Source organism: Bidens hawaiensis, unplaced genomic scaffold, assembly GCF_021521415.1.
Source record: "Bidens hawaiensis isolate Kalapana, Puna unplaced genomic scaffold, B.hawaiensis_p1.1 tig00029316_1, whole genome shotgun sequence".
NCBI classification, from domain to species: Eukaryota; Viridiplantae; Streptophyta; class Magnoliopsida; order Asterales; family Asteraceae; genus Bidens; species Bidens hawaiensis.
Window position 1 is genome coordinate 56,501 of NW_027494843.1, and position 72,089 is coordinate 128,589.

Genomic DNA, 72,089 nt, shown 5'->3' on the forward strand with positions numbered 1-72,089 from the left:
CGAAAGTAACAATACAAGTTCAAACCAAAACATAACCATAACAATAGTTCTTTTATTGAAATACCCTAAGTAATCTAAGTGTCTTCAATACTTCAACCTCTAATTACGGTACCTGTAACATATGTATAAAATATGGTCAGCTATAAATATAGCTGGTGATTTTCCACAGTTTAAATACGTACATAAAAACCATACAATTCATAGACATGTGATAAACGAGCAAGTAAGTCCTTTCCAGTTGGTACAACCAACGTACTTGGATAATCGCGCAAGTAAGGTCCTTTCCAATTGGTAACAACCAACGTACTTGGATAATGAGGCCCTTTGCACTCTGGTCCATTTGTATCGAGTGGAAAAGGGCCTCATTATCCAAGTACGTTGGTTATTACCAATTGGAAAGGACCTTACTTGCGCGATTATCCAAGTACGTTGGTTGTACCAACTGGAAAGGACTTACTTGCTCGTTTATCACATGTCTATGAATTGTATGGTTTTTATGTACGTATTTAAACTGTGGAAAATCACCAGCTATATTTATAGCTGACCATATTTTATACATATGTTACAGGTACCGTGATTAGAGGTTGAAGTATTGAAGACACTTAAATTACTTAGGGTATTTCAATAAAAGAACTATTGTTATGGTTATGTTTTGGTTTGAACTTGTATTGTTACTTTCGAACTTGTGTTACTAGGCTTATTAAATGAATTAATGTTATTATGGTCACTTAATAGTGCCACGTGTGTTTGAGCAATCTGTACGTCACACTCGGGCGTTTCCGCTTAAGCCGGGGTGTTACAACTGAGAACCGAATTTGGGTCTCCACTAGAAAACCCAAGCCTCCTATCAATAGGACACAAGTTAGGTATACCAAAAATAAATATAACAATCACAATTTTCATTTTTACTTTTTTTTTGTTTTGTTCCATTTCTCGTGATATAAGGTCATTTAAACACGTGACAAGATCACCAGATCTACCACTTGCTATATATATGGCAGCCCTTAATCTAAGCGAACTCATCACATTAAACACTTGATCATCTACACATATATTCATCTCTCTCGAACCATGGCTCCATTGATTTCAATCAACAGCCCAAACCCACTCAATATTCGTGATTTTGTGGTGAACCAAGGTCAAGGAGTGAAAGGCTTAGCAGAACTGGGACTCAAGTCCCTACCAACTCAATACATTCAACCTCCAGAAGAACGTAACATTGCTGAAGCGCATCACGGCTCCATCCCAGTCATTGATGTGTCTAGCTGGGATGACCCGGAAGTAGCAAAAGCGGTGTGTGATGCAGCACGGAAATGGGGCTTCTTTCAGATTGTAAACCATGGTGTTCCTATTCATGTTCTTGAGGACGTCAAAGATGCAACTCACCAGTTTTTCGGGTTGCCAGCAGAAGAAAAGCTGAAATACTCAAAAGAACGATCAGCTACCACTAATATTCGTTATGGTACAAGCTTTGCTCCAGAAGCCGAGAAAGCTCTTGAGTGGAAGGATTATCTCAGCCTCTTCTTTGTCTCGTCTGACGAGGCTGCTTCCCTCTGGCCTCCCATTTGCAGGTAAATATATATCTATTACGTCTACATGCGCCAAAATGGCCAAGTTGGGTGACAGATCAAAACAAATATCTTTGATGCTAGTTGGGTATCTAGTATTGGGTGCTATTTGTATGTACCCAGTCTGGGAGATTGGTAAGTGTTTCTTACCAATGAACCCCAAGTGAGAAATCACATAAACTCTAAACATGGATTTTGCTGCATGGTCTAGGGAACTCTGGTTGTGGGAGCAGCATCCTCCACATCAGCGTTGCCATTTCCAGAACCCTTACTAAGTTTCCCGTGAAGTTGGGCAAAAGTCTAGTCAAATTTTATAGTCTCATCAGATTATAGCTTGTGAAGTGTTGCATGCATTAACATAGGTTTGAACGGGGGTAGCTCTATAGTACAAACCAAAGCAACCGCTTTAAGACCATTCCCATCCGGAGGGGGGGGGGGGTCGGATCTTTCCTGGTCGGTTGGGTATTTTTAATTAAAAAAAATCGAAATTCAATTATCTAGTCCGACTTGATCGATCGGTGGAGCAACCCCTGGTTAGGTTGGTATGCTGACATCACAATCAATTCACTCCTAAAAAAGAAAAATTAATTCATTCCAAATAAAGTTCTAGCTAAATGATTGTATAATAATGAAGTATTATTTTTATAAACTTATCATCTATAAATTTTAATCCGGTAGAAATTAAAAAAAATTATAGAAGAATATTAGAATTCATAATTTCTTTGCTTTATTTATATTGTGAAACGTTCAAATATTTATTTAATTTATTTTTATTTATAGTAAATATTTAAATTATCAAAAGAAAAAAGTCATGTTTAAAATATTGAAAATAATCACAATTTATATTTTATTCATTAAAAAATTGGTTTGATTGAGTTGGATTGTGAATGAAAATGAAAAATTGGGTGTGGTTAGATTTTATGAGTGTAAGAGTGAGAAATTAGTTTTTTAATAAAAAGCTGGGTTGGGTTTCATTGTGAATGAGAGTAGTCTAAGCCACCAAATTTCAAGAACCCAATAAAAAAATGTACCTTAACGTTATATATTAAGCTGAAATACCAAAAATAAAACACCCAAAATATCATACATTTTGACACTAAAAAAACTCCATGTTTAGTTTTCCATGCATGTAGGCCTGCTAGATGTGATATCTCAACATGAGATTTTATTGGCCTGAGAAACTTTAAAAAAACTCCTAGTTTTGTTGGGTTGATGCAACCAAGTTTACAATGTCAATAGTTTCATCTTTTTATGGCAGGAATCAAGCTTTAACATATATCGAGAGTTCTGAAATCGTTGTCAAGAAGCTGCTTGAGATACTTATGAATGGACTAAATATACCAGAGATTGACGAGAGCAAAGAATCAATGCTAATGGGGTCAAAAAGGATCAACTTTAACTACTATCCCAAATGTCCTAACCCAGAGCGCACGGTTGGTATAGGGCCTCATTCAGACGTAAGCACACTGACAGTACTGCTTCAAGATGACATTGGAGGGCTTTACGTGCGAAATACAGATACTATGAACTGGATTCATGTCCCCCCGATTAGCGGATCTTTGGTGATTAATGTTGGAGATGCACTTCAAATCATGAGTAATGGGAAGTACAAAAGTATTGAGCATCGTGTAAGTGCTAATGGAAGCGCTAACAGAATTTCAGTCCCGATATTTGTGAACCCAAGGCCTAGTGACATTATCGGTCCTCTTCCTGAAGTGCTCAAGAGTGGAGAGAAACCACCATATAAGCATGTACTCTATTCTGATTACGTCAGGCATTTCTTTAAGAAAGCACATGACGGGAAGGCTACAATTGAGTTCGCAAAAGCATAAATTTGGTGTGGAATCAAAGCTTTTCTCTCTATTCCCATATATAAGTATCATATATTGATACTGATCATAAAATAAAAAAACCAATCCCACCTTGGTTATATTAATTACCATGTGTTTCCTTTTTCATGATATGTACTTTGTTTCACCTTTTAATAACAATAATAATAATGCTTCAATTCTAGATTTGAGCTTGAGAAAAAACATACGTTTATGATTTCATAATATTTCATAAAGACCTAATACATGAAAACGATCGTTGTGTTGAATAAACTTCTAATTAATAACCAGTTATTAGAAGAGTTTATGTAACTGACCTAGCTATTATATTTGAAGAAGAGGGAGGCTGCTGACCGATATTTGTATGTGATGTAAACCCAAAATTCGTAAGTCCTTTTTCCTAAAGTTCTTTTCAATATCTTTTCGAAAACGTTTAGTAACAAAATGTTGACCGAAGTGAACTTTCTAAAACGTGAAAGAGTAAACACAACAACTTAATATTTTTCTGTCGAACGTCAAACTAATCTACTCTAAAATCTCCTATAAACCGTCTATTCTTACACCTTGTATGATTTGAAGTTTTGAACCCTTCACCTCTAAGATAAAGAGGAGACACGTTACCACCACATGCGCCATTTCTCTTTGGAATGGTAAAAACTTAAATTTTGAGCGGAATATTCGACCCCATAAACACATTATAATATCACACTACATTTGGGATGTGCATATCAAATAAAAAAGCACAATTCAAGAGAAGGCAGTGGTAGACATCAAGGCCATCTACCCACCTCCGAGGATTTAAATATCTCGGCCGAGTCGAAATGAAAATGCTCGTAGTCCCTAACGAGTAACGAAATATATACATTATTTTTTTTAAACGATGATTAACGTTATAACAATAAACATAGCAAAAATATAATATTAAAATCAAATACTGTAATTAGCTAACGAGTAACCGACATTCGTGAAGCTCTCCTAACTTTCTTGACAATAAAGAATAAAGGATGCAAGGAGGAATTTTTATCGGATGCTATTACTTTTATTTTTTATTTGTTTATTTATCGTTTGGCCCAACAACTTAAACTTGATTAAAAGGATTATGAATAAAAAAAAGTTTCGGGTCCAATAATTATAAGATGATCTGAATCAATCATATTTTATAATGCTTATATTTATATATATAATTACACCCCCCCCCCCCCAAATTACGGCCTTGGCCGGCGGTTCGACTCGCACATCCTCCCAGCCGGCCATGTGATGGCCAGGTATTATGTACATATACTAGTATGCTAATTGTATAGTTTTAATTGTTTATTGCACGAACTTCAATACTTCATACATGTTTATCTTGTTGCAGGTCACAGGTGATTGATGCAGTTAATTTGGACATGTACGAGCATGAAATGAAGACCCGAGATGGCCAGCACGTGAAATGAGACAAGAAAATGTAGTTGGCTGGTGAGGAAGCCTGTCGCGCTACAAGATGGGGTTGGAAGAGGTTCATCGCGTTACGCGATGGACCAAGTTTTAAGACTGTTGACTTTTTGGTCCTACTTGATGGACCAGGTTAAGTGCCAGCACGATATGCGATGGCTTGAAAAAAAGGGGAAAAGTAGGATTTTCATATAATATCATTTCGGACGACCCTAAAACTTCCAAGAGCTTGAAGACGATTCCCAACCTTCATAATCATCTAGAAGCAATCCTAATGGCGTTTATCATCAGACTTGAAGACCTATCGATGACGATGCGCGGCTAGTTCTCTCGAGTCATACCTGGATGTAGAGTATTGTATTCTTACAATTTTTCTCATGTTTAAATAAACGAACTAATTGCAATTGTTAATTATTGATCTACGAACATTGATGTTTGGTATTATCGTGCACTCAGTCGGTTTAGATTTATTTCAATCAGAACGATTAGTTTGTCAGTTGCTGTGATACGTGTTTCATAGGGTTGCATTGATTAGTTTGAATATGAAGCATACAATTGCCTTTAGTTGAGTCACGCTGGCAGGGAACTTTTGATAACTAGTGTTGCGTGTTAGAGATTCCCAACCTTCATAATCATCTAGAGATCAATCCAAATGGTGTTTATCATCAGACTTGAAGACCTATCGATGACGAAGCGTGACTAATGCTCTCGAGTCATACCCGGGATGTAGAGTATTGTATTCTTACTTTTTTTTTCTCATGTTTAAAGAACGAACTAATTGTAATTGTTAATTATCGATCTATGAACATTGATGTTTGATATATATTGTGCACTCAGTCAGTTTAGGTTCATTTCAATTAGAACGATTAGTTTGCCAGTTGTTGTGATACGTGTTTCATAGAGTTGTAATGATTAGTTTGAATATGTTGAAGCATACAATTTCCCTTAGTTGAGTCACGCTGGCATGGAACTTTTGATAACCAGTGTCGCGTGTTACCGATTGTCGATGCCTAAGGTTTAACTAGTTGGTACCAGATTCGATTATTAATGATTAATCTGTTAATGACATGAGATTGTTGCTTGTAACATGCTTGAACTCCGAGTGTGATTTGCTCTTGTTAATTGTTTGAAACTTGATTAATTGAAGGCTTAATATTAACTTAAATCATTGCTAATTTGATCAGCACTCCAAATTTCTTACTTCATAATGTTAGATTTAATTACACGTTACACTGACCCATACTCCTTATGGTTCGACGCTCTACTTGCCGTAACTTATTTAAGGTGATTAATTAGGATCCCAGATTATTATTGTTTTTGACTAAATCACTTCAGTCTAGCATCATGATAGGGAACATAAGAAAATCATAGTCTATGAGAAGATTTATAAACGCATGGACATAAAGGAGAGGGTTCATGACATGACGATAGTCATCTTCAAAACCAGAAGAATAGTGTTCACATGAGCATTCTAGTAATTTGTTTAATAGCCCCTAGTTTCAATCCAAAAATCTGAGATTCCAAATCAACAAAATTCTTGCATGCACTCCAAATGTTGTGTAGACTCTTCCCAACGCTCTCTGCTCCTTTCATTGTTTCAAGCATATTTCAATCCCACGTGTCGCTAGTTATTTGATGATATCTAATTTATTTCTTTACTAGGCTTATTTAGGTATCATAAAGATGTATTTTATATCTTTTATTCATATGCATAATGTCGGGTCTTATAAGATACGATTAGTGTATTAACTATCTCTCACCAAAGGCTTATAGTTCTATGGTATCAAGAAGAAAAATAAGATATAGTAGTCTCTCTCTTAAGTGATGACTTTTGAGGATTCAAGTCTTATTTTGTACGCAAAGGTTGTGTAGTTTTGGAGAACGTTAGTTTGCCGTTGGAAAAAGAAAGGAGCAATATTTCTGAGTTTTAGTTGCAATATAGCTTCAATTTAAGAAAAAAGAAAAAAAATGTAATTTGTCAAGAAAATAATGGAAGTAATTTGTCAAGAAAATAATGAGTTTTATTTGTTTAATTTAATTATTAAAAAAAAAAGATGACATGGCAATGATGTGGCTACAAAACCATTGCACCCCTAAAACAAAAATTTCCCCTTTGCTGACCGAACGCCATATCTCACTTATTCTCATAATTTTTAGCCCCTCACTACACATAGCCTAAGTACCCAAATGCACAACAACAATAATTCATCTTTGGTTTACATATATTCGGGTAGCAACTTGCACTACCCGTGAGTTCAATGGTAGCATGCCTGCACTACCCGAAGATCCCGATCATTACCCGAGCAACCACTCAGACGTCGTGAACCCGTTGAAAGGCTAACAAAATTAAAAGAAAAATTAGAAACATAAAATGAAAAATACAATTAACCTGTTGAGTTTTTGTTGTATATTTTCATATTTTGTAGTCTAAAACATATTGATATAAGGTGGTTTCTAATCTGCACAAAGCATCTAAGCGAACCCGTCTGTACATTAGCCACTTCATCTGCACACATCATATTATTCATATCTCTCGAACCATGGCTCCACCAATCATCAACTCAAACCCACACAATATTTTTGATTTTGTGGTGGACCAAGGTGAAGGAGTTAAAGGCCTAGCAGAACTAGGACTCAAGTCCCTACCAACTCAATACATTCAACCTCCAGAAGAACGTTTCGATAGGAGCATTGCAGATGCACATGGCGACTCCATCCCGGTCATTGATATATCCATCTGGGATGACACGAAAGTAGCAGAAGCAGTATGTGATGCAGCATAGAAATGGGGCTTCTTTCAGATTGTAAACCATGGTGTCCCTATACAAGTTCTTGAGGATATTAAAGATGCAACTCACAAGTTTTTTGGGTTGCCAGCAGAAGAAAAGCTGAAATACTCGAAAAAGCGATCAGTTACTAATAATATTCGGTACGGTACAAGCTTTTCTCCTGAAGCTGAGAAAGTACTCGAGTGGAAGGAGTATCTCAGCCTCTTGTTTGTGTCGCGTGACGAGGCTGCTTCCCTCTGGCCTCCCATGTGCAGGTAAGTGTATGTTGCATACATTAAGCACCCCATTTATACATTTAACTTTCAAGTTTTGACAAGAATAGTAAATAATCACTATATTTGAAATGAATTTTTCTCACTAAAACTCACTTCAACTATAATATGTGCATGTGATTGTTTGTTTTTTAGAAATCGTATACAAAAAATGTGTGTGATTATATTCTCACGTGTTTAGATCCTAAGCAAAAATGTGTTTTTTTTTTCTTTTATTTACGATAAGGAACCTGATTTTAAAATCCGATTTAGGCACTTGGGTTGATCAAATATATTTCTTCTTTTTATAGTTTCCAATTTTTCAAAACATCCATTTGATTCATTTGAGATTCAAGTGGCACAAATCAACATCAAGTGTCACCTCTAGTATATTTGTGTATGCTAAAAATTGAATTCATGGCAGGAATCAAGCTTTAGCGTATATAGAGAGTTCTGAAATCATTGTCAAGAAGCTGCTTGAGATACTCATGAACGGACTAAACGTGAAAGAGATTGACGAGAGCAAAGAATCGAAAGTAATGGGGTCAAAAAGGATCAACTTCAACTACTATCCCAAATGTCCTAACCCAGAGCTCACTATGGGTGTTGGGCGTCATTCAGATGTATCCACGTTAACAGTCTTGCTTCAAGATGACGTCGGAGGGCTTTATGTGCGAAACACACATACTATGAACTGGATTCATGTGTTGGGAATTTCGTTTAAAGAACGTTACTTGGCGTGCAAGGCAAAGTAACATGATTTAAGGAGTGGATAACTATAAAAAATTAAATGTGCTCAGATTTAATTGTTAGTATAATTATCAGGTCCTATTATTTAGCAATCCTAGTTGTAGTCTAAACGTGATAGGTTAGATTATAAATACCCGTGCTTTGGGGTTTAGGAGATTGTAATCTGAACAATTGAGTTTTGTGAAGTTTCTCGATAATAACAAACGTGTCTGGGTTTGTATTCTGTTTTGTGTTCGATACCTGGTACCAATTCCATTAATTGGTATCAGAGCTTTCGACATACCTGGGAACCGGCGTGAAGGTCGGACCTGTGCAGTTGAAGATCAGAGTGACCTGCGATGTGAGGGAACTCCCACCGATGATCAATTAGTCACTGCTGCAATCGTGGTTTTAACGGCGACCGATCGGTGAACAGCGGTGATTTGAGGTCGACGGTATCTTCAACATCTGCAATCATTAGCCAGAGTAACCCGTGACGTGAGGGAATTCCGACGGTGAGCAGCAACAATCGACGATCGATGTGAGGTATCGTTGTTTGGTCGGCGTCGTGTGGAGTTTGGGATCTGGAAGTCCGTTGTCCGTAACCTGCATCAGCAACCGGTGGATTTAGGGACCGCGACCAAGGGTTTCTTGATCAGAACAACCAGTCGGCTTAAGAGACCTGCAACTTGTGGTTTTTTAAAGCTTTTTTTTTAATTTTGTCACAAAAGTCAAGAAGGTATCTATTTTTGTGGACAAGATTTAACCAAGGTGGTTCACGGTTGTGGTTGGGTTTGTGGAAACAAGGATTTAAGAATAAGACAAAAAGAAGTTTTGTTCTTTTCTTGTAGCAACAATTAAAAAGAAAATCTCAAACCGAAAGGCGTGTTCAGGTTAGATTTGGAATCGGATTTAATCGTGTAGGCTGGAAAAATTGAACCAGTTACACCAAGGGATTTTTCTAAATCTTATAGCCGTAGAAACACAATGAGTGGCGTGAACCAAACGGGAAAAGAGACGACCTCTAGATCGTTTCAATGTCTGCGTTTGACAAAAACGAACTACACGAGTTGGAGTATGCACATGGAGGTTATTTTAGGGATTCATGGAGTTTGGGATGTAATTAACCGGGGCTCTAATGACGCGAAGAAAAATAACATCGCGAAGGCGCTTCTGTTTCAGTCGATTCCCGAGGAACAGATACTTCAAATCGGTAATTTTAAATTGGCAAAAGAGATGTGGGATGCCATAAAGTCAAGAAATATGGGCGCAGAACATGTGAAGGATGCTAGACTTCATACGTTAATACGTGAATTTGACGGTTTGATAATGAAAGAAACCGAAACAATTGACGAGTATGCCTCAGGAATAACCGCGATCTCCTCTAAAGCAACCACACTTGGACAACCGTATGAAGAAAGGAAGCTAGTTCAGAAATTCTTCACAAGCCTGCCGATCAGGTTTATCCAAGTTTTAGCGTCCCTCGAGCAAGTGTTAGACCTTAAAACAGTCGGCTTTGAGGATGTAGTCCGGAGGTTGAAAACTTATGAGGAGCGTATCAAAGGACACGTGTTGCGTTCTGAAGAAGGTAAACTTTTGTTTAATAATTCTAAATCCTCTTCGAGTTCGAGGCAGGTTTCACGCGAATCGAATAGGGGTCGCAGGATAGGTTCGAACCGAGGACGTGGTGGTGGACGTGGCAATCAGAACCGTGGTTCACAAGGAGGGTCCAATGAAGGGGATAAACGAAAGGTTAAAAAGGATTACTCGAAAGTTCAATGCTTTCGTTGTGATGAATTCGGTCACTTCGTCTCGAGGTGTCCGGAACGGAGGAAAGAAAAACAAGCAAATTTGGCCGACGCAAAAGAAAACGACCCGTCCCTCTATATGGTGCAGTGTGTTCAAGAAAAAGTGTACTTGAATGAATAGAAGGTTATACCAAAAGATTATGAGGGTGGTTCGGATGAACAAGACTTGTAGTATTTGGATAACGGTGCGAGCAACCATATGACGGGTAATGTATCTTTTTTCTCTGAATTAAATAAGCGTGTTGGTGGCAAAGTTAAATTTGGAGATGGGTCTTATGTTGATATTTGCGGGAAAGGGTCGATATTGCTAGTCGGTAAAATGGGGGAGCAACAATTATTGACCGACATTTATTATATTCCTAGTTTACAAAGTAATATTATTAGTCTTGGGCAAGCAACAGAAAGTGGTTGTGATATTCGTATAAAAGACGATTACTTGATGATGCATGATGATCAAGGAAAATTGTTGATGCGGGTTACTCGATCCAAGAATCGTCTTTATACGATTAAATTGAAGACGGGGAAACCCGTGTGTTTACAAGCCTGGATTGACAACGAGAATTGGCTTTGACACGCGAGACTAGGGCACCTAAATTTCGAGTCTATGAAACAAATGGTGAAAAAGAATATGATCGTTGGAATGCCAAAAGTTGATCAAGAAAATCAAATTTGTGACTCGTGCTTAGTCGGGAAGCAAACGAGGAAACCGTTTCCGAAGTCGGTGACTTTCAGTGCAACCCGAGTCTTGGAACAAATCCATGGAGATTTATGCGGGCCCGTTACTCCTAGTACCATAGCCGGAAATAGGTACGTGTCTGTCCTGATTGATGATTTTTCTCGTTTCATGTGGACTTTTCTGTTGAAGGAAAAAAGTGAAGCGTTTGATACCTTCAAGCGATTTAAAGTCATGGTGGAAGCGGAAAATAGTGAGAAAATTAAGACGTTTCGAACCGATCAAGGGGGAGAATTTACGTCTCGCGATTTCAATCGGTTCTCTGAAAAGCGAGGGTTTTAGTCGGCATTTAACCGCTCCATATACACCACATCAAAACGGTGTTGTGGAGAGGCGGAACCGCACGATATTGGATATGACTCGGAGTATATTAAAAGCGAGACAAGTTCCGAATTATATTTGGGGAGAAGCGGTGAGGCATTCGACCGACGTGATTAATAAAATTCCAACTCGAGCGTTAAAAGACAAAACTCCGTATGAGATGTTAAAGCCAAAGAAACCGGATCTTAGATTTCTTAAAGTTTTTGGATGTGTTGCGTATTCAAAAATACTTTGTGGGAATATTAAGAAATTAGACGATCGTTTGACTCGTTTAGTTTATCTCGGGAGCGAGAAAGGTTCGGCGACGTATCGTTTATACAATCCATCGACTAGAAAAATTATTGTGAGTCGAGCGGGTGACACGGATTTTGATGAAAAACAAGGTTGGAATTGGGGTAAAAGTACCGAAATAATGGACGAGCAGGATCCATCACCAGGTATGTTTTGGGTTAACTTTGGTGATGAAATTGACACCAAAGAAGGAATTGTTAATACCGAAAACATCGGGTCGAGTCCTGGGTCAAACTCTACGAGTTCAAGTGGTGACGAGGGTGAAGAAGACGATGAAGAACCGATAGTCGAAAATGCTCCAACAAGCTCGGCTGGTACAAGCAACACGGTTACACCTGAGCTGGCTGTTCGGAGATTTTCTCGAGCGACGGTTACCCCGGTACGTTTTAGTGATTATGTCTTGAATTCAAGTATGATTGATGAAGATACTTTATTGCTTGCTGATGATGAACCGGTTTGTTTTGATGATGCAAAATCAAAACCGGAGTGGGTGAAAGCAATGCGTATCGAAATTGAGTCGATAAATAAAAATAATACGTGGACGTTGACCAAGTTACCACGTGGTGCAAAGGCGATTGGTGTAAAGTGGGTTTTCAAGGTTAAAAGAAATGCGGACGACTCGTTTAATAAACACAAGGCGAGACTCGTGGCAAAGGGTTATGTTCAGCAACCCGGAGTCGATTTTGACGAGGTTTTCGCACCAGTGACTAGACTCGAAACAGTTCGTTTATTATTATCTCTTGCAGCGAATGAATGTTGGGAATTACATCACCTTGATGTCAAATCCGCGGTCCTACATGGCGAGTTAAAAGAAGATTTTGATGCTACGAGATATCGAAAGATTGTCGGGTGTCTCCGGTACCTTTTACAAACTCGTCCCGACTTGGCGTATTCGGTCGAAGTCGTAAGCCGGTACATGTAAAGCCCGAAGCAATCTCATGCAAGTCTTATAAAGCAAATTCTTCGTTATATTCAAGGTACTCTCAGCTTTGGTATTTCTTACACTCGTGGGAAAAACGTGTTAGTTGGTTATAGTGATAGTAGCCACAACATTGACAAAGACGATGGCAGAAGCACTACGGGGCACGTATTTTATCTTGGGTCTTCACCAATTACTTGGTGTTCTCAGAAACAAGATACAGTTGCACTCTCATCGTGTGAAGCAGAGTACATGGTGGCAAGCGCAGCCGCGAGTCAGGCGGTTTGGCTAAGGGAATTGATAAGTGAGTTATTCGATAAGGAAATTCTAGCAGTGGTGTTACGTATCGATAACACATCAGCGATAGCTCTCGTGAAGAATCCAGTTTTCCATGGTAGGACCAAACACATTAAATCTCGGTATCACTACATTCGGGAATGTGTTGATCGTGAAGAAGTAAGTGTCGAGCATGTTAGTGGTGTTAAGCAATGTGCCGATATCTTGACGAAGGCTCTTGGGAGAATCAAATTCAAAGAGATGCGGGAATTACTTGGAGTTGAAGACTTGTCGGTTTCGAGTTCGAAATTCCGGGGGTGATTGTTGGGAATTTCGTTTAAAGAACGTTACTTGGCGTGCAAGGCAAAGTAACATGATTTACGGAGTGGATAACTATAAACAATTAAATGTGCTCAGATTTAATTGTTAGTATAATTATCAGATTCTATTATTTAGCAATCCTAGTTGTAGTCTAAACGTGATAGGTTAGATTATAAATACTCTTGCTTTGGGGTTTAGGAGATTGTAATCTGAACAATTGAGTTTTGTGAAGTTTCTCAATAATAACAAACGTGTCTGGGTTTGTATTCTGTTTTGTGTTTCATGTTTGTGTTCGATACCTGGTACCAATTCCATTATCATGTACCCCCAGTTAGCGGATCTTTGGTGATCAATGTTGGAGATGCACTTCAAATCATGAGTAACGGAAAGTACAAAAGTGTTGAGCATCGCGTAAGTGCTAATGAAAGCAATAACCGAATTTCAATCCTGATATTTGTGAACCCGAGGCCTAATGACATTATTGGACCACTGCCAGAAGTGCTTAAAAGTGGAGAGAAACCACTCTATAAGAATGTACTCTACTCGGATTATGTCAAGCATTTCTTTAGAAAGGCACATGATGGGAAGGCTACAATTGAGTTCGCAAAAGCATAAATTTTGTTTTCCTTTTTATGATATGTATTTTGGTTTTACCTTGTCAATAAATATAATATAACATGCTTCTAGATTTAAACTTTAAAAATCAAATATTTATAAATTCGTAATAACCACGTAACGACTTTAAATAAATAAATGTAGTATTTATTTATGAAATCTTTCTTGAAACATGAAAACAAAAGCAGTAAAACCTTAATATTTAGATTATACACTATACCCATCATTTACTACTTATCGTTTAATCTAGTATATATATTCTATGAAAAAACTTTGATTATATTCTTTATTAGTGAATAAATTAGATGATAAATTGCTCCCAAACGCTGAATGTTACCCTACCGGCCCGTCTGAACCTGACCCGCCCTTACATGTCCTTATTTTTGCCTCTGTTGATGAAAAATCATGTATCTGTCAATGGCTATAACCTACTGTAGTATAGTTCGGTTTAAATCTAGCTTTCTGATTGTTGGTATAATTAAACTCCTAGCAAAGCTAACAGGATATCATTTTAAAAAAAAAACTAAAAAATTCTACATGGGAACTTCATTTTCTATAAAATATAAGAAAGTGTAAGCTTGAATAAGAAATATTTATGTTGGTTTACCACAAAGATTCATTTTCTAAAAAAAAAAAAAAAAAGTTTTCCTGCATGCATTCCAAGCTCTTCCCACAGCTCTCTCCTCCCTTCATCTACACATCGTATTATTCACATCTCTCGAACCATGGCTCCATCGATTTCAATCAACAACCCAAATAGCTGCCCAGCTTGTTGCCCATTTGTCTTCTGTTTTCAATGGAATCACTACTTTTCAATGTTATTAAAAAAAACTATCATCTTTTGGTAAAAAAAAAAAAAATTGTGTTGAACCAATTGGAGTGAAAGACTTATCAGAAATGGGACTCAAGTCCGTACCAAGTCAATACATTCAACCTCCAGAAGAACGTTTTGATACGAACATTGCAGAAGACTCAAGTCCCTACCAAGTCATTGATATATGGATGACCTAGAGGTAGCTAAAGCGGTGTGTGATGCAGCATAAAAATGGGGCTTTTTTCAGATTGTAAACAATGGAGTTCCTATTCATGTTTTGGAGGATGTCAAAGAAGTGGCTCACCAGTTTTTTGGGTTGCCAGTAGAAGAAAAAATGAAATACTTAGAATAATCAGTTACTGATAATATTATCCGTTATGGTACAAGCCTTACTCCAAGAGCCGAAAAACCTCTGGAGTGGAAGGATTTTCTCATCATCAATTTTGTGTGGAATTACGGTCAGGTGGCTTCCCTCTAGCCTCCCATTTCTGTAGAACTCACATCGACTCTAATATGTATATATCTTTGTGGACCTTTTAAAAAATCGTATACAAAAAATGTGTCATTGTATGACCACGCTTTAGGTTCCTAAGCAAAAAAAGTGTTTCTTACAAAAAGAACCCTGATTTTAGAATCCAATTTAGGCTCCTAAGAAGGTTGAGCGGGCTCTAATTAACATGTAAAAACAACACCTTTGATACTATTACTAGGGTTGGGTTAATAAAAAGTGTTTCTTTTCCCGATGCATGTTTCTAACTTTTCAAACATCCACTTGAATTTTTAAGATTTAAATGACACAAAATCTACCAATTCATAATCAGCAAATTAACCAGAGTGTAGTTGACTATGCTAGCAAGTTTAAAGTATCGAAACTATCGTTATTCGTAGCAGGAATCAAGCTTTCGCATATATAGAGAGTTCTGAAATCCCTGTGAAGAAGCTATTGAGATACTCATGAATGGACTAAATGTAAAAGAAATCGATGAGAGCAAAGAATCGGTACTAATGGGATCTACAAGGCTTAAATTTAACTATTATCCAAAATGTCTTAACCCGAAGCTTATTTTAAATGTTGGTTATCCTTATAAGTTTATTTAAATGTTGGTTATCCTTTATCTTTCTTGTATTTCTAATTTGATTTACTTTCATATAAGTATTTGAATTCTTTCTTGTTTTACGAATTTGCTTTCCTTTCATATAAGTATTTGAATTCGAGTAGGAGTCATTTTAAGGGTCTATATATACCCTTTAGTTCTTTGTTTTGAATTGTGTAATTAATAGGACACAAGACGTTTATGCAAATCGTGTTCGTAATTTTTGATCCACTCGTCTAAAGTTAACGGGGAAGGACACAACTAAATTCACAAAAGCATAAACTTTGTTCTTTTCACGTATTTTTGTTTCACCTCTTCAAATGTCAAATACAAATCAAGAACAAATCACACAATCTAATCTGTTTTCTATATCATTTATATAGTACTTGAAGCAGTTGAACGGAAGTGTGAAACGACATTATCAATCAAGCTGTAACCACCTCGCCGTCTATAACTCCCTGAAGAAACACGAACCTAATCCGTATTAGGGTTAGACCTATATTTCCACAGGGTGAGGAATGGAGGATATAATTAGGTTAAAATAAGTCAGGAATCGAGCTAGATCCGAGTTTACGTCCTGCAAAACAAATCACCGTGAGCTCGTTACAAGATGGGGGGTCTTCTCGTAACTACCATCCGACATGAGAATCAGTAACTTTTCTTCTAAAGAGAGAAAGTACTAGAATAATAATGTGATTGATGCATTATCGGAGTTGTGAATGAATACCTCATGAAAAGGGTATTTATAGAAGGGAGTGAGAAAATGTGATTGACAAAGTTGTCACTAGCCAAAAGATGCTTCCATTCACATGGAGAAACATGCGGCTCATTCGGATAGGAAGTAACAACCTGGCCATGTGCTAGGCCGTTGGAGAATGTCCAGCTTTCTCCTCTTCATTGGTTAGACCATCACATGCTCTTTTTAAGAAGATAAATGTCATTGTCAAGAAATCTTTTGGTTATCAACTGTTTCATCTTACAAATGTGAAGTCACCCTTCCTCTTTCTTCCTCTTGCCCGCGGGCATCTTCCACGTGCTTCTAGAAGGATTTCCTTACAACCATTTGTTCTTTCAGAAGACTTATGTCTTTCTTCCTGTGGATGGCTTCCGCGGCTTCTAGAAGAATGTTTGGACTTTCTGTTTCTTGGCGGATGACTCCCGCGGGTAATATATGAGTGACCCACGAATATGTTAAATGGGCTATAGGTTCTTTTTGGGCTTTTTCCTGATCCTACCTCTATACTCCCAAATGTCATTTTAAACCTATGCGGACTAAAACCAAACAATAAATATATATTGGCTTTGGTTTATAACCAGCACATAACAATTAACAATTGTCTTGACCAAACTAAATACGTATTAATAAATGTTTTGACCCATTAACACCTTTTATTCCCATATATAGAAGAAAAAGGCTTCATAACAAGCACCAGTGAATAGTAAATATCATCAAAGTAACTTACATTCAAGAAAAAACTTACACTTATTTAACATGTCAGTACAGAAACTCACCATGCGCTTATATTTTACTTCGCCTATGAAGCTCGTCCTTCAATTTATCTCTTAAAACTCTTCTAAGTAACTTGTTAGATGCCGTTCGAGGGAACTCCGGAACAATCTTAACAAAGCTTACCTGTTAATTAACATAATTAGTAAATTAGATCACATAACCAACTCTTGCAGTAATTTTAAAAATACAAGAGCGTGCAGCCGCATATTAAGGTAACCTTAAACAATGGGTTAAGGTTTCTTTGAATGGCCTTTGAGAATATCATCTTTAGCTTGTCTGGTTGAGTGTTGAACCCTTGCTTTAGTACCACAAATATGGCTAACAGTTCTGGACCACCGGTTGCGGGTTGACAACTGACTGCAGCAGTTTCCATGATGCTGGCATCAGCTTGTTCACACACTCGCTCGATTTCAATCGAGCTTGTCTGCATGCATATAACCGTTTTGGTTTCTTGGTTTTGTATAGTTTTGTTATTAGAGACAGAGTTGTGATAACAACTTATTTACCTTTATGCCACCAAGGTTCATGGTATCATCAGCCCTGCCTTGTACAACATAGTAGCCTCCAATCGTTCTTTTGACGATGTCACCATGTCTCCTGAGTTGCTGGAAAAACACAACACGCGATCAGTTTTATTGTGTTTTTTTAAGCGTTCCTCAAAGTCACTCAGGCCTTTTCTTATTTTTAAAGGCACTCAAATTTCATTAGTGGTTCCAATCTTGTGAATTTTTTTTATAAATACTTTAACTTCTTTTATTAAAATTGAGTGATCTGGAACACATATGAATCCTAGTTATTATTTAGTGATTATATTTTTCAAAATTAACACAAATTAGGAGGTATTACTGAAGAAAAAAATCAGTAAATAATAACCAAGTTTGATAATTGTCTAATTTAAGTCAACTAAAAAAATAATAATAATAACCAAGCTTCATGATTGTTCACCTTAAGTCAAATTGGAAAATAATAATAATAATAATAATAATAATCATCATTAAGTAACTAAGATTTATAATTGTTCAATTCAAGTCAAATTGGAAAAAAAGGAAAATCACTAAAGAGCAACCAAGATGCATAATTGTTCAACTTAAGTCAACAGTAGGGAAAAAGATATCACTAAACAATAACCAAGTTTTATAATTGTTCAATTTAAGTCAAGCTAGAAAAAATTGATAACCAAGTTTCATAATTGTTCAATTTAAGTCAAATTGGAAAAAAAAAATTATCACTAAATAGTAACCAAGATTCATATATGTTTCATTTGCTTTACGTAATTTTTAAAAAAAAATCAAACATTCCTAAAACAAATTTACAATATCAAGACGCCTTAATAAAAAATCTGACTGGCTTTAGAGGAATAAAAAGAACTAACTGATTTTAGTGGGACAGTTAGAAAACTTGGTTGCTATAGTGTAAAGTTGCCCTTTTAATAAATAACATGTGATCATACCATTCCATTGTAAATAGGCATTCCCTTGAAGTAAACCTTTTCATGATCTGCATTAAGTAGTCTATTGGTTGCTCCCATGTAAATAGGAAACAAGCCCACTTCACCAACGCATGGTTCATCATCCGGCTGCCATAACACGCATAAAAAGACCAAAAGGAATCAAACACAACAAATCTTGAAAACCCAAGTTTCTATTAAGAATTTTGAGAGGTTTTACATAAGGAACTCCATGCTCATCAAGAATTACAAAGCCCGTTGTCAATGAAGGAGAGCTAAAAGCACCAAAAGCTTGTGGCTCCAAAACATTCCCTTGAAGATAAGATGAAGCAAGCTCAGTGCCACCACAACATTCAATAACCGGTTTGTAATAAGCCCTTGAAGATAGCCAAAGGTCATCATCAACATTAGATGCTTCACCGGTAGTTGCAAATAACCTGAAAATATATACAAATTAAGCTTCATAACATCGCGATTTTGCATTAAAAATGAGGGCTTTAGTTTTACTTGATTTTTGTCCAATCTAGTCCTTCCACACATCCTGTACTGTGCCAAGCTTTAACTAAACTTGGAACGGTGCCCAAAATTGTCACTCCTGCATCCTGGAAAACAACCCATGCACTTGTTGGTTCTTTTAAAAGGTAAGGCAAATTGAATTAAAAAGTAACCAACTTTGGTTAACTTGATATTATAGGTAAACAAGGTTTTCTACCTTAGAAAAAACCAATCAATGTTTCAACATTATCTGTTAAAGGAATCCTTTAACATAACAGATTTCCATACTCCGCTAAACGGTCAACATGGTCAAAGTTACACACTCGTCAACTATCACTTCATTATGGGGTCAAATTATCTAATATCAAAATATTTGAAAGTCTGTTACTTTGCATCATATTTTTTAAGCTTTTAGGAAAAAACCATCAAAGTTTCAAATTTTTAAGGGAATCTTCTATACTAACCAATTTCCATATGCCAAAAAGGTTAAAGGCCAGAGTTACTGATACATCAACCATCATTTTGACTGGACGAGAATAAGCTTAAATTACAATATCTGAAAGTTTGTTACCATGCATCAAATCTTTTTGAAGACTTTTATGGTTTTAAAATATAAATTTTACCAAAGTTGGTTACTTGTTTCTACAATAAACCTTTTATTTCAATCTTGTATACTTGTGACAAGGTTTTAAAAACCAACCTGGATAAATTTTCCAAAACCATGACCAAGTGGAGAGCCATGGTAAAGAGCTAATGTTGCACCACTCAGAAAACATGAATAAAGTAAAATGGGCCCCATTACCCAGCCTAAGTTTGTGGGCCAGCAAAAAATATCTCCAGGCTGAAGATCCAATTGGGCCCATGTTTCAGAGGCTGGTCGAATGGGAGAAATTTGAGTCCATGGTATAGCTTTAGGATCTCCTAAAAGAAACAAAAAAAGTTATGAGTGACAAAGAACTAAATCAATAAAATTAGGATTACATGCAAATAACAATCCTTAAACCTGTTGTTCCTGAAGAGAAGAGTATGTTTGTCACCGACTCTGCTGATTGATATACTGGACCGCAATAGTCAGGCCTGTGTTTTGTATAATTAGATCATTAAACATAATACTTAATGCATAGAGTATTACATCAAGCCCTCTTTTATAGCCTAGATCTAAATTTTGCAGGTTGAGCCCAAATTTGTAAAACTGAAATTGACTTCGTAATAATCAAGTCTTTCTAAATAAGCACATCATTTTCACACTCAAAAACTAAATAAATCCAAACTAGTAAACTTGGGGAAAACCTTTTGAGTTGGAAATCAGGGCTCCAAATGGTGGAATTCAGAAACGATATCCATCTATTACTTATGGGTAGGGGTGTAAACAAGCGAAGCTGCTCGTTAGCTACTCGAGATTGGCTTGCTAAAAGCCTGATACGAGCCGAGCTTATACGAGCTCGAGCCTGAGCTCAAGTCAACGAGCCCACGCTTCATTTATCGAGCTCAAGCTGGCTCGCGAGCCTAAACGAACATATTATTTCTATAACTTTGTTTACTAAATATTACTGTTATATAAAACTTACGTTAAAAACAGCTAAATAATACATATTTTGTTATATATAAGAATAATAACTAAATTGCGTGTGTGTTAGAAAAGTAATTAAAATTGTATATAAATTTACTATAATAAACGAGCTGAACCCTAACCGAGCTTTAACTTGAAAATTACTCACGAGCTGAGATGGAGCTTTAGAAATAGAGCTCAAAAGGATTTGAGCTCAAGCTTGGGCTCTCATAAGCAAAATGAACCGAACTCCTTTACACCCCTATATATGAGTCCCATGTAGCGGGATTCATGCCTTTTTTAAGTTGGGCCTTTTCTAGCCCAATTGCCTCTGTCTAGTTGGTCTAGAGATATGAGCCAGCTAAATCTTGGATCATTTCTGTATCAAAAATATGCACATCAAAAAAGAATTAGTACCATACCTAGAAAGGTGTTTTGTACTAGAAAGAAAATCCTCCCAAGATATATCCTGTTTTCTTAGTTGAATGTCTATGCTTTCTCCAATTGCGGGAACCACAATAACTCTGCAATCAGTGGCCTCAACAACACGACTGCAAAATAAAAAATAATAAAAATAAAGCTTCAGTATTTTAAGCATGATTAACTAAAGACGTAGTTAATTAGTTATTACCTGTACAAAGGAAAATTTTTACCACCTCGAACAATATAGTCTTGAGTAAAAATAGCCTTTGATTTTGACACCCGTAATCGTGTAGCAATCTCCTTTGGTGCAAAACTATCAGCTATTGATACAACCACAAGTCCAGAATATATAATTGCTAAATATATAATAACTGCAGTCACAGTCATTGGCATATCAATTGCAACTGGATCTCCCTTTGAAAACAATCCTTTTAATGCATTTGCAACCAGCCTGTATATTTTACAAATGAGTTAAGGATAAATAAAAGGCTATTTTACGAAAACTAGAATAAAATTACGCACCGCTTTCTTATTCTAGAAACCAACTACAAAGATTCTCTAAAATAACACCAATCTTCAATTGATGATATTTAGAAACGAGACATAGTATCTTGGTATTTTATGCAAAAAAAGAGCCTAAAGTTATGTAATTTACTAAGATTTCTTTACTATTCAGATTTAGATGAAAATTAGCCATACATTACTTGCTGTCTCAATTCTTTTAATGTCATCTTGTTCACTTCAAAGTTATCAAATCTTTCATCCCGCCATACAATTGCAACCTTTTCATTAGCTGACAGCAAACAACACTCAGCAATGTTCAAAACCGAACCAGGAAGCCATGTGCCCCCACGTTTTGATTTATCCGAGGTGTCCAAAATACATTTTGGAGGTTGATGAAATCGAATTGAAAGTTTTTCCAAGATAATTGACCAGCATACCTGAACACGGCTCGAAAAATAACAAAATTCATCAAATGAATCCAAAAATGTGAACTGTTTGTTACTTTGTTGAATTGTTTAGAACTTGCCTCTGGATGTTGAACTGAAAACTTGTGAAACTGTTTAAAACTTGTTATAGGGTCCTTGTATTTTTCTCCCAGAAGCTTTGGACCATGAGTTTCAATAAGTTTCCACAAGTTTGTTTGTTGAGAATCAATCCTAATTTATAAGGTAAACACAAAAAATTTGTTACATATAACGCATTCAATTGCAGATCAAACTAGCGCATTCTCCTAATCGATTAAAATTTACATCAAAAGCTTAGTACATTATGATAGTGGAAAACAAGGCAAATATGGCTCAAACTAAAAAAGAGCATAACTTGGGCCACGAGTGGAATTACGAGGCCCATTAGCAGTCAACAGAAAAAGGTCTCGACGAGCCGGACCTTGTCCTAAAATCTATCACTAAAGCCTCCGATTCCACCAAAAAAAAAAAAAAACTTTCTCCACAAGCTTCCCAACTGTAAAACCTTTCCATAATTAGCCCTTCACATTTTCAAATTGTCCTTCGTAATCTAAATTATTATTATATAATGTATTAATTTATTTTATCCCTTCAGCTCTACATCACAATTTCATTTAATTAGGTCAAAATATTAAATTAACCTAATTTTAACCATCTACCATCCAATCAAATTCTTCAACACACAACAATCATCAAATCAATCAACACCGTACATCTGCACAAGTAAGCAGCAGTACAACTTACTCTGAAGGGAACCAATACAGAGTCGGACCATAAACAGCCACATCGTAGTTAGCGTACACCGCGTTGTAGACGAGCCGATGCAGCGAATGAGGGTAATCCGGTTTCAACAACCTTCTAGAAGTGATCTCACGCCATAGCTCAACTGGAGTGGAGCTAATGGCGCCATTAATTGCGTTATTGAGCTCGATTTGCAGCAGCTTCGCATCATATGCTGCCAATCCAGTGTTCAGCAGGTCCTGTAGTCCTAATTGGTGAATGCTTTTAGGTTTACTCATCTTACAGTCGGTGAATCAGATGAGTTTAGTTTATAGAAGGAGGTAAGGGTAGGTGATTCATGCAGTCAATGAAGGCGATACGTGTACGGTTGTGACATGATAATAATTAATTCATTTCATTTGGAAAAATGTGGGTGTTATGATACTACTGGCTACTGTTATTTCTTATATATATTTTAATCATCGAGATTAAAATATTCATTGCCTATTTTTTAATATTTAATTTAACCTTTATACGTGTTTCAGTGATTTGAAAAATCATTGCGACGAACATGTAGCGATCTTTAAGCCAGAAGACAAGTGGTTAAGTGTTGTCGATCAAACAACTTTAACCTCAAAAATGACGTTCAATGTTAAAAAAATTGTAAATCTTTAAAAATTATTTTTTTTTTATAGTGAGCCGGTTCAACCGGCCCGGTTCTTCGGTCAGACCGATGAACCGGTTTGAACCAGCCGATTTTTAGAGAACCAAGCAAGCTATATATAACCGGACAGGTCGGTGACCGAATCCAAGTTGAACCGGTCCGATTTTGAAAACACTGGTTGTCAGGGTGGTGTCCGTCCCACCGCTAACCATTTTTCATGTTTTTTCTCCACATTAACGTAACATTATTTTGTCACAACCATATTTCAATATTGAAAATTCATCATTCATAACAATCTATCTTTCAACCATTTTTATTTTACTTTTTATTTAACTAAGTTACTTTCAAATTAAAATAATAATAATATAAAATAATTAAATAAAATTAAGATAACATACGGTCCATAAACAAAAAAATCTAACTACTATATTAAAGCAATACATAGTTCTATATTGCATTTAATTAAATTATCCACATGGGATTCCATCTCAACAATTTCCAAAATTATAATTTACATCTAATAACATATTTAATTTTAATACTATTATCATTTATATAATTACTAACAAAGTTACATATATAACTTTAAATGTTGTATTCATTGAGGTTTTTATAAATTTATGAATTATAAATTTTATTTATCATTATTTATATTTTATAAATCCATAAGGTATGCTATTATGTCTATTATTAAATTTAATTTTTTGTTGCAATTTTTTAACCACCCGTGTATTACAGGCTATATCCTAGTTACAACATTAAAAAAACACATAAAACATAAAGTAAAATACTAAATTCATAAAGTATAAAATTAATCCTTCACATCGGATTCGTCGCTGTCAGAGTCAGAAACTGGAGCATTAACCATGGGATGATGTTTAAGAACATCCCACGCCACGATGTGATTAAAGCTGCTATTCATCGCTTGGTTTCGGTACTAACTACGTGCCTCTAAATATACTTCAACGTCGGCTTGCTCGGCACGTGCGGCTATGTACAATTGGTTGTATTTCATAATCTTGGCTTTCAAATCCCTCCACTTTGAACAAAGTTGATATTATGTACGACCAGCTACGCCAAAATGATTTTGAAAAACAGCATGAACTGCTAACTGGTCTTCCTGTTGCGTTCTTGTGGTCCATCACGTGTATCCAAGCCATTGCCAAAGCAACCTCATCATCGTCGGTCCACGGAACCGAGCGTGCCCTGAAATTTAATATTAAAAATGGTTAATTAGGGGTTAATTTATAGGGTAAATTTAATATTTATTTTTTTAAATGATCATTTAAACAATCATATAATTGTTATAGTTATGGCTTTGGCATCCTTGGTATCATTACCCTAATCAGGATTTCATTTTAAAGGTTATCTTAAACATGTCTTAAAAACTGTTTTTAAGGATGTCCTTAAAAACAGTTTTTAAGACATGTTTAAGATAACCTTTAAAATGAAATCCTGATTAGGGTAATGATACCAAGGATGTCACATCCTTAAAAACAGTTTTTAAGACATGTTTAAGATAACCTTTAAAATGAAATCCTGATTAGGGTAATGATACCAAGGATGCCAAAGCCATAACTATAACAATTATATGATTGTTTAAATGATCATTTAAAAAAATAAATATTAAATTTCTGTTTTTAAGGGCTATTTTAACCATGTTCTCGCATCATTATTTTTACTAACTGTAGTCACTCCCTCTATTAAATTAGTCATATTTTCTCTCTACTTTACTCATCAGGGATACGTCTACATCTAGTATGTTCAACCAATCCTTTCGGATGTATTAAAATCAAACCGTACAAATTAGTTATACAAAATAAAGTATTCAATAACCATCGTTTAGCTAAAAATTGTTTACTTTTAAATAGTTAGGCTAAAGTAGGTTGGCGCCAAACCCTCAATTCGATGTTACCAAAGCACACCAAACCCTCGATTCGATGTTATCAAAACACACTGAATTAACTTAATAAGTTTAGTTCGTTAAAGATTTGTCACCATCTAGAAGACTAGAACAAATAGGGTTTATCAAGATTTACAATCTTTATATCATACCAAACCAAAGCAAACTACATATAATGAAGAAAACGAAACAGAACCACCAAGAACAAGTGAGCAATTCCTAGAACTTGAGGTTCGATCATCTCAATTCTCAAAACAATACAGCAATATCAACCTTAAATTTTAAGAAATTACAGAATTTTATTTTAATTAAAGAGATTCATACGCAAGTACAGCCAACCAAACCAACGGCTTGTACAAGCATATTCCCGTAAATGGCATAATCTCCAACCATAACCCTCAAAAAGTTTACTTTTCAAACAAACAAACAAAAATAGCCCATGATTTGACAATCACAGCCAAACCTTTACCAATTTAATCTAGAATTCATGCCCACTTTCGTGATATTCCAAACACTCGGCATTATAACGCGAAGACTACCAACAACAGCTTGCTATACAATGCAGCAAAAAATCTAGACAACCAGCAATACAACCACCATCAAAAGCAAAACCAAGATGTCACGTCTCGAAGTTGACCCGAAGATGCATTTCTGGGTGGCCCCTATGGTCCCAATGCATTTCTCGATGACTCCAAGATCAGCGTAGTTTTTAAAAATTGGTTTTGCAATTCAAAAGTGAGTAGCGACACAGCTTGTTGTCCGCCTGCATTTTTGATGTAATTACTACTTTTCAGTTTAAAATTAATAGTGTAACACCCTTAATGCAGGTATAACGTACCGTTCCACCAATGCTAGCGTTTGTGTTGTTCATTTGTTTATAAAACCAATTTGCATGTCAGCATTCAAATAATAAAATGGGTTTTCTATCATAAAACCAATAAAAAAATTTATACTAATTCACTTCTATCAGTTTTTTTTTTCCAAAGACAACAAAAACAAACTAGTTTTATGCCCGTCCGGTGGACGGGTAGTTTAATGCCATAAACATAATTGTTAAGATAAAAAAAATATCATACTTAACTTGTAAGTGCAAAGTCGACCGACTACGCTAAAAGAATGAAAACACAACGAAAACTACTGACCCTTGAAAGCATGCTGTATTTAAAATAAAAATGCCAACTAACACACATGTACAGTAGTCCTTATAGTAGCACACTGTTAGTGCTACAAATAACTTGACAAATAGATAAAAAAGAAAAGAAACAAAAAAAGCTATGATATAGCTTTAGGTACATCAAAACTTGAACTAAAATCGCTTTCTTCCTTCGATGGACATGTTGTGCTACCTTTTTTCCCAAGCTTCCTGTTTAAAAAAAACAGGTATATAAAGACACTTATTACAAAATTTTATTTAAAAAAAATAAATAAATAATTCTTTCGAACCGTGTATGCTACTGCGAGGGAATGACACAGCCTCCAGTGAATTATAGAGTCAATCGCTATCTACATACCTTCTGCTTTATAACCAAGTTATTTAGTTAGTACCTTCTATATATCTATTGTTTTATTTGAAGATTCTTGACATTTTCAATCTATGAAGGCTTTAATAATTACATGTTTCATGACACTTTCTATTTGGCATCCAAAGTTCCTTAATGGATGGCAAGAATGCATTTTGAATTTAGGATCATCCGAGACACCCAGATACGCATATAAACTATACTTTCACTAAAAAATACATCATGTCAAATAGACCAATTTATACTTAAAATATAATATGTATTATCCAATATTCAGCAAAAATGTGAAGAAAAAGAAAAGACTAATGGAAAAAAAAACCCTGTATGAATTTAAGAGATGATCCAATCTATGATCGTTCCCTTTTTTGATTACTTCTACACGGGCCACCAATGGTCCTAGTTTCCCTTCATTTGCCTCCGGGGCTGGAATTGCAGCTCATAGGAGGGTTAAGGTTATCTAAATTCTTTAATGTTATTTTCATCTATGTAAAACAAAAAAAGAAAAAAGAAAAATATCAGTTAGGTTTTAATACTTCAGCTTATAGACAGGAATCATGTTGAAAACCACATCATCTAGATATCTAATTTCTAGTTTTATCATTAAATCATTTTAATCTAACATAAATGAGAAATTGCCCACCTGTAGAAAATACATAAAATTACAGCTTCAGTATTTCCCACAATGCAGCAATTTTCCAGTGGGCCTGTTGGACTATAATGGCTATTTTGTTTTATATTTGGTGAACCAAAGTATTTAAGATCTAGGGAAGTGATGGTTATCAAACTGTTCCACATGGTGTTTGCATGTAGGACAGTGGTTGGAATGAGTCTTATTATCTGAGCAAAAGAGTCATTTAGCATTAATATCATAAAGCTTTATTGTATAAAGAATGCAGCTATGCTGTGCTTTGTTATATTTATTATGTGGGCAAGACTTGTTTTATCAATTAATCAAAAAAAGTACCTTAGCATCAGCAACATTTCTAATCCCTCCATAAGTTTTCACAAAACTGGGGTCCAACCTCAGAGCCCAACAACAGCAGTGAACTTCAGAAGATAAAAACTAACATAGATCAAAACAAATGATTCAGATTAGCATAGTAAATTAAATATTTGTGTGGTTATGAATAAATGCAAAGAGAAGAAATTGCTAATTATTGTTTTACCCACCAAAATGAGCATAATTGATGAAGACTATCATATAGACACTATTGTGACCTATAAAGACAGAGAGCATTAGACTGCATTAGTTGAGATTTATAACTATCAAACAAATAATGCTTCGTTAAGCATTTAAAATAATCTAAAATAGCATACGTCGCTATATTACATTACAACCAAAGAAAAGAACTTTCATTATGTTGTTTCCCTTTAAAAGGGCCTCAAAAAAAGAAGTAATCTAGTTGTATCTGCAAAACCTTTGTAAGCCGCCCCTAATTGAGCTTTAATTGAAACATATTCTTCATTTTCAAAAACTTTTAACTGAAATTTAAGCCTATTGATATCAGTATGTAAAACAAAAACAAAATTAAAAAATGTTGCTCGTTTTTAATAATTGATACCTTAAAAAGCAGTTTATTTCATGTTGGTTTATCAACTTTTTTTTTTTTGATAATCAAACATTTGTTATAGCCTCCTCCTCCTCCTCCTCCTCTAACACTCAAATGATAGGATTTGAATTCTTGTTATTAAATTAAAAGGTTTATGGTTACCTCTACTTCAATTTGTTTGTTGCTGTGAGTACCATCACTTTCACCCTTTGATTTTCTTCTTTCAATCGCATATTAGCTTTGGAACAGAGTATATGTGAGTGACGGAAATTAGGTGGTTGGAAGCTAAATAGCAGCACCAGGCAGAAACCTCCGTTAACTGGAAGAAATTTCATGGCTTTCAACGGATGAGATTGAAAGATAGAGACTTTAAACGGTCTCGGGAACAATATATTATATAATTTATTAACCTTTACGCACCAAAAGCTAGCAAGAAAGTGCAACACCAAGGTTACAAACACCAAACTTTTTTGGTCAGTGTATGTCACCACCCAACATAAAAAAAAAAAGCACCATTTCACCCTCACACCAAATTAAAATCAAAAGCACGCCAATTTTCCAATGTTAAACTTGGATTCCTTGATCTACCCCGAACCCAAAAAAACTCAATCTCACAAACCATATTATTAATCAAAGCCTATTTCCTTTCAAAAACCAAAGAGTTTATTGTACGTCCTCCAAAAAACTTCCACTGGTTTCATCAATCCAATGAAAAAACGTGAACTTGAAATATATGTATTTGTCTACCAGAAAGATTCCGAAAAAAAGAAAATAAGGGTTCCTGCATGCATTCCAAATGTTGAGAAAGCTCTCTCTCCATCAGTGGTCAACTTAATCATAGTTTATGTATAAAATATCACATTAACCACTTCATCTACACTCATCATATTATTCACATATCTGGAACCATGGCTCCATCGATTTCAACCAACAACCCAAAACCACTCGATATCATTGATTTTGTGGTGAACCAAGGTCAAGGAGTGAAAGGCTTATCAGATCTGGGACTCACCAAGTCAATACATTCAACCTCCAGAAGAACGTTTTGATACGAACATTACCGAAGACTTAAGTCCCTACCAAGTCATTGATATGGATGACCCGGAAGTAGCTAAAGCGGTGTGTGATGCAGCACAAAAATGGGGCTTCTTTCAGATTGCAAACCATTGTGTTCCTATTCATGTTCTTGAGGATGTCAAAGAAGCAACTCACCAGTTTTTTGGGTTGTCGGTAGAAGAAAAGCTGAAATACTCCGAAGGACGGTCAGTTACCAATAATATCCGTTATGGTAAGAGCTTTACTCCAGGAGCCAAGAAACCCCTTGAGTGGAAGGATTATCTTAGCATCGATTTCATGTCGTGTGACGAGGCTGCTTCCCTCTGGCCTCCCATTTGCGGGTAAGTGTTGGGTAAAATGAATAAGTAAAACAAGAACATGAAATTTACGTGGTTCGGTCTACGCTACCAAATCCACGGGCTACAACTAGGGTTTCCTTATTATTGATAAATCACAATACAAAGATTACAATACACAAACTAAAATAGGTCAAAAAAGCCTTCAACAAGCATACAATAAGTAAGCTGATATATATGGGTCCATCTTTAAAGGCCTCCTATTTTTTACGGTTCAAGTATAGCTTACCTTTCAAGACAAAAAGAAGAGAATCACGACATTTAAAAGGGTTTTATATTTAATAAAACTCACTTCAACTCTAAGGCCTAGTCTAACTAATCTATTCAAGCAAAACATGTTTTTTACATGGCCTTCAAATATATCATCCATATGGGATGTCAACTAATCAGTTTTCATTTATACACATTTCACCTAATAAACTAATTTTTGAATTACCATTCCTTCAATTTAATAATTTTTTATAACAATTAATGCATTTATTACTATTTAATATTTATTAATTAACTCAATTAAATCAATTATGACTTTCTTAAAACTGTATTATTAACAATTCCTAATTATCTTAATGTGGATGACATATTAGAAGGCTATGTGAAAAACATGTTTTGCTTTAAATATATATTATAATATTATAATTGTTTCATATGCTATGGCATATACTTCATATTTGATTTCACATATAATTATGTGCCTTTTAAGAATGTATTAAAAAAATGTGCCATTGTATTAATAACATGTAAAAACAACACCTTTGATCAAAACCTTTTCTTTTCCCAATGTTTCCAACTTTTTAAAACATCCATTTGAATCATTAAGATTTAAGTTCACAAAATCTATCAATTCATAATAAGCAAATTACCAGTATATTTGGCTATGCTACCAAGTTTAGTATTTAACTATGCTACCAAGTTTAAAATGTTGAAGTGTCGTTAATCTTGGTAGGAATCAAGCTTTGGCATATATAGAGAGTTCTGAAATCCTTGTCAAGAAGCTGCTTGAGATACTCATGAATGGACTAAATGTAAAAGAGATCGACGAGAGCAAAAAATCGATACTAATGGGGACTAAAAGGCTTAAATTTAACTACTATCCAAAATGTCCTAACCCAGAGCTCGCTGTGGGTGCGGTATGTCATTCAGACACTGGCATATTAATAGTAATACTTCAAGATGATGTTGGAGGGCTTTACATGCAAAACCCGAATACCATGAAATGAATTCATGTCCCCCCTGTTAGCGGAGCTTTGGTGATCAATGTTGGAGACGCCCTTCAAATAATCAGTAACGGAAAGTACAAAAGTGTTGGACATCGTGTAGGTGCTAATAGAAGCAATAACAGGATTTATGTCCCGATATTTGTGAGTCCGGGGCCTAATGACATCATTGGACCATTTGCTGAAGTTCTTAAAAGTAGAGAGAAAGCACTCTATAAGAATGAATCCTACTTGGATTATGTCAAGAGTGCCTTTAGAAAGCACATGGATGGGAAATAGAAAAGGACTTGTAACTTGAAAACATGGGGTGGTTCGGTTAAGATCTCATGGGGTTGCTTGAAGGAGATCAAAGATAATAATTAAATTAACTACTGTCCTTATCAGTTTATTTTAAATGTTCTTATCCATAATCATGTTTTTCGAATTTGATTTGTTTTCGCGTAAGTATTTGAATTCGAGTAGAAGTCATTGTAAGGGTCTATATAAACCCGATAGTTCTTTGTTTTGATTATGTAATTCTCTTTTTCCATTAATAAAAAAGAGTCGCATAATGTTTATGCATCAGTGAATAATAAATATCATCAAACAGGGTAAGACGGTTTAACACAGTTTAAGCTCACGCCATAGATCAACTGGATTGGCGTCATTGATATTGGGCTGGATTTGCAACAATTTCGCATCATGTGATGTTCTGCAGGTCTTGTAGTCCTAATTGATGGATGCTTTTCATCTTCAACTTGATAGTTATGAGGTCATATCAGATGGTTATATTGATTATTGAAGGAAGTAGGTGTAGGTGGTTCATGACTTCATGCAGTCAATGAAGCCAAAGATTAGTTTAAAAACATGATACTTTTATGTTTTATCAAATGAAAATCACCGATTTAATCTATTAAAGTGTTCGTCGAATATTTTTTTTAATATCTCAACACGTGTTTTAGTGACTTGAAAAATGATCGCAACGGAACATGTAGCGATATTTAAGCTAGAAGACAAGTGGTTAAGTCTTGTCATAAAAGTGGTTAAAACTTTCATGTTAAATGGTTCATGTATTTTTGGTATGTTTGGCAATATAAGGATATGGTTTGTTTGTTTATCATACACACAAGGATATTTTAAAAACTAAATGAGCCGATCAAGTCAAGTTTGAACTCGTAAAATTACTCGCAAGTAGTGCTTAAGCTATTTTAGATTAAACAAGTCCAGATGCTCGACTAAACTTGTATATTACCATGATTATCATGCAGTGGTTGTATTTTGTCACTTAGAAAAACTATTATTTAAGGGTTATGTTAAACATGCTCTCGCTCTATTCTTTTTACTAAATGTAGTAACTCCCTATGATAAATTAGACACATTCTCTCTCTATTTTACTTACTAAGGGATAAGGGATTCGTTTACATTTGGTATGTTCAGCCAATCCTTCCGGATGTATTAAAAATCAACTCGTACAAATTAATTAATCAAACCCTAGTATTTAATTTTAATAACTATTATTTAGCTGAAAATTGTTTACTAGTTAAATAGTTGGGCTAAAGTAGGTTAGCGCCAAACCCTCGATTCGATGTTATTTAGACACACCGAATTAATTTAATACGTTTAGTTCGTTAAAGACTTGTCATTATCTAGAACAAAATAGGCTTATCAGGATTCATAATCTCTATGTCAAACCAAACCAAACTGAACTGCATATAATGAAGAAAATGAAATGACAAAAATTAAGCAAGTGAACAAATCCTGGAACATGAGGTTTATTTCAAAACATTACAGCAATACGCCAATACCAACCTTAAACTTTAAGAAATTAAGGAATTTATTTTAATTTAAAGAGATTCATACACAAGTACAACCAACCAACCAACCAAACCAATGGCTTGTACAAGCATATTCCCATAAATGACATCAACTCCAACCATAACCCTCAAAAACTTACATCATCAAAACCAACAAAAAATAACCCAAGATTTGACAATCACAGTAAAATCTTTACCAATTTAATCTAGAAATTCCTGTCTAATTTCGTGATATTCCAAACGCTCGGCATTATAAGGCGAAGACCACATACATGAGCTAGCTATACAATACTGCAAAAAATCTAGACAACCAGCAATACAACCACCGCCAAAAGCAAAACCGAGATGTGGGGAAGTTGACCCGGAGATGCATTTCCGGGTGGCCCATCTGGTCCCAATGCAGGTGTAACCGTTCCACCAATGCTCGAGTTTGTACTGTTTTTTAAACCGATTTACATGTCAGCATTCAAATAAAAATGGGGATTTAATTATTATAGGAAAAAACACATATATAATGTTCTGTAATAATTCCTAGTCAAACACCTCAGGTTCAGATCCAGCTTCCACTTACCTAGGGGCACGCATGGGTCGGTTTTGGGCTCAAACCGAACCAAAAGCAGAAAACTTGGTTTTTAAGTTTTTGAGAACCATTCGGTTTGGGTTCAATTCGTTTCGGTTTTTTTGGTCCTACCACCAGGGCATAATACTTTTGGGCTCAAAATAATAACTGGCCCAAATAGTGAATTTGGACCTAAACTAGTTTGTTACTTAATAATTAACTGATTATTATACATTTAGGCTATAATATTGAGATTACACTATTTATTAAAAGCCTCTTATAAATTACTTAACGTTCAAAATTAAAAAAAGAAAAATCCATAAATTCGGTGCGGTTCCATTTTTTTCAGTTTTAATTACATGCAAAACTGAAAATTCATCATTTACGAAAACATAAAATCAACCGTCGTTTTTTTTGGGTTTGGTTTGTTTTATCAGGTTTTTAGGTTACGAATCAGTTTTTTTGGTTTTATGTAAACCTTTTACCTGCCCAGTAAAAGTTAGTTTTACCTGGTCCCACGGGCATGTTAACAAAATTCTCATAGTTATCCAAAATAAAAATTGCTCTATAAGTTCACATTATTACCTTCCTGTAAATATGCATGACCCGTTACCTACAAAATAACGATACACAAAACAATTAAAATCATTTATGTCAACATAAGAATTAATAAAAAGAACAGGCAGGTTACACGTACTGGGGTCATCCGTGGTCAATACAGCAGTGCCACCAAAGTCACACGTTCCACCCACGCTCCGCATTTTCTGATAATAATCATTATAAGCAAACGAAGCATGGTTTTCAATCGTATCAGGCATATAACACGGCTGGCCCGATTGGATTGCACTACAATTAGCCTGGCCTGGCCCACAAGCCCAATTCAGCCCATCTTGCAAGCTACCAGTATCAGCTCCTTTCTTAGCAACACAAAACCCACCAGAACCATTCACCGCAACTTGGTCCGATGCACCCAAACTAAACGTATAAACCGAACTCCCGTTACTAAAATACACACCATAACTTTGTTCAGATAATGGGCCGGGCTTCTTATCTTCATTAAACAGCTCATAAATGAAGGTATTCATAGGTATCGCGGGCTGACTCGGCGGGCCCGACCCATTTAGAACCCGTTTAATCAAATTATTATTAAACGTCTCAGCGTTTTCAAGCGTGGCGTCACGTTCGCTTGCGCCACCGGCCCACGGCCACCCGGTTTCGGTTACAACGATTGGGATTACCGAAATGTTTAAAGCGGATATGGAGTTATAAGTAGCATCCACCATAGAATCTAACATGCTGTCATAGTGAAAGAGTGTGTTCGGGTCAACTATTTGTTTGACCGGAGGCAACGCTTGAAAAAGTGCGTACTCGATCGGAAATATACCATTACTTTGCACATAACCGTAGTACGGATAAGCGTTTAACATAAAAAAAGAATTTGTGGATTTTAAAAACTGAAGAACTTCTGATATTATGGAGTCCCATGAAGAATTGAAAGTGGAGTCTGATGGAGGGAACGGTTTCGGGATCAAATCCATCGAGAACGGGGTTGACACTTTGACTTGGGAATTAAGGTTTGAAGAAACTAAGGATTTGTGGAGGTTTTTCATGGCGGGAACTAAAACCGGGCCTGCGTGTGGGATTGTGGAAAGGACTTCACTGCCGACAGCAATGGCGGTGATGTTGGTGGATGGCACAAAGGCTGCTATATTTTTGTTGATCCAAGCGGCGGCTGCAGCCGGTGACTGTCCAATTCTTAAAACCTCTTCATTTGTTACACTGACCATAACCTCAATTTCAGTGTCAGAAAGTGCGCTAAGGAGGTGGTTATCAGCGTCAAAAAGACGCACGTTGGTTATTTGGTGGGATCTAAGGATTGCCACCACTTGCTCAGGTGATGGTAGGTTTAAAAGATCGGTTCCGATATTTATTCCCACATAAGCACCTGCAATTTCAAGACTTGTTATGATTTATACAAAACTTGACTGCATTGAGTTTAGTTTGACTACGACATGCAAGCCAAAGTCAATGGGAATTATGAGAAAAGGTGGCATTACCTAATGCAATGGAACAACTTCCAAACATAAGCAGAAGATACCCAAACAACATTTCAAGCTTCATTGTTCCAAAACGGTTTGACCGGAACTTTGACCAAGAGTCTTCTTCACTCCTAAAGTTCAAGAACAAAGGTCAAAATCTATATAGTTGACTTTATTTAGCAAATAGAGCACAGGATATGAATTGAAACATAAACTCAATTGAACTGGAAGATATCGGAGGTAAATCTTGAAACCTTATGTGGCTAATGTACAGTTAAATTGGCAGACATTAATAATAAATGTTAACTTAAGAACAATTTCATGAACCCTAAGCAACAATTTAGCAAAATTGAGGCTCAAATTACGAATTGAACAGACAGCAGAATATGATTAGAAGCTAGGTTAAGTTTTGGGGTTTTGTCAATTTTGCTAGGCCAGTTCGATTTTTACCTCGAAACGCTCGGTTAAGCTCAAATCTTTATTCAAACAACACCTGCAAATTGATTTCAGCAAGACTAAACTCTAAAGTTAACAAAATTCAAGATTTTAAGAAACCCACACACAAAACACAAAATACCCTCAAATCTTTATTCACACAAAACATTGATTTCAGTAAGATTAAAGAAAACAAAATTCAAGATTTCAAGAAACCCACATTCCCTATTAAATTGGCAGACATTGAAGATCAATCTTGAAATCTTATTTAGATAGCATATATTTGAATCAGCAGGCATTGACAGATTATTTCAGTTTAAGAACAGTTTCATAAATCCTAAGCAACAATTTAGCAAAAGTGAAGCTAAAATCACTTCAAATATCCAAAAAGAACAAAACTTTTAGGGTTTTATGTCAAGTTTGATAAATCAGTTCAATCTTTACCTAAAAACACCCAATTGAGCTCAAATCTTTATCCAACAACACCTGCAAATTGATTTCAGCAAGATTTCAAGAAACCCACAAAATACCCAATTGATCTCAAATCTTTATTCCCAATTAATTTCAGCAAGATTAAACACTACAAAATTCAAGATTTCAAGAAAACCCACATTAAAAAAAAACATTTTTGAAGGAATGATGAAATACCTGTAGTCTGATTAACCAGTGCTGAAGAAAGTTGTAGTGTACAAGTTGTTTGTCAGCAGCAACTGAAGGAAGATGAAATCTGAGAGAGGATCCAAAGCCACATTAAGGTTTGAGGAAAGGAAGCAGTAGAGACAGAGAGCAAATAGAATAGAAATAATATTTTGGAACTTTTCAGAAGAGGAAACCATGACAGCTGGTGTCCATTTATATCATCCTTCAATTTATTACATAATAATTGTCAATTATTTTCTAATTAATTAATCCCTTCATTAATGGGAATGTGTGTGTGACTGTGTGTTTACAGAAGAGATCTTGCTTTTGACCTTTGTTTTAAAATTTTTTTCTTTCTTAATTATTTTATTGAATTTTTTTTAATGGCACCCACAAGTATAGATGTATAAAGTCTAAACCCACACATTGCATCTTAAAAATAAAATCATATTATAAACTCATTTTAAATTATTTTTGAAATGTTTTTAGTAAGATGGCTATTGTTTAAATGTTTATCAAGATAATTATAGAAAGGTTTAGAACAATTACAAATGGAATCTATTTTTATGCGAATTTTCTACTAAACTGTGATTTATATATTTGTTTATTTGTAACATGATAAAAGCTATAGAAAAAGAAAAGAAAAAAAGGGGGTTGAATAAAGGGGACCTTGAGAATCTTTGAAGTGTGAATGAGTCACTACTGTATTCACCTAGTTAATAGTATCCACCTCTTTTCTATCCGGTCACCAACCCTACAATACAACCTTAACAACTATATGTTGGTGAATAATTATGGTATTATATCATGTTGGCATGAATAATAAATCTTTAAACTTTGTCTTTTGTATGAAAGAACATCGATAGGACCACGGAAAGGTTATTAACGATTGTTTGTATGCGCTAATTCATAAAATTTATGATATTTTAAGAGTGATGCGTAACGTGATTATATCTATATTCTATCGATCTTGGTATGGTGTCCCACTTTACAAATTTGATTCTTCAATCAACATTGGTGGGCATTCACATACATTCTAACTCTTGAGGGAATATAATCATATATCATAGTTGGACTCTCAAAATTATGATGATACTGTTACATATACTGTTATTTGGAGAGTCTACAAACTGATGATGATAAATTGTCACAGTCTAAGAAAGTTTATGTGCAAAAAGTGTTAACACCTGCTTAGCAAAAGGATTGTTGCTGGACATGTTACACTAATAACTCTGATAAAAAATGTTGCTGTTAAATAACCATCACAAACACTTGTGACTGATGTTTTATGTCATGTTGCTGCTGCACAAACCAATGGAGTTCAAACAAGATTCATAAGTTATAATCTCAACCAGCATATTAAACTCTTAAAAAACTATAAAATAAATTAAAACATTTCATCAAACACAAATCCAAGTCATTAGCCATTATATCAAACACCTTAATTAAATCCAAAAACTCACACACTATGTAACTGGTTAGAATGAAGTTAAACGGGATATAAAGATGAAGTTCCCTGCGTTTTGATCTTCCGGTGATGTCAAAGTCGGTGGTCGTATCAAATAACCGCTTAACACTTTTATCCTTAAGATTGTACCTTACGATTAGTGGCGGACCTAGTATATAACTAGGGGTAGCCTCCGCTACCCCTCAACTTTTCGCCGGTAGTACAAATTTTATATGTTTTGGTCGGTTTTCGTATTTCGCTACCCCTAAAAAAATATAACGTTACCCATGTTTGTTTAAAACCCAACCAAATTAAAACCCAAAACCAATTAAAGCCCAACCAAATTTAAGCACAAACTAAATAAAACCATTTGTTTGTTTTTCCTTTATGCTTAAACATTTGGTTTAGGTTGGACATCAACATTCAACAAACCAAAGTTTCATTCAATCGTGGCTTCCACCCCACACTGCCCCAACCCCCTGCATGCTACAGCCGAGTAGCCAATGGTCGGTGCTCCTTCAGTCCCTCACTCCCTCGTCCACGGTTTGAATTCTACTTGTTTAATTTAGGTATTCTTCTACTTCTACTTAAAATTGTAATTGTTTATTTGTTTGTATAAATTGTTAATTTGGAATTGTTTATGGGCAATTAAATGATTTTTTTAACAATGAACTTTTAATTTTTGTTGTCTTTAGGATTTGAACCCAAGATCCCTCCAAACCCATGTGTTTTAAAGGTTTTGCCTTTGGCAATGGAGCAACACTCCATTGGTAGCAATTGAATAATTGATTATGGTTTGTTGGATATTCAGATAATATAAATTGGATTGTAATTGATTAAGGATTTAGGGTTTATGTGTAAATTGAAATTGATTATAGATTTATAGTTTAAATTTTCTCCCTTCTAAAATTAGGGAACTATGAAGATGAAACAACAAAGTCTTATTAGCAATCATTTTAAACGAAAATTACAATAAATGATGATATCGGTCCAAAGGCAAGTTAAAAAAAAAAACAAAAATCTATTGTATGAAATATCGTAAAAAAAATTCGATTATTGTATGAAATACGGTAAAAAAAATTGCGTTTGCATTGTATGAAATACGGTAAAAAAAAATTTTTGAACGTTATCCCTGATATTATGGTCTAGATCCGCCACTGCTTACGATATTGCGTTTGCATTGTATGAAATACGGTAAAAAAAATTTTTGAACGTTATCCCTGATATTATGGTCTAGATCCGCCACTGCTTACGATCGTCCTTGAAGTTTTTGACACCAGGAATGTATCCTCTTCTTCTTCAGAACATCAATTACTTAAAACCGCCATAAGGGTCATATTTGTTGCTTCGGATTCCAGGATAGCGATCCAGATGATCATGGCCCACTTCGTACTTGACAAAGCACCCTGAATGATCCCCTAACATCTCATACACAGTCAGGTTAAAGCGGGATTCATGACATGTAATCTTCACCAAATGCAGATGGCCTCGAGATTCCCCAAAGTATATAGGGGGCAAAGGTACGATCCTCAGCCTCGCCTGCACTGGCATGTGATACTCACCAAATGCAGATGTCGTGTCGGAGGGTGAAATGCCGATGACTTAAAAGCCAGCACCAGTGTTTAGATACAGATTTGAACCGCATGATAGCGGTAACAGGGAGCCAGAGAAGGATTTCGGTTAAAATGTCGTCGTTGGAACCGATCAGTTCTGCAGACGAAGTCAACTGATGATCGGAATCTGTTGTGGAGGCCTGTAGGAAGCAGTTTTTTAGGGTGTTTCGGGTTTTCGTGGTATTGGCTATGGTGTTTACCATGTTTGACTGATTAATCACCTCATTACTAACTTGTGCATCGTCTGGCAATCGCATTATGATCCAGCAGTAAAATGCAAAACAGTTATAGATTGGAACAGAAGCATTTGAAAATGTACAATGTAACATCCGACTTTTAGAAATAATAAACAAAGTAATATTTAAATAAAATATGTTATTTAAATTCCGTATAATGAGTAAATAAATTAAAATAAGAGAATGTAGGCTTAAATGGTTATGGACTTAACAATAAAACATGGACTTAGTAAATTAATGGGCCTAAGGTCCATGAGGTAAGGGTATAAATACCCCTTAAACCTTTCCTAAAACCCTAGATCTCATAATTCCGTACCTTTCCATTTTTACCAACACACTCTCCATACTTTGAAACCCGAGAACGAGATCCAAGTCGTTTTAGTGATTTTCGCATCCAAACAACAAGAAGAATCAAGATCTAGCTCGTGTCAAGATTAAGCTCTAAAACGAATTTCGCTAGAGGTATGCTTGTAGTGTAAAGGTGGTTCATTTGGTGTCGGTTCTCCATGAAAATTGGTAGAACAATAGATCGGGGCCTAAAGGTTAATAAAAATATAAACTTGACGTAAAAATGTGAACTTTGAGGGTCAGATTCGTTTAACTCGTTAGTTAAGTTCGGCTCGTTCATGACTTGTAGATCTAACGTGAGTTTGGCTCTTTGCAAGCCTAGAATATAATATTTGAAGCTTGAATCTAACCAAGTTTATATTTTAGTTGTTAATATTAATAGGAATAAATTAATAAAAGTATTAATAATAATACTAATAATAATATAATATAATAATAATAATAATAATAATTCTTGTAAACAAAGAAAAAAGAAGAAAGAAGAAGGAAAAAGAAAAGAAAAGAGAAAGAAAAGAAAAAGGGAAAAGGAAAGAAAAGGAGCTCATGATGAGCAGCCAATGTGTGTATAAAAGGTTGGGAATGTAAACATTAAACACACACATGCTGGCTGGGTGGATAAGACATGACCATGGGAACCAGAGGTCACGGGATTGAATCCCAGCTTTCGCGCGAATTATTTTTATGCGAAGAAGGCTATGCGAAACAGACCAGGTCCAAGCGAAGCAAACTGAGTCCAAGCGAAACGAGTCCAAGCGAAGCGAACTGAGTCCAAGCAAAGCAAGTTCAAGCGAAGTGAACTGAATCCAAGCGAAGCGAACTGAGGGGTTCAAGCGAAGCAAACTGAGGGGTTCATGCGATGTGAACTGGGCCATTCCTAGTTAATCCAAGATAATCCAACAAAATAAACCAAACCAACCAACTTCGTTATCTCCGTATAACCCGATATATTTTAAGATAAATAATCAATTAAAGAAAAGGAATATATTTGTATATTTATATATAATTAAAAGAAAGGTACATATATATATATATATACATACACAATAATATATTAAAGGAAAGGAATATATATTTATGAAGAAGAGAAATATATATATATATATATATATAATGGGAGGATATGAACGCAAAATAAAGACCGTCATTAAATAAAGTTATTTCATTAGATTTGTTAGCCCAAACAAACGAGCCTAGCCTATCAAGTACGCTAGACTAATAAATACGAATCTAATTAATTATGTTAGTACGTGGTTAATTAATGAATATATGTGTTAAACAGTTAGCCACACACAACTCAAGAAGGGCATTACTATAAACGGTGAACGTAACAGGATCCAGGTGAGTTCTAGCCCCTTTTATGTGTTATGTTTTCGGGGCTGTGTGCATACTACGATGTGTTTAGATTTATACACTTAACTTAAATGGTAAGTGTATATTAGATATATGTTTGTGTATGAATGTGAATGTTATGGATTGATTAATTAGTATGCACGTAATGTTATATTAGTTATGATTGAAGGAATTAGAAAGGAAATGAAATGAAGTTAGAACGGTATAGTATGTTAGAGGGCACCGGGCCCTAATAATAACCGAGGTATGTAGGGCATTGGATCCTTATAATATCCAAGGTAAGTAGGGAATGGACTCTGAGGAGATCCAAGGTATGAAGGACACCGGATCCTTAAAATCCGAGGTATGTAGGGCACTGGACCCTTACATATCCAAGGTAAGTGAGGACCGGATCTTTATAGTATCCGAGGTATGTTGTTAGTATGAAGGAATGAATGTATGTATGTATGTACGTATGTATGATTGAATGATAGACGAATGAGTAAGTATCAATATGTATCTTCGAACGGTATTGGTAAGTAAGTGGATGTAATGTACGTTAATTAACTAAAACTCACTCAGCGTAGCTGACTTTTAGTATGCACGCAGGCAGGTAGAATGAGACAAGTTGCTTGATGAGGACACGTGGCAATAAGAGGAAGACTGACATCGTTATGAAGAAGACACCGTGTCATTTAATGTTTTATGTTTTATGGATTTATGATTATGATGTTTAAGACAAGATGGTTATGTTATGAATGAATGAATGACTTTTAATTTCGCGAAAAATTTTAATTAACTCTGATTTTACGAATTATGTGAATGAGTAAATCCAACCAGCAAGAAAGTAGGGCACCCGGGTAGGGGGCCTTACATACAAAGTAATATTGAGTTAACGCGCGTAGTTATAATATGGTGTTTGGGGTGGAGCTCGGGTTGGGCTTGCCGACTCGGGTGGGTTTATTTGGGTTGGAAAATAACATAGCCGCCAACCCTTCGGGTAGGTAATCGGCATGAGAATTTTCGAGTTGGTGAACCCGAACATGTTTTGTGATAGAAATGTTGTTCAATGGTCATATGACCATTGACCAATGACCACTAATAAAAACAATTTTTAACACCGTATAAATTAACGCACTCCTATCCACATTTTTTATGCCGAAATATATTTATGCAATATTTACATTTTTCTTGTAAAATATCACCCCCATGAAATAATCAAATCCCATTATTGAACCGAGAATTTGGAGAAGTCCCCGACCATGAAGCTACCAAGAAGAAGTAGCGTTGGCACAGGCTTAGGTCTATGTTTTTGAAGGCTTGGACACCAGGATCCAACAGATCCAACAGATATTGGGTTTTTGGGAAGTGTGTTCAATTGTCTTGTGCAATAGAGGGGATCAAGAGATAGTAGCTCGCACCAAATATATTCGAATTGCCAAAATATGTTGAGACAAATTAATACTAACGATAAAGACACACTATAAATGAAAACATAGGTCAAAAGCAGTTGGCATTATGAATGGTTTTTTTGACAGAATTACAAATTTTGTCCTTTAAAAAAAGCCAAAAACCGGTTCGTGTCCTTTTCTAAGTTTCCTTGCAGGCGGTGTACTTTAAACTTTTTTTTCCTACAACTTTTGTCCTTTACGCTAACTGGGTTAGAAAAAGTCAGTTAAATGCCCTCACGTGAGACGCATGTGAGGGCATTTTTGTCTTTTCGCCTGTACCTGCAAAAAGTTTATCATCTTCTTCTTCTTCATTTTGCAACCACCACCAAACCCACCAACAACCCATTTGCAGTACACCGTTTCTATTTGACACCGTTTCTGCAGAAGCCACAGACAACCTCCAGCAACCTTCACCCCACCATTCAACCTCCAGCAACCACCACCAAACCCACCAACCTCCCCTCCCAAACCCAATTACATCTTCCAGACCAAACCAAAAACCCCAATTCCATCACCGGATCATAATAATAACTCAATCCGGAGCTTCCAATTCCGTCAACTCGCCGGAGCTTCCATCACAACTCGCCGGAGCTTCCATTTTCTCACAATCAGAGCATAATAATAACTCAATCCACCCACAAACCCACCAACACAATGGTCAACAACAAACGCAAACCCCGACGAAAATGAATTCCACAAATCGGTTCCTTGTTCGTTGAAATTGACTTAGGGGTTTTGATTATTGGTTAATGACGATCAAAAATCATATACAAATTACCTGAAAATGTGTTGGGATGACGGCGAACGGACTCGCCGGAAAACGGTTCTTAGGTTAAGAATCACGATATCCAGAGGGAGTTTTAGAGTAATCAGAGGTTAGGAGTGGGTTTAGACGACAAGATATGGCCTACCGTTAATGAAGATAGGTGTTACGGTCCTTTAATTTGATGTTAAAACGCGTTTGGATTGTCGCCGGGGTTTGCGTTTGTTGTTGACCATTGTGTTGGTGGGTTTGTGGGTGGATTGAGTTATTATTATGCTCTGATTGTGAGAAAATGGAAGCTCCGGCAAGTTGTGATGGAAGCTCCGGCGAGTTGATGGTGGGTTTGGTGGTGGTGGATGAGTTATCAACTAATTGAAGGTTAATTAGTGTTTAATTTAAGAAATTGTTGGTGGGTTTTTGTAATCAAGGCTTGCTGAGAAATCTTCATCACCAAGTTTTGATATTTTTAGTTGATTTAGGGGGAATTAATAATCAAGATTTGAATCTGGGCTAATTAGTGTTTATCATTTGATTGGAAGTAGTTGCTGCTGTTTCTGAGGGTTAAAGGCATGGGAGGTGTTAAAAGGAAGATCACATAACATTGACCTTATATTGACCGAAGTCGAGTTGCCATCGATTTCCGGTTTTGCCCTTCTCACCTTGATCATGGAGCATCAAGTCTGCAAAAACATTCCTGTTATAAGTACGCTTTCGGTTAATGATTTATTTTCTGTTTTTATTGTTTTGATTATGTGAAGAAATACCGATATCATTTTCTCATTCTACAGTGATGTCTGCACATGATTCAGGTGGCCGGAATTTCGGAGGTGGTGGTTCAGGTGGCCGGAATTTCGGAGGAGATGGTTCAGGTGGCCAAAAAGAAGATGATAAACTTTTTGCAGGTACAGGCGAAAAGACAAAAATGCCCTCACATGCGTCTCACGTGAGGGCATTTAACTGACTTTTTCTAACCCAGTTAGCGTAATGGACAAAAGTTGTAGGAAAAAAAAGTTTAAAGTACACCGCCTGCAAGGAAACTTAGAAAAGGACACGAACCGGTTTTTGGCTTTTTTTAAAGGACAAAATTTGTAATTCTGTCGGTTTTTTTTATATGTATTTTTTAACGAATAAGTATTATTCAATTATTTATGTTTTTTATTGAAATTTATGAATTTTTATTTTATTAATATATATATATGTATATATATATAGAGAGAGAGCAAGGATAAAATAAGAAGTATAATTATCCTAGGAAATGTAAGAAGCGTTTTGGACCATTAGATCAAAATCTCTATTCAAGGGCAAGATTCTAATCAACCTACTCTTTTTAATTTTGTAAATTTCTATCTAAATTAATTATCATAATCAGTTATAATCTTTTTATATTACGTATAATATTTTATAAAAGCAATCACAAAATCAGCCATATCACTTCTATCTTCTACAACCTCTAGACGATTTTCATCCATATTTTTCTCAACATTCATCAGCCGACTACCTCCTACCACCGTTCGGAACTAACTTACACCGTCATCTTTCATCACCTATCATCATCCTTCATTCATATTCATCTTGGTGTTCGATTTATGATTGTAAAAAAAGATGGAGCAGACCCCGAAACCACCAGATCCGGTCCTGCTCCGCCGCTTTGCTCCACCACTGCCGGAAAGAGACAACAACAACCGGAAAAAAACAGGGAAAACAGGGAGGTCGAGAGTGGAAGAAGGGATGACAATCGGTCAGAATGTCTTGAGGAGAAAAGAGGGAAAGAAACACTTCTGCTCCACCACCGCTGCGTTCAACCATTCGCCGCCACCGCCGCGTTCAGCCGCACCGTCGCTCAGCCATCCACCGCCACCATCGCGTTCAACCAGCCACACTGTCGTTCAGCCATCCACCGCCAACATGGTGTTCAACCATTCAACCATCCACCGCCAATGTCGTCTGTGTATTTTCTGTTTTCCGTTTTCCGTTTTCTGAGTTTTCCGACCGCCACCGTCAGTGTATTTTCCGACCACCATCTACTTATCTCATCTCTCTAAATCACCTATGTATTTTTCGTTTACCGGCCGCCATCTGACGTTGCTGGGTTTCGATCCGGTACCGTTGGTGATGGCGGGGTGATGGCGATGTTGTGGTTTAGCGGAGTGCCGACACCGGAGTTAGGATGTTATGTGGATTGCGGTGATAAATGGGTATGTGAAGTTGGGGAAAGTGTAGGTTGCACGATTGATGAAATGCCAAAGAGGAATAACGTGTACTGGAGTGAATTAGTGTGTTTTTGTTAATAAAAGTGTGTTTGTAGGTTGTACGCCAACTGTTTGATGAAATACCGAAGAGGAATAACATGTTGTGGAGTGGATTAGTGTGTTTTTGTTAATAAAAGTGTGATTTTTTTTCTTGATGTTCTTGGCGTTATTTTCTTGGTGTTGTGCTTTAAATTTTGATTAAAATCTAGTGTTTTTTTTATTTTTGGTTAGTTCTTATTTAAACACACTGTTATTTATCTTGTTAAGTTTTTGATAGTGTGTTTTAAATTTGTATTAAAAAATTATAATTATAGATTGATAATGTTTCCATATAAAATATAACACACTTTGACCATAATACATCTAGAGTGTCACACCGCCTAAAAAACACATTTTTCATCTAGACCATTAGATCACTTAACTAACGCACTAGATTACTTTTTACACTTTTTAGACACACTTCACTTGTTATTATAACTCCACCCTATATATATATATATATATACTATATTAAAATGGATATGGGATGGGTAAAAAAGTCATTTTACAAAAAACTCTTAATTTTAAGAGTTTTACAACTCCTCAAGCTTAATGTACAACCTATTGTAAGATAAAGTAAATACAAACCCTAAATATGGCGGGTATCTGACATTACATCCAGGGGAGAGATTCAAAATTGGAAATTGCTATTACGCGCCCACCAGTCCCCACAAAACCAAACGAAAGAGAGAGAGAGAGAGAGAGACCAGTAACACAAATGAATTCAAATTCAAAACCATCTCTGAAACATCCACGATTTCTCTTTCAAGTGCCTATCTACCCCCTTCCTGATTTTAATGAAAACCCTAAGTTATTGATCTTCAGAAGCTGATCCTCCAAGGTGGAGATTACTCCGTTCAGAAGCCCTTTGCTCACCATGGACCCTGATGAGCCCTGCCCCCTTCATAAACCTAATCACCTTTGCTAGCCTGGTTCAGTTAGATCTTTTCTCTTTTAAGGTTGTTGTTGGCTAGCACCGTTATTGATTTTGTGTTCCTGCTAGCGATTTTAGTTTCTTGGGGTTTGATTATAGATTTTGTTAAATTCCATTCCAGGTATGAAAATGGAAGAACGAGGTTGGGGTTGTGGCTCACTGACTGACAGGTACGATCTATTACGTTGTTTTCTGGAATTTTAGATTCGGTGTGCTCTCTGTTCATTGATAGATGCAAACGGTTGTGTGACTTCTTCTGTTTCATCCTTCACGTATCTCTTTTGCTTGAGTCATCGTCTTCATCTTCTTTCAATCTGGATTAAGTCTAGAAACATCAAGTCATCGTCTTCCATTTATTGTTATTATTATTATTATTATTGACTTTTTAATGACAATTCTTCTGATGAAGGGTTTTTTTTATAGCCAAAAATGTAAAAAAAATAAAAAATCCTACTCTCAATTTAAAATGGTAGTCTATATGCTCCAGCTAGGTTTGTTTAAACATGATTTTGGTGGTGCTATCATTGAACTTGTGTTCACATGAACTATCCACCCTGATTTAGTATTATTTAAAAATATAATCATGATTCATATTTATAAGAAGGATATTATTTTGGTTTAAGTTGTAAAATGTTTTATTTTTTTGGTTTAGCTTGGATGAGTTTAATAGCAGCCGAGATGAAATTGAAGACGTGGGTTCCAACTCAGAACTGGGATCAAGATTTAAATTTGGAGGTTCAGAAACGTGCTTGTTAGTAGGGGTTCAAATGGCTGGATTTGAAAATCAGTGAAGAGATATTATTGTTGGAGAATTATGTCTTTAAATATCAGGGGATCTGGGTTAGAGTTAAAAGAGTGCCATAAGGTTGAAAAAAATGGAGGTGTGGGTAAGTTCTCTTGGTTTTGTGGAGATGAGTGGTGTGGTTTAAAAGTTCCTCATTATAGCTTGCTAATGGAATTTTTGGAGTTTATGTGTTGGCAAATCATATGTTTGTTTTGGTGGGTATCTGTCTCTCTGGATGGGTGTTTGATTTGTGTACTCTTTTTAAGTTTATTGAATTTTGTTTGGCTGTTGGGTGTTTGATTTGTTGACCAACATAGACTGTAAAAGTACACCCATTTTGGTGAAATAGAAGAGTTACTAGGATTCTAGGAAGTTCATAATGGGTGTTTGAAAAAAAAGGCAGTAAAATAGGTCAGTTAATTTTAGAGCACTGTACAAAAAGTTAACTTTATCAAAAAGCTACCAGAGTTCTAGGAATTTGACTAGGTATCTGATTATGTTAACAATTTTGTTAAGTTTTCAATTTGAATCATGATAACAATATTGTTAACCATCTAAAATAAATCACAATGACTTGTAACCATGATTAAAATATGTGTTCCCCTGCTACGTTAGTTATAAACTTATAATTCAGCAAGTGTCATGTATTCTTTTTGTTGGTTAATTTTTCATAGGATCCTCTGGACAAACGAAGGATTCTCTGTGACGATAAATTCCGTTCCATATAAATTAAAAGATCTGTTTGAAGCCAACTTTTTTGATGGTTCATTTCATTCTATGTTCTTGATGTTCATATACATCATTATTGAGTAGTTGATGCTATTTGAAGTTGTAGTTTCTATGGATTGATATTCATATTCAATTAAATACTATGTTTAAAAGGACTTCAAAACTGAGAAATATTGTATAATCGTGAATATTGTATGAACTTGAAAGAGGGGTATTGGAAATAAACTAACATATTGAGAACATATTTTAAATATATTTCTATTTGAGATGTAGAATATTTAACAAATTTATGACAAGTTTGGGAAGTGACCATGCTAGAGGTGTGTTATTTACCCTGGAAAGAGATTACGTGTGAAAAGGAAATTACTACCTGTATAGAAATTTGATTTATAGTTGTTAGATGTAACAATATCTTATTTCATTCGTTGTTGGGCTTATGATATATTACATGGTACAACTACTCTCGGTTTGTAAAACAAGTAGGGGTAATCAATTCACGGATCTGAACCGCCAGAAGTGGAACAGAAACCAAACTGCTATGTCCGAGCCGCATTAATGTATTTTCGGTCCGGTTCGGTTCTTAGATTTGAGTGAAAACAGTTCCTGGTTTGGTTTCAGTTAAAAATGATGGTGCTGGTTAAAAAACAAAACTTTAAAAATTATATATAAAACTCTATATAGTGGGTTTTCCAACTACCTAATTATATACAATCCTCTAACAATATCATAAGTGATAGTCATCTTCCACTACACTAAATTTGTTTTAAGATATATTTGTATTCTGTAATATTTTAAGGCATTCTAATTTGTTCTATTTTATGAATTGCATATAATATGCTGATATGAAAATGTTTTATTTTATGAATCGTCTATTCTTTGCTGCACCTTCTAACAATTCATATTTAGGATTTAATTGAAAACTGTTTTCGGGCTAGAACCGTTTAATCCGGTTCCGAAAGGAACCAAAAACATTAAACTACGGTTCGGTTCCGGTTCGTATATTTAGCATTTAATGGTTCCAGCTCAGATCTGGTTTAGTTTGGTTAGTTTCGTAAATCTAAACATTTGCATAGCCCTAAAAACCATATCTATATTAGGAGATAAACTAACAGAACATGAGTACCGCACTATCAATTCTAACTGAATTGCCACCCGCCGCCGCATCGCGCCGGTTTTTACTAGTATATATATATATATATATATATATATATATATATATATATATATATATAAATTCCTTCACAATTCTCCATTAATCTTCACACAAACTTAATAAATCTCCAATGACTCCATACTTTTGACATGAAACCATCTAATTGATTTCTCTCTCTTTATAAATTCACATGTGTAATATTGTTAGTATGCTTGAAAACTAATTACTACAGTGAAACAAACGTAACAAATTGGACATATCATTATAAGACCAAGTGTTCTCTCAATATTGCCCCTTTGTCGCCATTAACCCCCCCCCCCCCCCCCGGTTGATTTTTGAGCGATATGTGTGGGTGGGTGGGGACGACAAATGCTTGTCGCCGGTTTTGGTTTGGAAAATAATAATATTTTATTAATATGTGTGTGCTATATATAAATATATATATATATATATATATGTGTGTGTGTGTGTGTGTGTGTGTGTGTGTAGGGATGTGATCTAAAGAGAACTCCTCTTCAAAAGAGAACTGCAGAACTAATAAAAATTAATTTTAACTTTTTTTAAAAAAATATTTTGCGATTTTTTTTTCTTTCCTCATTCTAATAAGATGATATTGTTCCTAAAAAAAATCCGTCTCTTTAATGCATATGTGCACTAATGTGTATTACATATATACAATAGTGTTTTATTGCATATAATACAACACAATTGCATTATACAATACACAATATTGAATATATGTAAATACAACACTAATAATTGTACTCAAAACACACTATCACATATACGTAATACAACACTAATGCATATATGTACTATACTGATTTTTTTTTGTATTTTTAGATATAATATAACACTATTGCACTAATACAATACAAAAAATTACATATATGTTATTCAACACTATTGCACATATCAAACTACACACTAGTGCACATATGCAATAAAAAAAGTCGATGTATTGCATATGTGCACTACAACGAGTTTTATTATTATTATTATTATTATTATTATTATTTTTGAGTGAATGATAACAAAATATAAGAATAATAGCAAAAACGAAAATTTAAAAATATTTTTTTTAATTAAATTAAAAATATTTCTTTATTAGTTCTCTAGTTCTCTCTTTAAGAAGAAGTTCTCTTTTGATCATCTCCCTATATATATACACACACACACACATATATATATAGGGGAAAGTTAACGTACAAATGAAATTAACGTGCTAAACGTGAGAATCAAGTAGAGTAATTATATATACAAGTAGAGTAATTATGTAATTACATCATAGAGTAATTACTCTATGATGTAATTACATAATTACTCTCATTGTATATATAATTACTCTACTTGATTCTCATGTTTAACACGTTAATTTCATTTGTATTTGATCCAAACCCTATATATATATATATATATATATATATATATATATATATATATATATATATATATATATATATATATATATATATATATATGGGTGGGATTTAGAGAGAACTCCTTTTAAAGAGAGAACTAGAGAAGTAACAAAAACTAATAAAAAACTATTTTTAACTTTTTTTAAAAAAATATTCTGCGATTTTTTCTTCTTTCCTCCTAATAAGATGATATTGTTCCTAAAAAAACGGCGATGTAGTGCGTTTGTGCACTAATGTGTATTGCATATATACAATAGTGTTTTATTTCATATAATACAACATAATTGCCTTATACAATACACACTATTGAATATATGCAAATACAAACACTAATAAAGTAATAATTGTACTCAAAACAAACTATCGCATATACGTAATACAACACTAATGCACATATGCGCTATAATGTTTTTTTTGGTATTTTTGTATATAATATAACATTATTGCACTAATACAATACAAAATATTGTATATATGCTATTCAACATTATTGCACATATCAAAATACACACTAGTGCACATATGTAATAAAAAAATCGATGTATTGCATATGTGCACTACAACGAGTTTTTTTTTTTTATTTTTTAATTTTTTTATTTTTCGAGTAAATGGTATTGATATAAGAATAATGGAAAAAACGGAAATCTAATTTTTTTTAATTAAATTAAAAATATTTCTTTATTAGTTCTCTAGTTCTCTTTTTAAAAAGTTCTCTCTTGATTATCTCCCTATATATATATGATGTGATTAGACAATATTGGGCTATAAACTACTACACCCTAAAATGAAAATCGCCCACATTGCTGATATGGCGGCACGTGCTAAAAATTGTCCCTGAACGTAGCTCCTCCATGGCTCCACTACACATAATTGTAGGTGGGTGGAGGTGGAGGTGGCTCAGGCTAGTTGGGTGGCTGTGGTATTGAAGGTTGGTTTTTTTACAAGTTGCGTACACATGCTTCTATATTATTATTGATTTCGACATATCACTTTTAATTGTAGAAGAGTGCCCAGGAAATACATAGGGATAATTATGGATATGTATAACAGGAGTGAAACAAATGTCCGTGCGCCAGTGGGGGATACTGATTTCTTTCCTGTAGAGGTAGGTCTTCACCAGGGGTCAGCGTTGAGCCCGTTTCTTTTTGCAGTAGTCTTGGATGAGTTGCCAAAGTCGATTCAGGGGACTCTCCCGTGGTGCATGATGTTCGCAGACGATATTGTGTTACTTGCTAAGAAAAAACAAGATCTAAACATGAGGCTTGAGGAGTGGCGAACAACCTTAGAGACAAAAGGTTTAAAGATTAGCCGATCTAAGACGGAGTACCTCCACTGTGATTTTAGTGGGATAAACGACAATGAAGACGCACAGATCACAATTGAAGGGCAGGTGGTCCCGCAAGTAACGAAGTTCAAGTATTTAGGATCATTTGTACAGAGCGATGGGGAATTAGACAGTGATGTGACCCACCGAGTTCAGGTAGGATGGTGTAGATGGAAAGCAGCCACAGGTATATTGTGCGACAAGAGTTTCCCGATTAAACTAAAGGGAAAATTCTATAGGGTGGCAGTTAGACCTGCAATGCTATATAGAACAGATTGTTGGGCCATCAAGAAGGCACAAGTGCGGAAGATGGAGGTAGCAGAAATGAGAATGTTGCGTTGGATGTGTGGGCACACAAGGCTAGACCGAATAAGAAACGTTGTGTTTCGCGAGAGATTAAGGGTGGCGAACATAGCAGACAAGATAAGATAGTGGAGATTGAGATGGTTTGGACATGTAAAGAGAAGACAGACGACGAATCCTGTTAGATCCGTAGAAAACATTACTATAGAGAGGAGGAGGGGTAGAGGACGACCGAAATTGACTTGGGATGAGAGGATTAGGCATGATTTGATAGACCTAAACCTCTCCGAGGACATGGTTGATGATAGGAATTCGTGGAGAAGTAGAATTAAAGTTAAGGATTTTTAGAGAGAATTGAATACCTTAGGGCTTAGACTTAACTTATTTAGGTCACATACCATAATGGTATTTCCCTTACATATATTATTATTATTATTATTATTATTATTATAATTATTATTAGCTTTTATATAGCTGTTAAACTGTGATCTTATTATTAATATTATTATAATTAGTAGTAGTTTTTATATAACTGTTAAACTTTGATTTCCTTTATTTTGCTTCATACACATGTACTTAGAGCCGATGGTCTCTCTGGAAGCCACCTCTTTATTCCTTTGGATAGAGGTACGGTGTGCCTACATCCCACCCTCCCCAGACCCTACTTATAGCTTTGCTGTCGGTGGGATTTTACTGGGCATGATTGATTGACTTTTAATTGTACCATAAATGAACTTCAGAATTTATTAAAATTTATTTATTATAATCTATAAACCAAATAAATAACAATAAATTTTATTAGTTTGTGACTTACAGTTTGACAGGGGTGCAAATTAATGAGTCAAGCCACTCATGAAATATTTGTCTCGGATCGATAAAAAGCTCGAAACAAACCAAGTTTTCTCAAGCCGAGAGCTTCAAATAAAGTTCATTTAGTTATCGAGCCCGAGCTCGAGTATTGTATGGAGAGCTCGTTTAGGCTTGTCGAGTCTTAACGAGCCTTGGCTAATTTTTTTTAGTTTACTTATGTTATACTTCTATGTATTAATTTCACACTATAAAACCGAGCGTAGACTCATTTAAAGTTTTTCTCGAAAAATATATAAATAATTAAAAACGTATATAAATTAATAAACTAGCATGGGCATAAAAAAAATAGATCATGGGCCGAACTCGAGTTTTAAAAAATGAGCTCAAAACGAGCCGAGTTCAAGCCTTAACAAGTTAAAACGAGCTAAGCTTGAGCTCAACTAGCTGAGACCCTTACAGTTTGAGAATAAAGTTTTATTGAATAATTCATTTATTCGATGGTCTTTAGTCACATATGGTGGCTCAAGTAAACACTACATGAGTACACGCACATGGGTTGTTGACTATCGACATAGTTACATCAGACACCAAACCCCTATCATAAATACGAAGTATAGACATCCAATTTGATTTTGGTTGCTTCAAACTTGAGTTTATCAATACAGTTTGAATCAGCATAATGAAAAGTACTATTTGCAAAAACAATCAGCATCTTCTTTTGTTTGTGTTATCACTCTTCTTGTTATGGCTGAAGATTACAAGTGTCACCCCTCTTGATCAACTGGTAGTAGAAGGTGGAGCTACTAATTATAAGTGCACCAACAAGGAGAGAGATGCACTTCTTCATTTTAAATCATACATTCATCAAGACCCTCATGATCTCCTCTCTACATGGACAACCGAAGAAGCAACCGATGATTGTTGTAAATGGAAGGGAGTCACGTGCAATAACCATTCCCGTGTCACAATCCTTGACTTGGGCTTTGTTGATCTTATAGGTGAGATTAGCCCTTCATTGCTTAACTTAACTTACTTGAATCGTCTTGGCCTTTCAGGGAATTCTTTCAAGGGATCAATTCCCGTATTCATTGGTTCCATGACTCAATTAAGACATCTTGACCTTAGTTCGAATGATTTTACTGGAACCATTCCTCCAGAACTTGGAAACCTTACAAACTTGCAAGAGCTTTCACTTGGATATCTCGGAGGATGTATAGTTGAAAATTTGAATTGGGTGTCTCAAATGTCACATTTGGAGACACTCTTTATCGGAGATATTTCCCTATCCAAAGTAAATAATTGGGTAGATGTTGTTCTAAGTCTAAAGAAACTATCATACTTAATTTTACATGGATGTGACCTCTCACACGTCACGCATCCATATTCGTATTCATATTTCAACTCTTCTTCCTCTATTGCTAGACTTGTTCTCACAAACAACAATCTCAACTCGTCTATGTATCATTGGTTGTTCCCGTTAACTAGCAATAGACTTGTAGATCTTGATCTCTCTAGCAACAAGTTAGATGGGATACCTGAATATTTTGGAAATCTTTGTAGTTTGGAAACTTTACATTTTGAAGAGAACTCTGTGCCTGTCATATTTTCCAATTTCATGAACAAGTTTTCTGGTTGCACGTCAGTAAATTTACAAAAATTGTATGCTCGAAGTAGCCTGTTGACAGGGGCATTATCAGATGATATCCAAAAGTTTTCATCCTTGCAAACATTAGATCTCTTTGATAATCAATTAAATGGAACTATAAGTGAAAAAGTGTGGAAGCTTCCCAAGCTCGGATATCTTGACGTTTCTTTTAATTCCATTGAATTTGCCATATCTGGAAATATGGATATTTCAAGCATGGATCTCTCCGAAAGTTCACTTACATTTGTTATGTTGAGTTCTTGCATTCTAGGGCCTGTCTTCCCCAAATGGATTCAAACACTAAAAAATCTTATATATCTTGATATTTCGAATACCAGTATATCTGATACGATTCCAATGGAGTTTTGGAAAGTGTGGCCTTCTCAATTGGCATATTTAAGTCTCTCTTCCAACAACATCACTGGGAAAGTAACAGATTTGAAATCAAATTTCAACCCTTCTGTTCCAACCATAGATTTAAGTTCTAACAACTTTTATGGCCCTATACCGAATGTTCCTTCTTGTATGCAAATATTAGACCTTTCCAATAACAAATTCTATGGAGGAATCTCGTTTTTGTGTGAAATTGCTAATGGGTCTTTAACCTCTCTAGATCTATCCAACAATTCATTGACATGTAAGGCCCCGAACCCGGTAGCCTTACTTTAGCGTCGGATTTACTCATAAACACAGTTCTTACAAATCAGAGTTCATTAAAACTTTCGCGGAATATAAAAACTTTCATGAAACGTTACAACAATCCAAAACTTGCCTTAATTAAACATTCTTGTCATTCAAAATAAACGTCAATTACATTAAAACATCTTGAGTCTTCAAATGCCAGTCTCCTATTCGCCCACCATGTGCCCGCTCAAGCTAGTTGTCTCATTCTACTCACCTGCGTGCATACTAAAAGTCAGCTATGCTGAGTGAGTTCTAGTTAATCGGACGCCATACAATACATACACATACATACATATCCGAATATACATATCCATACCTAACTAGTTACCCTTCTGTTCTACATACATACTTACTACCATACATACATATCTACAATCACTAACCTCAGTCTACCGAGAGTACGTTCATAGTCCGCCGTCTATACCTGTACTCAAGGTCGTGAACACGTAAAAGGTCCGCAGTCCTTACCTATGTTCACCATTTATGGTACGTGCAAGGTCCGCAGTCCTTCCCTATACCATCCTACATCCACAACACGTACAAGGTCCACAGTCCTTCCCTATGTTGCAACCTAAACCATAGCACGTACGAGGTCCGCAATCCTCCCCTATGCTACCACAATACAAATACAGCACATATAAGGTCCACAGTCCTTTCCTATGCTGGTGCCTATCTATAATACGTATAAGGTCCGCAGTCCTTAACTACGTTGTCGTCTATTATCTGTAACACGTATAAGGCCCACCGTCCCTATCTACGTTTACATCTATCATCTACATTACGTATAAGGCCCGCAGTCCTTAACTACGCCATCACCAGTCGAGTCTATGTCCGACAAAAGCTAGAGGGATTTGCCATCCTAACTTACTATGTCGAACGTAGAACTCACATACCATTCGTGTACCTGTATACACATACTTCACATATACAATAATTACATTATAGCATAAGAACACTCTAGGCGTTCTTTACATCATTCATTTAACAACCATACCTCTTGTCGATACGTGCAATATCCGAAGATCGTTCACGCCCCGACAAGTATTCATTTGTAATGTTCATACATCTTCGATATATAATATTCGTACATTTATTTTTGACCTGACAGTACGCGCAATATCCGAAGATCGTTCGCGTACCGACAAGCAATCATTCATATCCATCACATATATCACATATGGCATACACTTATCACTTAGGATAAATGTATTAACAACACATCGAGTATGCACACAGCCCCAAAAACATAACACATAAATGGGGCTAGAAACTCACCTGAATCCTGTTACGCTCTCCGTTAATCGTTATTCCCTTCTTGAGCTGTGCACGGCTAACTGTATAATATTTACATGTATCAATTAACTACTACTACTCATGTCGTATTTCTATCTTTATACAACCCACAACGAACGGGGGTCCGGGGGCAGTGCCCCTGGCAGCGGGGTCTAGGGGCGGCAGCCCCTAGCAGGGTCCAAGGGGCAGAGCCCCTGGCTGGGGTCGAGCTGCCAGGTCAGCTTGGAAAAATTTTATTTACATTAACTGTCTTAACACATTTTCCATTAGGTTTTTAATTTATTTTCTAATCGAACTTGACTTTAGGCGAAGTTAAACCTTAGGCGAACTTAGCTTTAGGCGAACTTAGCTTTAGGCGAAGTTAAACCTTAGGCGAACTTAGCTTTAGGCGAAGTTAAACCTTAGGCGAACTTAGCTTTTAGGCGAAGTTAAACCTTAGGCGAACTTAGCTTTAGGCGAAGTTAAACCTTAGGCGAACTTAGCTTTAGGCGAAGGTACCAGCTAGGCGAACTTGGCCGTAGGCGAAGTTAAGCTTTGAAGGCGAAGTTATCAGTTTGCAGGCGAAGTTATCAGTTTGCAGGCGAAGTTGCCCAGTTCAGCTACGGGTTTGGTTTTTATCAAGCATATTGGCGATTTTAATACCCTTGTTATGGTTCGACATCACTCACTAACGTTCCCTAACCATTTCGTTCGTATATATATCCCGTATATACTATAAAGCTTGGATCTTTAAGCTTAAGGACATTCAATAAAACATAAACTTTAAAGGTCAAGAACATACCTTTTGTGCTCGTTTGGATCTCGTTTAACTTGTTTAATCACAACTAATCGTTTACTCTCTCTCGGATCTTGCTCGTTTCTCTCCCTCGGCCGCCGGCCGTATATGGCGGTGTGTGGTGTGTGTGTGTTTTGGAGTGTGTAGAGATTATGATGGAAATGAAATGAGGGTTTAGGGTTTTAGGTTGGTTTAGGGGATATTTATATCCCTTAAAGCCCATGGACCTAAAGCCCATTCTCATTTAACCCATCTCAAGTAATCTGAATCCATGATCCGTTCTTTACTCGATATTAATTAATTAATAACGCGGAAATCACTAAACGTAACTTTCTTTATTCAACATTATAAATTTTAGGATGTTACATTGACAGGACCAATTCCAGATTGTTTGTGGCATTTCAGAGGACTACAAGTTCTCAATCTCGGACAAAACAATTTTTCTGGAAGACTTCCTGCATCTATTGAGTATCTAATCAGTCTTGAGGCTTTGTATTTATACAATAACAACTTCTCGGGGAAATTGCCTTTATCTATACAGAGTTGCACCAAGTTAACCTTTTTACATTTGGGTACTAACAAATTTTCTGGCCCCGTGCCTATTTGGATAGGGGAAAATTTATCAGGGTTGTATGCTTTCAGCCTAAAATCAAATAATTTTTTTGGAACCATCCCTTTAGAACTATGTCATTTAGTAAATCTACAGATTTTAGACTTGTCAATGAACAACCTTATTGGAACCATCCCTTCATGTCTCAGTAATATTACTGCCATGGTTCAAAATGGATCTTCGTTTGACAAAAATGTGCACCATTATTCATGGGGTACCTTTACCAGTGAGTATGAAGACCGTGCGATGATCCAGTGGCAAGGTAGAGTGCGTGAATTTAGCAGCACTTTAGGATTATTGAAGAGTATCGATTTATCATGCAACAATCTAGAAGGAAATATCCCATTTGAACTTATGGATCTCCATGAGCTGATTGCACTGAACTTGTCAAACAATGCTCTACTTGGGGAGATTCCACAGAAAATTGGATGATGAAACTTGTAACCTTGGATTTATCTAGTAATAATCTTACAGGACGGATACCATCAAGCATGTCTCAGATGACTTTACTAAGTTATCTTGATGTGTCACATAATAACTTGTTTGGAAGAATTCCATCTAGCACTCAACTTCAGTCCTTTGAACCTTCAAGGTACACTGGAAATCCAAGACTATGTGGACTTCCATTGACCAAATATTGCCCCGGGGATAAACAGTCGCATGTGCCACCTCATATTGATCGAGGTGAAGGTGGAGATGATGGCATGGAGGATGTTCGGAGATGGTTTTATATTGGCGGGGCTAGTGGCTTTGTAACTGGATTTTGGATGGCATGCGGGGCTTTGCTTTTCAATCTCCCTGGGAGGAATGCTTTGTTTCATTTTCTTGATGGGTTGAAAGATTGGGCTTATGTAAAGACGACGGCATCCATTGCAAAATTACAAAGGGCTCAACATCCGTAGTTGTAGTTTGTATTTCATTCTTTGTTTTGATGTGAAATGTGATGTAAGACATCAATACACCTTGGTCTATGAATAAAATCGTCGCCAATACCATGGGTGGCCATTCCTTGGATTGTGTAAAATAGGATATCATGTAGTGTAGAAGCATGAGTTACAAGTGTAGTTTAATATGATATCTTTTTAGTCTTCTAGACCAAACCTCTATCTTTGCCACCCATTAGCATCAATAACCGCTTCCTTCATGTTTTTCATTCACTTTGTCTATACTCAGTTAAGTCGGTTATGGTTTATTTTGAATCTTAATTGGTTTTCTGCCTAATCGTATGATGATCGTCGTCAAGTCATTCAAAAACTCAATTAGCCTAAATAGTTAGCATGAAGTAGGGGTACTTTATCCACGATTAATTAAGAATTAAACTAGTGTTAATCTTAACTGCATATAAATTAAGAAAGATGAACAAATGGTTGAAGAACGAACACGGCAATCAAATTTGAGTTAGGTTTGAACTTTGAAATCACATTGTGTAACCTGAATCTCTAAACCAGTTATGGAAATTATATAGCCATAACTTTGATTAAAAGTATTAATGAAGGACTTACAAATTGTATGTCTAATATGTTATGAATAAACACCAAAATGATTAAATTAAACAAGGTCTCATTCAAACACCTGCATATTAACATAACCTTCCGACATATATCTAGACATTTAAGTCGATAAACTAAGATACATGAAGTGATTTCAATCAGCACGTATTTGAACAAACAAACACTTGAATTACACAAATGAAAACATCAAATTCTTCAAAAGCCATTAACAAACACAAAATAATCATGTCCAAAGTAGATTAAAAGTTAGATTGAACATAATGACAACAAAAACCTTAAATCAAGTTGTGATCACAAAAGCAAACTACTAAACGATGCATGTAAACGATATAAAGGTTTTGTAAAATGATAAGCAATAATTACTATGATCAGACTTGATCTGCGCCGTGCCCAACCATTCTGCGAACGGCCTTAAAGGGCTTTGTGACACTCCGCTAAACAGGTCTTTTTCCGTACAATGTTTAATTATGATTTCTTAACGTTAATTCCCACATGACTAAATTTTGTTAAGTTTAATCACGACAAGTCTAGCATAGACCCGCATATGTACGATATATTGCATATAAGTAGTTTATTTATAATTAAATTACTTAAACTTACGGAACTTGTTCGATGAATACGAACGTTGGTGATATTTTTAAACGGCTCGAATACATATACTCGAATACATATTTAAACGACCCAATAGGCTTGAACTCTATGATATACGACTACATTTTATAACTATATATATATATATCCGAATAACATATACGAAATGGTTGTTCGAGCATTAAACATTATTATAAGATACATGCACCTACATGTGAGGGTGAAAAATCTTACCCTAAATTATAGGCGAGACTGCTCATCTACAATCATGTAAGTAAATAAACACCTAGACCCATCTATGACAAACTGGTACAAAACTTATAAACCAATAAACATTGAAACAAAATTCTATTTATTTTGGGACACTTGTTTTTGTCTGTTATAAAACAAAAGCTCGACAACTTAAATCCTACAAAAAAAAAAAAGAAAAAGAAAGATAATAATAAAAAAAAGACTAACATACATGATACATGATGCATGCATACATGCATGGACAAAATAAGAAAATCTAATCATCATAATATCTATCGTATACACCACTATCTTAACTCTTTCCAACTTCATATCCTACTTACCCATATCTTGACCAATCTCTTTCAATGTTCCATACTCTTTTCAATGAAAAGGTTTTAACTTATACAACACTCAAAAGAAAGTAACTTGGATTATTATAATTTAAAAACACCATACTCCACTTTCCTATATAAACAAATCCAGGTTGGTTATGAACAAGCACACCCTCAAACTCAAAAGTCAAAACTCCACTCTCATTCTTCCCTGCTACAACCGGCTTCACAATCCCGCTACCACCTTAGAACAACCACCTTCCTACCATCTCTCTTTCAAGTGATGAAATAGCCACCACAGTACCGCCACCTATAACCATCACGACCATCTCCGCCTCCCTCCCTTACTTCACGGTTATAGCTCCACCAACACCTTACCACCTTTCATCGCCATCTTCACAATATGCAGCGGCCACCATAGCACCCCCACTTTCACCGCACACCACCTCCATCGTAAAAATTTCCGTAACGTCACCACAACGCATCGCCGCCAAACCTTCACCACACACCGTCGCCACCGAAACATCACTGTAACCCACCGCAACATCACTGTAACATCCCCGAAGCTACACCGCCACGTAACGAAACTCCCCGTAACGCATCCTAGTACCACCTTAATACGCTATCGACAACTCGTGCCACCGTGAACCACCATCAACATCCGTCACCTTGTCTCTCTCTAAAATCTCTCTTAAGGTAATACATGCACACACACATCAATTCCCTTTCTCTAAAAATTTACATATAGATTCTACCTATTTGTTACAAACACACATCACCATCTTAACCAATCTATATTTCCTTGTGTTTCAAGACCAAGATGGTGTAGAAGATCTCCTCCGAGAAGTTAAACGAGCTTTACGTGAAGAAACAAGCTCAAGATCCTTAATCTCTATCTAAACCTTAATCCTAAACCTAGAACTAAGTGAGCTAATCTTCACTGATCTATCTTTATGTTTATATAAATTGTGTTTATGCTAGTTTTAACACCAACTAATAATTCACCCACTAACACCTCTGGTTAAAACTTAAGAAACTTGAACATAAAATTTATTTTTCTTGAAAAATATTTAGAGATTTGAAAGGATTAAAACATAAGGGGTTAAAAACATGCTTGAATGTGGTTTATATATTACAAAGTTAGTAAGATGGCTAAAAACTTAGTGTCATATGTCTAAGATGTATTTGTACATAGATGTTGGTAAAAGAATGTTCTCTACATGCATATATATGTGAATATTATTTGCATGGAGAAATGATTATATAAAGGTGTTATAAATTGGATAATATGGATAAGTAAGTAAAAACTTGATGTTAGTCTAAGACTTGGGTTAGTGAAAAATATGTAAAGAATATTAATTTTGGTGGGACATATGAAATTGTTTGGAAATATTTATATAAATCTTGACATCAAAAATACGGGTTTTAAAAGTTGTAATACGAAAATATGATTAAAAATAGTACATACTGACTATTACAAAAATAAACGTATTCTTAACACCAAAATGCGTTTTATAGCCGAGTAAATAAAATATGCTTTTTAATAAAACTATAAATTTTACATTTGAAAATGACAAATGAAAAGTATTACCTTTAATAATGATATTTTGTGTCGAAACGATAATTTTTACATAAATATATGTCTTGGAGAAATACATATATGTTAGACGTAAAAGTAATATTTTTACGAGTTAAACGAACAAAATTATATATAAAATTTGTTTTAAAATTTTTGGGTGGAAATATAAACATATTATGTTTCATACAAATATTGGTTGTAAATTAAGGAAAATTTATCTAGACACGAATATATATAATTTTAATATATATTTAATACTCGCCTAAACGGACATGTTATATCCAAATTACACTGACACTAATAAGAATTTTATTTTTAATATTAATATAAGTATATACATAAACTATTATTCTCCAAAAAGAATATAAAAACTTATCACCAACGGGTCGTTCGAGAATTAAACGTGACGTTCGGTTGGTGAAAGCAACCGACACAAACATAACAAACAAAACGTTCGGTTGGTGAAAGCAACCGGCACAAACATAACAAACAAAACGTTCGGTTGGTGAAAGCAACCGGCACAAATATAATAAACGAAACGACTAGTTGGGTGAAAGCGACTAGCATAAACCGACTTGCGAGTCGATTACGAACTAACTGACCTTACGCGTTTAGGACGTGTGAGGGCAGCGGAACCGGGTCTAAATTACAACTGCTAGCATACAACCACTAAACTCACAAGGTGAGTTTCACGACCCCATTTTACTGTTTTATTGTTTTACAAATCCGGGGTGGAGAAACATACGCAACTGTTTTTATATACGATAATTAGAAACAAAACAATCGATCCTTATACGAACTTTGGTTGAACTATGTAGTGCTATAAGTCCCTTGCTTGCATAATATAACCATTAGTTAACGGAGTTAGCCACAGGAATATACGAAAAATACTATTGACGTTGACATTTCCCCCTACTGTTAGGTTAGTCGCGCTAACCTCCGATATTGCATCGAAACAGGGTGCGTATATTCCATCTGTGAGATTTAAACAAGGCAAAAATGATATAAGTCGTGGTTTGGTTATAGGCTCATGGGTCGTATATTAATTCGTAGAATTTGCGCACTCTACGGAGGATTACCGTATTTGTTTCAATAAATTATCGTATACGTGTTTGTGAACTGAATCAATGCTTTATAAACAACGTGATTTTATTTCGAGTCTTAAAACTTGTGGGCTCACCAACCATTATGTTGACATTTTAAATTGTATGTTTCTTTCAGGGAATTAGCAAGCTTGTAAGGAAATCATGGAACCGGGACCTCGATGCATAATTAGGATACCTATTTTGGAGGGATTTCAGGTGTATAACCCGATTGATATCTAGGTCATATACGAGAAATCTCTTATTATGTATGATTATCCTGTTAAAAACATTTCGTGGTTTGTAAAACTCTTTTGAAAACTAATGGTATCCTAATGCTACTATGTTTGTGATAATCATATGCTTATGGTATACATGACGTCATGCGCCCGCACTTCCGCCTTGGCGGGGTGTGACAGGCTTGAGCCCAGTTTAGCCCACTATCACATTTTTCATTCGGTGGACAGTGGTAGCCCAATTCGTGGGCCTTTAGTTAATTCCAAATGATGCATAGCCGAATTACAATGGATGAACAGATTAAGCCGGACTATATAAACTAACCAATCAAAATTCATTGAGTAAATGGTCATAACAAGATTAAATTGATTTAACTTAGCTCAATGAACTTTTATTTTCATTGTTCATAATTTTAAATAGCAGTACATTTATGTATAATGCCACACTTCATGCACATATATTCATAAAAGGTTAAACATATCCGCAAGCCTTCTCTTATCATTTTGTACAGTTTTGATCTTCTTTGGTTCTCAACCTTGGTTTTGTACAAGACAAACTTGCCTAATGTGTCATCCTTACTCATTGGCGGACCTACACTTTGAGTGTAGCGGCCAGCCGACCCCTGTGAAAAGTTTATTTAAAGGTATGTGTGTGTGTGTGTGTATATAGAGAGATATCCGCAGGTATACAACAACGTATTGGTCCTGAATACGCGGGACCTTTGGGAATTCTTCAAGCTCTAGCAGATGGTACCAAATTACTTTTCAAAGAGAATCTTCTTCCATCTAGAGGAGATACTCGTTTATTTAGTATTGGACCATCTATAGCAGTCATATCAATTTTATTAAGTTATTTAGTAATTCCTTTTGGTTATCACCTTGTTCTAGCCGATCTCAGTATTGGCGTTTTTTTATGGATTGCTATTTCAAGTATTGCTCCTGTCGGCCTTCTTATGTCAGGAAATAATAAATATTCTTTTTTAGGTGGTCTACGGGCTGCTGCTCAATCAATTAGTTATGAAATACCATTAACTCTATGTGTGTTATCAATATCTCTACGTGTGATTCGTTAAGACATAAATTTCCCGCTATTTCTTTTCTTTCTAGGAAGGAAGTGTCATGAGTTGAATATATCTTTTCGTTTTTTTATTCATTATTCGGGGGTTGATGAAGGAAACCAGATAGTTATATGAGTGAAAGAAACGAGTTATAAATTTGTAGTAAAAGATTGAATCTCATTTCCTATGTACAAAAGTTAAGAAAAGTTAATATAAGTATTAGAGACTTTTTACCCCAAGATTGATTGATTAGTCATCATGACTTGAAGCGGGTTCAAAAGATCAACTTTCTGAGGTTTTTACTATCTATTACCATATGTATTACCCGAAAGTAGATTGATAAAAATGAGTGGATAGCTAGGAACACTAAGGTACACAAAGGATTCGTAATAGAGATTATGTAAGTGTATTTCTGTGTATAAAAAGAATTAGGGGCTTTAAATTGGTAGAAATGATCAAGGAGTACTTCCCAGATTCCGATCCAGAGTATACTTCTATTCACCAATTAAGTAAATAACTATCAAGAACGAAGTAATCCTTTAACTTTGTTTAAGGTCCCCTGTTTTTGAGAAAGGAGAATAGGAACGAAAAAAAAAGAAATAGAAAGACTGAATGAAATTGCGCTAGAAAAAATAGATTTTTTTCTTTCTCTATATAGAGATATAATTCTTGTCATGATTCGCGAACTAATCCAACGTCTAATTGGATAATTGGATTTCGTAATTGAAAACGTTAGGTTGAAATATCTATATCTATTTATATTGTTACAAGAAACATTTTATTCAAGGATTAAATTATTACTCAACAAAGAAGAATTTAAATTATTAAAAGATAAGATGAATTCAGAAGCAATATATATATATAGCAATGGGGACCCTACAATGGATTTCATTTTATATCTATCTATCTATCCTACAAACATATCAAGAAAAAGAATAATGGATGGGTCCTTGGATTTATTTGTGACTTTGAGGAGCCGTATGAGATGAAAATCTCATGTACGGTTTTGCAATAGGGATGGGAACAGTGATATTATCATCTACTATGATTATCTAACAGTTCAACTACAGTTGATATAGTTGAAACGCAGTCAAAATATGGTTTTTGGGGATGGAATTTGTGGCGTCAACCTATAGGGTTTCTAGTTTTTCTAATTTCTTCCCTAGCCGAGTGTGAACGATTACCCTTTGATTTACCAGAAGCAGAAGAAGAATTAGTAGCAGGTTATCAAACCGAATATTCCGGTATCAAATTTGGTTTATTTTATGTTACTTCATATTTAAATCTACTAGTTTCTTCATTGTTTGTAACAGTTCTTTACTTGGGGGGTTGGAATCTTTCTATTCCGTACATATATGTTCCTGATCTTTTTGATATTACTAAAAGGGGTAGAGTTTTTGGAACAATAATTGGTATCTTTATTACATTAGCTAAAACTTATTTATTCTTGTTCATTCCTATCGCAACAAGATGGACTCTACCGCGGCTAAGAATGGATCAATTATTCGATAGAATATAGAATAACGATATACAAACAAAAACAAATCCCAATGAAAAGGCAGAATAAATGGGATTGGCAAGTAATACTACTCCCAGACCCCCTAATATAAGACATAATCCGAGAAAGGCTAAAAGAAAATCATGTATTAGTCAAGGTAAATCCATTATATATAAGAGATAAATAAATCAAAATCTTGCATAACTTTATTGACCCGGTCAGGAAAAAAGAAGTAACTCCACTTTTTTTCTATTTTATAAAACTTTTTTTCTATTTTATAATAGTTCTTAATTATTCAATTTGAAAAATTCCATTTTCATGGATATGGATTGATGTAGATGTAGTTATTGGCCAAATCTCTCGAAAGAGTAATTTGAATCTATATATTTTCAAATCATCAATTTTCAAATCATCAATATAGACTATAGAAAAGAAATATATTTTTCATATTAATATAAATTACTCGCCGCCTAATCATAATCAATATAATTATGAATATAATTGTAGTTATCCACCAAACAAAAACCTTCATTCTTTTAGATCAAAATGAGTTCTTAAGTTTTTATTTCAGGCAAATTTAAAATTGTTCGAATGGTGTAATCGTCAATTATTGACATTGGTAACCGACCCAAAGCAATTTGATTATAATTCAATTCGTGACGATCATAAGTAGAAAGTTCATATTCTTCAGTCAACAATTTGTTGGACAATACTCAACGCAATTACCACAAATAATACATATTCCGAAATCAATACTGTAATTAAGCAATCTTTTCTTTCTAATATCAGTTTCCAATTTCCAATCAACAACGGGCAGATCTATAGGACATACACGAACACATACTTCACAAGCAATGCATTTATCAAATCCAAAGTGGATTCGGCCACGGAAACGCTCGGATGTGATCAATTTTTCGTAGGGGTATTGAATAGTTACAGGTAAACGATTCGCATGCGATAAGGTAATCATGAAACCTTGACCAATATACCTTGCGGCTCGTACTGTTTGTTGGCCATAATTCGATAGAATATAGAATAACGATATACAAACAAAAACAAATCCCAATGAAAAGGCAGAATAAATGGGATTGGCAAGTAATACTACTCCCAGACCCCCTAATATAAGACCTAATCCCAGAAAGGCTAAAAGAAAATCATGTATTAGTCCAGGTAAATCCATTAAATATAAGAGATAAATAAATCAAAATCTTGCATAACTTTATTGACCCGGTCAATGGATCATTCTAGAAGTGATATTAGAGCGAGAAGCGCGAGAAGTGAATCTCAACCATTTAATACACAAATCAATGGCTTAAAACACAAGATGACATTATTGTAAATACTTTGAATATTTGACCAGATATTTTAGGCTTAAAAGGGTAAAGTCGTCAGAATGGTGTAGAGATAAATTAGGTAACTTATGCAAACCCTTGTTTCACTCCCAAATCTCTTAACATAACTTTGCATGAAATCCGACTTTCCATATGAGATTGATACACATATGCATATTGATGTAGATACGTACCTACATGTTGATATACGTACCTACACATGTGCATATTGATGTAGATACCTACATCATGTATGAAAAGAATAAATTGATTTAGTAAGCGTATGAAGAGAATATATTAATGTAGGTGGGTACCTACATCATGTATGAAGAGAACATATTGATGTAGGTACACACATACCTACATCATGTATGAAGAGAATAGCAAGTGCTTTGATTTTCATGTACATGTGAACGATATATCCTTTGTCTTGTAGTATATATTGATGTAGGTACCTACACACGTACCTACACACATTATCAAGATCAGTTACCACTTCAATAATAATAATTAGCCATTTTTAAAATAAAATGATTTTAGATCAAATAGATTCCAATGGTTCAAATTTCATATGAAATAGAAAATAATAATAATAGTTTGTAACTTACCATTTGCTAGTAACTTATCATTAATTATTAAACCATTAATGAATATAAGTTACAAAACAAAATACTTTATATTTCACTAATACACCCTTGCATATAAATAATTAGAAAATAAAAAAGAAATTATGTGATTGGTTAGAATCTCTTCTCGCACTTCTCGCCATAAGAAACACTTTTGAAATAAACCTAATCCTATATATATATATACACACACACACACACACACACATACATATACATATATCCCTACCAACCCCTAAAAAATTATAACACCGACCCTCTTCCAACTCCTGTAAAATTATTTACAGTCCGCCAATGTCTCACTCTTAAGTAAGTATATTGATGTTCTAATTTAAGAATCGTACTTATTGGAGTGGTAGTTGTCATGAGAGCCTAAAAGGTTAGTAAATGACTAATTGAATTCCCTCTTGTCGCCATTGTTTTAGTTTTTTTAACATGTTTAATCGAATAAGTTTCATTATTTGGCATGTTTTGACCTATTATTTTTTTTTACTTGTTTAGACCACCCATTTTTTTTTACCTATTTTGGCCGGCCAATTTGTTACCCATTTTGAATGGTTGGTTTTTTCTGCAATTGGTGAAAAATACTGGATCCGACATGGAATGGGTGTATGTTGTTTTTTGTGTAATCATTATCATACCATTCTAGCTATCCGGGGAATTTAAAAGATAACATGATAAAACAAAGGGCTTTTTTTTTTTTGGGTAGAACAATAACATGAGTGGAGTCTTACAATACAGGTTAAAAGACATAGTAAGAATGTTAGATGAACGTGCGTTACCGCTCATAAGAATATATAAGCCAAAAACTGGTTATTTGACCTATAAATAATCAAGTTAATCGAATCTTTTTGCCGTTGATAAGCTGATTAATATTATGACTTCAAATTGTAATAATCAGATAAAACATCCGATATATCTTACTATTAAGGGCCATAAGCTATAGTTCTTAATTTAAAGCATGTGCCGTTGTTTTAGTGTAATCAAATATGGTTGTAACTAGTTTGGCACATCTTATATGTGCATGAAGTATGCTCTCAACCAAAGTTGCACAAAAATAATCAAAAGGGTGATTTGTGTCACATGATAAAAGCGTATATGCCACCATCCATACACGGTGTGTTTTGACTTTTTAGAACCCACAACAATAGTCAATGCAAGACTACAGGGTGTAGTATTAATATATATATACACACACACACGATTAGTATCATATATAGCCAACATTAACCAACTATAAATTAATGTGCAAATGGTCAAATATTACTCATTAATGATATTATGCCTTGATATATAACGAATTTATGTATTATTATAATTAATAAAGATATTCAATTTAGATGACATGTTATATCTTCTATAACAAGTGTCAAAATGAAACACGATTATATATAAATGTGTTTTACGTGATCTACCGTTATTGCATTATATGATTATCCTACTTATCTTTTGACATATTAGACGATGTAGTATACCGTAAATGTATAAACGCTAATTGCTTAAGGTGAATCTAAATCTTGCATAGTTGCATATAGTTTGATTTTGCTTGGTTTTATTGTGTAACGATTTGGTTTTGATGTAGATAACTAGGATAATCATATAATGTATAAAACCATTATATGTACAATTCATTTTTTACTTAAAACCATTAATATCGTAAATGTATAAATAATAAGGCTCGCATTTTTACTTAAAACCATTAAAATCAAACCGTTGACATTCTCATTTTACCTTTGATGGTAGTAGCTTGACCCAAAATAAACTCCCTTTGGGGGATTCAATGATTCAACAATAGTGATAAGATTGAGTCATATAAGTGGAACTAGTTTCATAAAAGCCGAAGTGGACCCCTGGTTCCAAAGGTTAAATGTCACACCTTACGTCATCTAACCATCCATAATTCGTCGGTGGGCGGTGAATAGAAGTGTAGATTGAATTTAAATTGACTAAAAAAGATATGTTTTGGTGTAAAGGAACTTAATGTATATTAGAGGGATCAAAAAATGAATTGTGCATAAACTCTAATTCGTTTTACATTCAGAGTCAATGGAATATTCATTCAAACAAATAAAAATAAATGAATTATAAAAAGTATATATTTGGTTGCTTAATTAGTTAATAAGGCTTTGAAGAAATCTACAAATTTAAGGTGAGACAAATATAAAACTTATTCAAACAAACGAATATAAATAAATAAGATAAAAAGGCAAAAAAAATTATCAAATAAATAAGTTGATTAATTAATTAATAAAATTTTAGTCATATTTATAAGCTAAAAGCAATAAAATGAATAAAAGAGAAAAAAAAAACAAAGGAAACTTACCTTTTATAGACTCATGGACCAAAATCGCATACAAAATTAAATGTTATGGGCTCATTCGTACAAAATTTCCTTTTGAGCTGAATATGCAATGAGACAAACCACAGTGGCAAAATATAAATTTTATTTATTTAACTCGTCGGGCCATTCTCGTTTTACACTTCTAAATTAGGGTGTTTCATTACAATAAATCAAATATTGTAATACTATATTAGATCCCGTGTTTTATAGGGGTGAAAATTATAATAAAAATAAAAATTATTATATGTAATACGTAAATTCAGTTAGTTCATATAATAATTTTTATTTATGACTTTTATTTTATATTGATTTAAATCAAATTATAACTTAAAGTATTAAAATTGAATTACATGTATATAAAAAAAATAAAAGATTTGTCCTTATTTTTACCATTTAATAATTTTTCAAGATTTTAACCATTGTATTGATTTATATAGTCAAAATTTTATTACCGATTTAAATGAATATAAAATAAAATTAATGAAAAATTTTATATTGAATTGTAAAATGTTGAATTAAATTTATATGAATAGCTTAATATAATTTTAGAATGGTAATTAAATGAAAAATAATGGATAGAAGATTTATGCATTTAATGAATTGTTATACATTTTAATAAATGTTAATTAAATGCTAATTAGGTGGAATATGTATTTAAGGGAATTGCTTATGTGGAATCCAATGTGAACACTATCTAATGATGCTATGTGAAAAATTATCTTGCTTTAGTAGTATAGTTAGATTTATCTAAAATGGCTTTATTATTGTATATTCGACTAGCAAAAATTAAGCCCGCTCGTGAGTTTCCTACCCCACTCACTCGTTCTATCTACTTGTCTAAAAGGAGGCGGTGTCCCTTGGCCTACTTGCTTTACTAGGGTTTACTTGGGTTTCCAAGTAAACCACCCCCTTACCCTATTATTACCGGGTTTTTTTTTCCTTCCTATATGCATTCATAAATAAAAAAACAGTAGAAATAAATTGAATTAGAAGGACAGCAGTACGGCGGGTGGGTGTCGTCGGTGCCACCGCATGCATGCCGCATCCACGTGAGGTTCCACCAGCAAACAAACTGTTGGCCTCCTACTACGTTATTTT

At 35.0% G+C, this 72,089-nt stretch overlaps 3 protein-coding genes and 4 pseudogenes across 5 annotated transcripts; 5 read left to right on the forward strand and 2 right to left on the reverse strand.

Annotated features, from left to right (window-relative positions):
* The first annotated feature begins 1,071 nt into the window (after positions 1-1,071).
* LOC143578661 (feruloyl CoA ortho-hydroxylase F6H1-3-like) lies at positions 1,072-3,400 on the forward strand. Its single transcript, XM_077062162.1, has 2 exons — positions 1,072-1,571; positions 2,827-3,400. The coding sequence occupies exons 1-2, from the start codon at positions 1,072-1,074 to the stop codon at positions 3,398-3,400; spliced, it is 1,074 nt and encodes a 357-aa protein (XP_076918277.1).
* A 3,971-nt stretch (positions 3,401-7,371) lies between these two features.
* Positions 7,372-13,884, forward strand: LOC143578662 (feruloyl CoA ortho-hydroxylase F6H1-3-like; annotated as a pseudogene).
* Positions 13,885-14,609: 725 nt separating this feature from the next.
* On the forward strand, positions 14,610-15,796 carry LOC143578654 (feruloyl CoA ortho-hydroxylase F6H1-3 pseudogene; annotated as a pseudogene).
* A 1,386-nt stretch (positions 15,797-17,182) lies between these two features.
* LOC143578663 (putative CoA ligase CCL12) lies at positions 17,183-23,203 on the reverse strand. The gene is made up of 13 exons (XM_077062163.1): positions 22,929-23,203; positions 22,247-22,376; positions 21,916-22,157; positions 21,425-21,667; positions 21,216-21,344; positions 20,248-20,321; positions 19,945-20,165; positions 19,257-19,351; positions 18,970-19,186; positions 18,753-18,878; positions 17,809-17,907; positions 17,520-17,726; positions 17,183-17,425 (listed from the first exon to the last, which is right to left on the reverse strand). The coding sequence occupies exons 1-13, from the start codon at positions 23,201-23,203 to the stop codon at positions 17,312-17,314; spliced, it is 2,172 nt and encodes a 723-aa protein (XP_076918278.1). The 3' UTR covers positions 17,183-17,311.
* A 6,240-nt stretch (positions 23,204-29,443) lies between these two features.
* LOC143578648 (feruloyl CoA ortho-hydroxylase F6H1-3-like) lies at positions 29,444-31,446 on the forward strand (annotated as a pseudogene).
* A 1,582-nt stretch (positions 31,447-33,028) lies between these two features.
* LOC143578646 (glucan endo-1,3-beta-glucosidase 4-like) lies at positions 33,029-36,736 on the reverse strand. Of its 3 annotated transcripts, none has more exons than XM_077062155.1 (6): positions 36,658-36,736; positions 36,009-36,051; positions 35,577-35,689; positions 34,217-35,464; positions 34,105-34,132; positions 33,029-33,398 (listed from the first exon to the last, which is right to left on the reverse strand). In XM_077062155.1, exons 3-6 carry the CDS (start codon positions 35,638-35,640, stop codon positions 33,263-33,265), a joined length of 1,476 nt encoding a protein of 491 aa, XP_076918270.1. In that variant the 5' UTR covers positions 35,641-35,689; positions 36,009-36,051; positions 36,658-36,736; the 3' UTR covers positions 33,029-33,262. The 3 variants fall into 3 exon arrangements, with proteins under 3 accessions (XP_076918270.1, XP_076918272.1, XP_076918271.1); XM_077062157.1 differs by having other exon boundaries at positions 33,029-33,395; positions 36,658-36,729; XM_077062156.1 differs by lacking the exon at positions 36,658-36,736 and adding an exon at positions 36,438-36,460.
* Positions 36,737-54,244: 17,508 nt separating this feature from the next.
* On the forward strand, positions 54,245-59,474 carry LOC143578655 (receptor-like protein EIX2; annotated as a pseudogene).
* The last annotated feature ends 12,615 nt before the right edge of the window (positions 59,475-72,089 follow it).

What these genes read in the sequence shown, in the direction of transcription:
- LOC143578646 (XM_077062155.1), bottom strand. Translation starts at nt 35,640, where the DNA reads ATGAAGCTTGAAATGTTGTTTGGGTATCTTCTGCTTATGTTTGGAAGT. An exon ending in ATTGACCACGGATGACCCCA is followed by an intron (nt 34,133 to 34,216) that starts GTACGTGTAACC and finishes GTTATTTTGTAG; the next exon opens with GTAACGGGTCATGCATATTT. An exon ending in TCATGCATATTTACAGGAAG is followed by an intron (nt 33,399 to 34,104) that starts GTAATAATGTGA and finishes CGGTTTAAAAAA; the next exon opens with CAGTACAAACTCGAGCATTG.
- LOC143578663 (XM_077062163.1), bottom strand. Translation starts at nt 23,203, where the DNA reads ATGAGTAAACCTAAAAGCATTCACCAATTAGGACTACAGGACCTGCTG. An exon ending in TTTCAGTTCAACATCCAGAG is followed by an intron (nt 22,158 to 22,246) that starts GCAAGTTCTAAA and finishes AGCCGTGTTCAG; the next exon opens with GTATGCTGGTCAATTATCTT. An exon ending in AAAAATTTTCCTTTGTACAG is followed by an intron (nt 21,345 to 21,424) that starts GTAATAACTAAT and finishes TTTATTTTGCAG; the next exon opens with TCGTGTTGTTGAGGCCACTG.
- LOC143578661 (XM_077062162.1), top strand. Translation starts at nt 1,072, where the DNA reads ATGGCTCCATTGATTTCAATCAACAGCCCAAACCCACTCAATATTCGT. An exon ending in CTCTGGCCTCCCATTTGCAG is followed by an intron (nt 1,572 to 2,826) that starts GTAAATATATAT and finishes TTTTTATGGCAG; the next exon opens with GAATCAAGCTTTAACATATA.